The 65,278-nt window shown below is 42.0% G+C and overlaps 1 protein-coding gene across 1 annotated transcript; it reads right to left on the bottom strand.

The window, feature by feature from the left end:
- Positions 1-5,784: 5,784 nt before the first annotated feature.
- otud6b (OTU deubiquitinase 6B) lies at positions 5,785-44,908 on the bottom strand. The gene is made up of 7 exons (XM_041189060.1): positions 44,726-44,908; positions 36,985-37,139; positions 35,016-35,114; positions 34,533-34,845; positions 23,700-23,761; positions 7,750-7,856; positions 5,785-6,325 (listed from the first exon to the last, which is right to left on the bottom strand). Exons 1-7 carry the CDS (start codon positions 44,826-44,828, stop codon positions 6,241-6,243), a joined length of 924 nt encoding a protein of 307 aa, XP_041044994.1. The 5' UTR covers positions 44,829-44,908; the 3' UTR covers positions 5,785-6,240.
- Positions 44,909-65,278: the final 20,370 nt, after the last annotated feature.

The raw sequence follows: 65,278 nt of genomic DNA, 5'->3' as shown, positions 1-65,278 counted from the left end.
CCAATATTCTCCCTCCAACTGGATCCCTCCCTCTGGATTCTTACCTTCTCTTGATCTTTTCATTGAGAACTGTCGCCGCGACATTAGTCGTCTCAATTTCTCTGCTCCTCTCACCCACTCTAACCTGTCTCTCTCTGAACTTACTGCACTCCATTCTCTCAGGTCCAACCCTGACATTGTCATCAAACCCGCTGACAAGGGTGGTGCTGGTGTTGTCTGGCGCACTGACCTCTACCTCGCGGAGGCTGAGCATCAACTCGCAGACACTTCCTCCTACCTCTCCCTGGACCATGACCCCACCACTGAACATCAAGCCATTGTTTCCAGGACTGTCACTGACCTCATCTCCTCTGGGGATCTCCCTCCCACAGCTTCCAACCTGATAGTCGCCCAACCTCGGACGGCCCGCTTCTATCTCCTACCCAAAATCCACAAACAGAACTGCCCCGGTAGACCGATCGTCTCAGCTTGCTCCTGCCCCACAGAACTCATTTCTCGTTATCTTGACTCCCTTCTCTCTCCCCTTGTCCAGTCCCTTCCCACCTACATCCATGATTCCTCTGACACCTTACGTCACATCAACAATTTCCACTTCCCTGGCCCCAACCGCTTCCTCTTCACCATGGACGTCCAATCCCTCTACACCTCCATCCCCCACCAGGATGGTCTGAGGGCTCTTAGCTTCTTCCTCGAACAGAGGCCCGAACAATCCCCATCCACCACTACTCTCCTCCGTCTGGCTGAACTTGTTCTCACACTGAACAATTTCTCCTTCAACTCCTCTCACTTCCTCCAAATAAAAGGTGTGGCTATGGGTACCCGCATGGGCCCCAGCTATGCCTGTCTCTTTATGGGGTATGTGGAACATTCCTTGTTCCAGTCCTACTCCGGCCCCCTTCCACAACTCTTTCTCCGGTACATCAATGATTACTTTGGTGCCGCTTCATGCTCTCGTCGAGACTTGGAAAAATTTATTAATTTTGCTTCCAATCTCCACCCCTCCATCATTTTCACGTGGTCCATCTCTGACACTTCCCTTCCCTTCCTTGACCTCTCTGTCTCAATCTCTGGTGATAGACTGTCCACCAATATCCATTACAAACCCACCGACTCCCACAGCTATCTCGACTACAGCTCCTTACACCCCACTTCCTGTAAGGACTCCATCCCATTCTCTCAGTTCCTTCACCTCTGTCGCATCTGTTCCGATGATGCTACCTTCAAAAACAGTTCCTCTGACATGTCCTCCTTCTTCCTTAACCGAGGTTTTCCACCCACGGTCGTTGACAGGGCCCTCAACCGTGTCCGGCCCATCTCCCGCGCATCCGCCCTCACGCCTTCTCCTCCCTCCCAGAAACATGATAGGGTCCCCCTTGTCCTCACTTATCACCCCACCAGCCTCCGCATTCAAAGGATCATCCTCTGCCATTTCCGCCAACTCCAGCATGATGCCACCACCAAACACATCTTCCCCTCACCCCCCCTATCGGCATTCCGTAGGGATCGCTCCCTCCGGGACACCCTGGTCCACTCCTCCATCACCCCCTACTCCTCAACCCCCTCCTATGGCACCACCCCATGCCCACGCAAAAGATGCAACACCTGCCCCTTCACTTCCTCTCTCCTCACCGTCCAAGGACCCAAACACTCCTTTCAAGTGAAGCAGCATTTCACTTGCATTTCCCCCAACTTAGTCTACTGCATCCATTGCTCCCAATGTGGTCTCCTCTACATTGGAGAGACCAAACGTAAACTGGGCGACCGCTTTGCAGAACACCTGCGGTCTGTCCGCAAGAATGACCCAAACCTCCCTGTTGCTTGCCATTTTAACACTCCACCCTGCTCTCTTGCCCACATGTCTGTCCTTGGCTTGCTGCATTGTTCCAGTGAAGCCCAACACAAACTGGAGGAACAACACCTCATCTTCCGACTAGGCACTTTACAGCCATCCGGACCGAATTTTGAATTCAACAACTTTAGATCGTGAGCTCCCTCCCCCATCCCCACCCCTTTTCTGTTTCCCCCTTCCTTTTCTTTTTTTTCCAATAAATTATATAGATTTTCCTTTTCCACCTATTTCCATTATAAAAAAAAAATTTTTTTTTTTACATCTTTTATGCTCTCCCCACCCCCACTAGAGCTATACCTTGAGTGCCCTACCATCCATTCTTAATTAGGACATTCGTTTAGATAATATCACCAACTTTAACTTTAACACCTATGTGTTCTTTTGTACTATTGTTGTTGACATCTTTTGATGATCTGCTTCTATCACTGCTTGTTTGTCCCTACAACCACACCCCCAATCCACCTCTCTCTCCGCCCCCCACACACACACCTTAAACCAGCTTATATTTCAACTCTTTCTTGGACTCGAACTCAAGTTCTGTCGAAGGGTCATGAGGACTCGAAACATCAACTCTTTTCTTCTCCGCCGATGCTGCCAGACCTGCTGAGTTTTTCCAGGTAATTCTGTTTTTGTTTTAATTATCAGGTGTCCAGCCAGACATTACCTTAACAGCCAGACAGAGTGACATGCACCAGTATCTCATCCAGTTCTAACTCCACAGGTCCACTTCAAACCAATGAGAGTAAATGCTGCCAGTTTGGTACAAAAGGGGCTGATCACTAAGTTTTTTTTTCAATTGGAAAAGTTTACACAAACAATTCATCGGATATTCTTAAAAACGACTGACACAAAGTTAGATACGGACTGTTCATTGATCCTAGACAAGCAACGCTGTATGGGCACTCTGCTATAGTCCTTCATGCCCTGTAGATGTTCACAGCAATTAAAAGGGGAGCAGGGCGGGCAGGTGGGGGTGGAAACCTGAAGATAATCTCATAAATGATTAGGTGTCATGGGATTTAGGGTACTATATTTGCATGCATGAGGGCTGGTTAACAAAGAAAAGTTGGAATAAGGAGGTCATTTTTGGGTTGATAGGTTATGGTTGCCAGTAGTGGGGTACAGCAAGGATCACTGTTTGGCCCTCAATAATTTACAATCTATATGAATGGGTTAGGACGGAGCTCATTATAACAACACTGTAGCCTTTCCATTTCAGCATGTTTGAGACCAAGTCAGTTCTGGATTTTGGTATTTTCTGGATTATGGGCAGAATCTTTAGGCCGGCGGGCACATGCCCAATCCAATTGGACGTCAAATTGCAGGAGATGACATTGGGCGAGTGTGCCAACATCATCCCGTGCTCGCACGATATTTTGGTCGCTGGGTGCGTACAAAAGTTAGTAGCACCAGCTGACAATTATGAGGACAAGTAGTGCAATTAAAGTTGTATTTGTATCCATTTTTTCGTGGTGGGGGAATTGGGCAGCCAGACTTTGTATGTTTCATGAAATAGATGATTGTGATGCTTGGACATTTTTCTCCTGATTTTGAAATCTTTATTTAATTGTTTTCAAGTCCTCAGCTCTGAAACAACTCTCTGCCTTCAGGAGGCTTTCATTCAGCGCTCTCCCTAACATGCATCAATGCTCGCCCTCCTCCCGTCCCCTCCCAGCAGCACCGAGCATTTCAGCGCACGCTTCACGCTGGTTGGCCGTTAATTGGCCAGCCAGCGTGAAATTGCCGTCAGCGGTCTGTTCTCCAGCTGATCCCAGACCTGCCGATCACGCCCACCAACCTAAAAATTCTGCCCTATAGGATGATGAAGAGTAATTAAGTTTTTAGCACTAAGGGGATCAAGGAGTACAGAATAAATTGAGGTGGATCAGCCATGACCTCACTGAACGACAGAGGAAGCTCAAGGGACCATATGGCCTAATCCTGCTCCTATTATGTATTTAAAACAATCACATAACTACCTCCTGCTCCATCATCGCTGACAAAGGTGAGGGACTTGTAAATTTCTTTGCAACAGAGATCAAGACCATCCTTTGCTGCCTTCATCCTACCTTTCCTGCAGAAATATAATAGTTTCTCAGAAGTGATAGGGCTGACAGAGCCAGAGGCTGTTGAGCAGTTAACCACACCATTCCTGTTACAAACTTTGTGACTTCATACATGAGGTATTGTGCAGCACTGTTCTGGTTGTCTGATTGTTCATCATCAGCAGAGCTGACATGACCACCTGAAACAGTATTGTCTCTGTCTTTATGTGATAACGTTATCTAATTACCTGATGACAAAGACAGCCAAAGTCTTCAACACTGCCTATCTCCTATAATTACCCTCCATCTTCATTGCCCTGACAAAATAAGTTCATGGATATCTTGATGCACAAAACTGACAGTACCTATTTAGTTGCTTCTGCCACCTCCACCACCACATCCTTACTGCCCTCCACCTAGAAACGCCCATCAATATAAGTTGTTGTTGAATGAATCTAGTGAACATTCAATGAACCAATTCTAAGCCAAGTATATCTGTCTTTCAGTAAGGAGACCAAAACTACACAGTCCTCCAGCTGTGGTCTCACCAAAGCTCTAACTGTAGCAAGGCTTCCTTATACCCCACTTGCAGTAAAGGCTAACATATAATTTGCCTTCCTAATGGCTTGCTGTACCTGCAAATTAACTTTGTGATTCATTTGCAAGGACACCCAAATCCCTCTGCATGCCAATATTTACTAGTCTCTTCCCTTTTTTTTTAAGAACCTACTTTCCTATTCCTTCTACCAAAATGGATAATTCTGAGTTTTCACCGATTATACTAAGCCCGTCAATACCTCCCATCAATTCCAACTGTATGGAATCTGCAACTTTTTTACTGAAATTTCTCTACCTCACCATATCTTTCCCAGTCTTCAAAAGTCTTTCAAAATCTGCCTCTTTGACCATGCCTTCTGTCACCTTTTTCTCTTCACACTCATGTCTCAACTTCCTGTGAAACACCTTGGAACATTTTGTTCAGTAAAGGACACTAGAGATGTGCAAATTGTTGTTTCTTGCTTAATCCAATAATATAACTGCCAAGTGTTGATCACTGTAGAACAACCATTACTCATGATCTAAAAATAGGATCTGTTTTGATACATCTCACTGTTGAATAAATAGATACACAAGTTCAAGCATTAAAGCGTTTGCAACCTGCTTCAGTCTCAATCATCATAAAACTTAATTAACATTTCTTTACATGCCCATGATGCATGCTCAACTGAAATCAGCTGGGTTTCCTTCTCATTTGCACTTTCTATCAGTTTAGTTGTTGGGTTATCCGAGAGTCAGTGATAAGTTTCTGGCAAGTGCAAATGCAGAATTCCAAACATACCTGACATATTAAAGTATCATGTTTTCAAGCTGGGTCAGGCATCTCTTCTCCCTGACTTCAACACAGTACACTGAAGGATTCAGTTTTGCACTGGAATCTATTTTTCCCCCTGAGATGCATAACCATTTCTTAAAAAGTTAGGAATAGCATTTATGTTTTTTCAGCAAATTTCAAAATATTTGAAGAGGATATTTTTAAAAAGTCTGTCAGAGGTCGTGCTCCTGATTTTTATGCAGACTCCTGCTGGAACAAACATGTAGATAGGAACAGATTTGACAATGCGCAACACTCACACCTGTCCATTTGGCTGAAGCAGTAAAGGGAAGCCAATATCCATGTAGCTGTATCCCATTTATGTGTAGATAAGGGAGAAAACTGCAAAGACAACTTTTTATGATAGCAAGAGCTATTTCTGATTCATTTTTAAAAACCAAATAGTATTTTTTAAAAATAATAAATTGCGCTTCAAATCATTCTGCCGAATCCACAATTTAGCATGAAGTGTCATTTTCAGAGATTAAGAAAATTAATCAATAGATCTTTGCAATGTATTACAGCATGATATCTTAAAATTTAATGATACAAAATATAAAGTAAGCATTACACGTTTGTGCTATAACACTGAATAATAATTAGAAGTCAACTGCTGCAACTTCCTTTTACAGAAAACATGGATGCCTGATTGAAACAACCTACTGGGCCCATTTTCATTGCTTTTCACTTCTGAAATTTTATTTGTCTCACTATGCACAGCATATACTGAACAGCAGGATCACTGACATTGTTTAATCCCAATGAACACATGCAGTCTTCATTCAGCTTTTATTGCTGGTCTTCACACAATTAAATGGTCTGTTCAAGAAAGAAAAACTGGGAAATGCATCATCATTTTCAAATACCCCACATGAACTGTGAAAGTAGTACAATTTTCAGCTCAACATGAAAATTACAACTGAGAAATTCAAATACTTTGATGTAAGAAGTAAAATGTAAATGCTGATCAGTATTTAGCATATATCTTCTGTAGGTAAGTCAGTTAATTGTTCTACAGAGTTATAATGTTCTCCCAAACCATATGCATGTCTCATATACCTGTAAACAAGAAGAAAGTATTCAAAATCATAAGACTGTATGATATGAAGCAGTTTTTACAAAGAATAAAAAACATTAGCAAGTGTTCCAATTTTACATGAGCCCCACTCCTGGCTGAGCTCCGGACTGATTTTTTTTCAATATTAACAATCTGACTGTTACAAAACAGCATATTCTTTGACCAACTGTGACAATAGTGCGAGATTCACTCTTAGTCATTAAAACAGTAGTTAGCAATTCAGCACATTTCCTGGTTTAATCTCATCTTCAATTTCTGATATCTGCTTACCCTGAAATATGTCACTTCCCAAAGAGTTGTACCATCCAAAATTACAGTATTTAGATAGCTGTTGCATCTGTAGTTACATAACTGTTGATATTTGAATTCTGACTCATCAAATTGGAGTCATTTATGACAGTATTTCTGGTGCAATTATTGTTTCCTTCTTGCCCCAACAAGAAGTGCTCACTATTAACTTTAGAAATGTCGACATGTCAGAACATATTGGGTTGTTGTCAGCTCGTGTTAAGTTTTCAATGATATGTCCAACCTACAATATAAAGTCAGTCTACATACACAGCATGTGTTGTGTACTCAAGACTGGGTATGGTGGTATTTACTTTTTCTAAAATTTATAAAGGAGCAGAGGATATGTAGTCAGCAATGTGGAGCGGCAAGAGGCCAGCCTGAAACATGAAGGAAGAAAAGTGATTTACGACTACAGGCCAGATAACTGAGACCAGTAATGCTGGGATCAGAAATGTGGTCTGTGGCCAACCCATCCTATGCCAAAAGAACTAAATGAAAAATAATTTTCTAACAATAAATTGGTCTTGATTTGTTTCCATATTTTAGTACTGATAACTTCAGGAAAGAAAGATTACTGATTCTCATATAAAAGCTGTTACTCTATCATGTAACTTTAAATTATTGTGTCATCTACAGACTAACACGTATTGCAGGTAAACCTAAAATGAAAACATTCATCCACAGGATTAAAATAGGGATTTAAATTTGAAATTGAATGTTCTAACCAACCTATCTTTTTTTTGTACATAGCAGATATAGGCAAGTCTGGTAAGTAACAAAAATAACACTTAGTTCCTTATCTCAGCTGCACTGTGCTGAAAAGAGGCTAAACTTTTTCCTGTATGCAGAGGAAAGAAATCAAGTCCTCTTAGTATCCTGATAAAGTGGAAGGAATGTCATCCAGACCTGCAGTTGCAGCATCTAATCCATAGCAGTATTAGTGCAGCCAGGAGAATGGGCCACCTTTCTCCTCATTGCTGTTGTGTGATCAGGAAAGACGTCTTTTTAAATAGGAATATTTAGTCTTAATAAGCTTTCTCAATCTGATGCAAAAAAGCATTACTAGACAAGTATTATTGTAGTTTGTAGTAAAATCCCCAGAGTTTCCACTTACACGAGAATTATTGGTTTGCTTCCATACTCTTCACCTATTATGATTGGAGTAGAGTCAGCTTGTATCACCTCCACTGGCATTTGCAAAACGTGAGACAAAGCCCTCAACTGCAAGGAATTAAACAAATATTGAAGAAAAAAAATTAGATTTTTATCATTTCGCAATTTTGAATGAAATCCAAAACCATAAGATAGATGCAGAGATAGCATGTGCAGCTAGTAGACAGAGATGAGGAGGAATTTCTTCTCTCAGAATCTGTGGAATTCTTTACCGCAGAGGGCTGTAGAGACTGGGTGGTTAAGTGGTTAAGTATATTCAAGGTTGAGATAGTCAGATTTTTAATCAGTAAAGGAATCAAGGGTTATGGGAAAAAGGCACGAAAGTGGAGTTGAGGATTATCAGACCTGCCATGATCTCATTGAATGGTGGAGCAGACTCGATGGGCCATATGGCCTACGTCTGCTCCTACATCTTATAGTCTTACGACAGTCCTTACATCTTTGAGATATGGGTTTAATTCAGTATAAACAGGTGCAAACTAGAGCTCACTGGTTTAAAAGTTAGTTAAAAAAACAAACTAATTTTCTCGAACAATGAACATTAACTTGGAAAAAATCATCATGACAAGCATTAAATGGTTTGAAGAGTAGAGCAAAAGTGCATGGCTGGAAGATTTTTAATTTTTACTGAGTGATGATAATTTTTCTAACCAAAATGAAGCAACTGCAATAATTATCTCAGAGGACAAATAACACTTCTGGTATCACTATATAAGTAAAAATAGAATTCATGCACCAAATTCAATATTATACCTGGAAAGCAAAACTAATCTTGATAATCAGTGTAAACAATGAAATCAGCTCTAGCAACTTCTGCTTTGTAAAAGCTCTTTGGAGCTCAGAGATACTTATATGAACTTTACATTCCCCAACCACCCCCCACCCATCCTTTCAATTTTGCGCAAGATATAGAAAAATAGCATGGATATTCAAATACAATCTTACTGAAAGCTGTAGTTTCCTATATTGTGCAGATCATCTATGTGATCAAATACATTATTGGAGCACCATAAATAGCATCCAACTGTTTAAATTACAGTAGGACAGGCACCTTGTTCAATTAGGCAGATCAGCACCAACTTCACAAGCGTAATTAGGGATGGGCAACAAATGCTGTCCTTGCCAGTGATGCTCACTTCCGACGAACGACTTAAAAAATTGCTAACAGGCTTAGAGCAGAGGTTAGAATTAAATCTAGGGAGAGATCTACTGACAAAATTGATGGATGTTAACAGATTGACTGAGATAACAAGAACCAGGAAGAAAAGTGACAGAAGCCTCACTACTCTATTGGCTTCAAGTCTTCAACAAAATTAGTTCAGGTAGTAATTATAATAACCATCACAAGGCAAACATAAAGACCAAAAAACAAAATCTAACTAAAACAAACAACAAGACAAGACATTTCACTCAACCTAGTTAGTTTGTTAATTGTAGAGTAATTCAGTATTTAATTGTATTCAAGTGATGGGCATTAACTGGGGATTCACTTGGGCTCATATATATGGGGGCAGACTGAAACGATGGCTCTTGGGTTAGGAAGTGCATGTTTATAATGTGTCTCTCCAAATACAAATGTGTAAGTGTGTAAACATTAGACTCCAGCTCTATCCTTCGTCACTTTCCTATTTGGAGTATAACAGGAACTAGTTGCCTAAAGATGAAGCTTGGAAACTATGAAAAAAAAGTTCAGAAATAAAACTAAAATGCTATTGGCCATTGTGGAAGAATGGGGTGAAATAGTGAAGAGTAAGGAAGCATAGTGCAAGTATTCAGAGAGTCTGGAAGTGATTCTAGCGTCAGAAAAATGATCCCATACTGGAGAAAGAGCCTCCGATAGTGCATGAGGAAGGTCTCACAGTACTAGTCCAATTAGGTTAGACAGTGAAATAAAGGCTGCAGAACAGTCTCACAATAGAACTAGAAGTAGGAGTCCTCGTGACTGTGAAGGTTTGGTGGCTGCCAATAAACTTGAGGGTAAATTAATGAGAGGCAAAACAAAGGGAGTCAGATCAAAAACAAAAATACCTGGAAAAACTCAGCAGGTCTGACAGCATCTGCAGAGAGGGATACAGTTGACGTTTCGAGTCCTTATGATCCTTCATCAGAACTAAGGCATATAGAAATGAGATAAAATATAAGCTGGTAGAGTGGGGTGGGTGGGATAGGGGGGCCCCCTAAATTTGAGACTAACTCAAAATAGCTTGTTTCATTAAGGAAAACCATCAAGCATCTACATGATGCATGTTTTTGGTGTATTATGGAGTAATATTGTGGCATTTGTAAAATATATTATGAATAAGATTTGAGTAGAATTTAAAATAGGAAGTTGAACTTGTGGGGCTTTTAACTATATCTAGATTTTAGCAAAGTAGGTCCTATTTAGAGCAGGTTCCTCATATTAGTTTCACAGAAAGATGATGTTATATTTATAGAATAAACAGAGCAATTGCAAAGCTCTACTGGTCAGTTGAAAAGGAGATGGTAAGCACTTAAGGGAAATAAACTTGTAATTTTATGGGATAGAACAGGGGAATGGGACTGACTGACTTGGTGGGCCAAATGACCTCCTTCTGTGCCATAAATGACTCTATGACCCTATACCTGGTTGTGCACTCAGGCTAGACCAGATGCTAGTTTTGATATGTTAGCATTAAGTACTAGGATGAAATATCCTAAATTCCATAATGTTTTAGAACAAATAAAACATGAAGAAAATTAAATCTAGATAAATGCATCCTTTAGTTCCCATCCTCAAGTATCCCAAAGAACATGAAGCTAGTTATTTTTAGTGGATGCTTCCCATGCTACCTTTCTGATAGGAATTCTAGCACACTTGGTTTCATACAATTTCTTAGGGGTAAGAATGCCTGGGCTTGGGAAGCCAAAAGAAATAAAAAAGATCGTTAAAGGTACCCTGACTGCTGAAGCACTGGCTCTACGAGAGGCAGCGGATGTGGGTTTCCATTTGCTAAATATTTTAAGTGAAATTCCGTAAAATTGATATCCTGAAGATAATGGATCCATTGACTGTGATGTAGGTAATCGCTCATATGGAATAATGTACAGTAAGGTTTACGTTATCCATCACTGCACCAACCGTAATGCTCTAGTAACTGGAATTTCTGACAGTCCCCAAACCCTGTCAGTTCCAATTTGTTTAAAAAGCCAGCTGGAAACTTATGAAGCTGCCCACAGGTTGGAAGCAGCAATTATCGCTCGGAGCAACTGCCAGTAAAACTGACAGCTTGATTTTAGTTTGAAAAGCAGTTCTGAAGGTCAGAAAAGAAGAATGTAATGGTGGAATTTCTCAACCCTGGGCACACTGCAATAACATAACATACATTTTATACTTTATTAATGAGAGTGCATTTGTTCACATCGCATTTTACTATCAAACCCACTTGGAGTGAACATCTGGGTATTGCGCTCAAAGCTGTTTATCCAAACCCATGAGAGTTTCTGCTTAGCTTGGTCTTAAGTTGTGGTGGTGATCTGTTTGGTTCTGGTTTTACTGTGAGGCCTTGCCATGCTGGGGCCCTTGACTGCCCAGCTGCTTCCCCTCTCTCCTCAACCCTTCAAAGACAGAGCTGCACCTTGTCTTATGTCCAGAGTAATGCACGTCCCCATTAACTGGCAGTTTTGATTGCATGGCAGCACCCATTCCTGGAGCGTGCCAGATGACAAAAATGACAAAGTATATGAGTTAGAAAGAAAGGATCTAAAATTAAATGAATGGATGCAAGTGATCAACTGTCAAATTGTTTTAGATTCAGTTGGACTCCTATACACAACACCAGACCGGAACTGTGGTTATTGGAGATGTATGTATGTCTCTCTAAATAAAAGCTTGAAACTGTGTAAAGATTAGACTCCAGCTCTTTCCTTTACCACCTGGCTATCTGGATTAGTATAAGGTTAGCATTGTAGGTATTAACCGTCATTATACTGGGTTATTATTCCTAAAAGCAACTCTTGCCTGAGGTAAGCTTCCATCCTTCCACATTGTCTTGCTGTAGGAAGATTTGTAATTAAATTCATGCCAGATATACTAAGTAGCGTTTGTCCTACTCACTGCCTCAATTTACTTTATTTACATCCTCTGAATTACTCGTAGGACTTACGGTAACTTACTTGACAATTCCTCCACTTTCCCACATAAATGATATCACACATTAACTTAAAGCATCCTTTAAATATTCTGGTCTACAGATATATACATCAATGTTCTGATTCAGTACTTGACTGTGCCAACATCTCGATTACCATTTAAAAACAGCAAAAAGCATAGCCTTCTATGGTGATAATTCAAAATGCTATTTTTTTCACACAACTTCGAAAGTTCTGAATCCTACCTTTTCACTTTTCGTTCTTTAAGAACATAAGAAATAAGACCAGGAGAAGACCATATGGTCCTTCGAGCCTGCTCCACCATTCAATATGATTGATCTTCAAGCTCAACTTCACTTTCCTGCCTGATCTCCATATACCTTGATTCTCCTAGAGTCCCAAAGCACTCTTTCTCAACTTTGAATATAGTCAATGATTGAAGATCCAATACTACTCTGAGGTAGAGAATTCCAAAGATTTACAACCCTCTGAATAAAGAAATTCCTGCTCCTTTCAGTCTTAAATGATCAAGCACTTATCCTGAGAAAATGCCCCCTAGTTCTAGATTCTCCAAACAGGAGAAAACAGCCTCTCAGCATGTACCCTGTGGATTCCCCTCAAACCTTTTATGTTTCAATGGGATTACCTCCCATTCTTCTTAACTCCAGAGAGCAGAGGCCCATTTTAATAAACATCTCATCCCAAGAATTAACTTAATGAACATACCATTTACCTTCCTAATTGCTTCTACCTGTATACTAACTGTAGGTTGAATTTTAGAGACCCCCCGCAGCAGGTTTAATGGAGGTGGGGGGAACAATGAGACGGGAGGCGAAAAGTTGGGTTCCCGCCAGCATAAAATGGCAGTGGGAACATGCGCTCCCAGTGTCATGGAGAGTCACCATTCCCACCAGAGACCAGCATCAAACCATTCTGCATCCCATTAATGGCTTGCAGATGAAGGCCCAACCAGAATCGGCTTCCGTGCCGAATCATCCACATATGTGGTGTGCAAATGTCGGACTTACCTGCAAGAAGGTCTGTGGCAGCTCACGGAGATCGGAAGGGAAGATGGAGGCCAGCAGCGACCAGACCCTGCAACACCACATGCAGCAGTGGGTGAGTGGAGCATCTACAATGTGGACCTTCTATCTACAGGATCTTCCAGAAGGTCTATCTTCTATCTTCAGAATTTTCCAGGAGATGGGCACTTTAAAATATGGCGCCTGGGTATGATGGCGAGGCACAGGCCATGCAGCCTGCCGCCACCATGCAAAACGTCGGGAAACGCCCAACTGTATAATTAATTAGGTCAACGTTGCGTGATATGGTGTGAATTCCCAGCCGTCTCCATGGCCGGAAACTCTCCCTGCTCCTGCCTCTGCCAGAGCACTTAGTCCCAGAATGGAAAATTCTGCCCTCTGTGACTCTTGTATATGGACATGGTACAAAAACACAGATTTTCAGAATCTTTACAGTGCAGGTGGTGGTCATTTGGCGTATCTATTCTGCACTGGCTCTCTGAAAGAGCATTCAACGTTATCCCCGTAACCTTGCACATTCTTTCTTTTCAGTTGGCAATCCAATTCCCTTTTGAATACCTCAATCGAACCTGCCTCCACCACACTTTCATTCTTATTTGTTCCAGACTCCAACCACCCTCTAGGTGAAAAAATTCTTACTCACCTCACTATTACAACTTTTGTCAATTATTTTGAATCTGTGCCCTGTTGTTCTTGATGCTCTCTTGAATGGGAGCAGTTTCTCACTATTTACCCTATCCATACCCCTCAGGATCTTGAATACCTCTATCAAGTCTCCTCTCAGCCTTCTTTTCTCCAAGGAAAACAGTCCCAACCTCTCCAATCTGTCCTCATAACAACAGTTCTTTATCCCTGGAATCATTCTTGTGAATCTCCTCTGTACTCTCTCCAATGCCTTCACATCCTTCCTCACGTCTGGTTCTCAGAACTGGACACAATACTCCAGATGACGCCTAACTAGTGTCTTACATAAGTTCAATGTGACCTCCTTACTCTTGTACTTAATGACCCTATTAATGAAGCCCAAGATACTATATGCTTTATTAACTGCTCTCTCAACATGTCCTGCCATTTCAATAACATGTACATATACACCAATGTCCCTCTGTCCTTCACCTCCTTTAGAGTTTCTCCCTTTATTTTATACTGTCTCTCCAGATTCTGCCAAAATGAATCACCTCACACTTCTCTGCACTGAACCTCATCTGCCATTTGTCTGCTAAACCACCAACATGTCTAACAGAATTAAATAACTTACTAGAAGGCAGAATGTTTGGAAAGTTTTCCCCAAAGAAACAAATAGCCAGGGTGGGAAAATGAAGGGCTATCTTACATAAAAAGAAAATAAAAACACATTCTGACTACAATCTTATAAAATCATAGAAAGTTTACAGCACAGAAGGAAGCCACTTGGCCCATCATGTCTGCACTGGCTGAAAAATGAGCCACCCAGCCTAATCCCAATTCACAACATTTGATCTGTAGCCCTGCAATTTATAGCACTTCATAAGAACATAAGAAATAGGAGAAGTAGGCCATTCATCCCCTAAAGCCTGCCCTGCTTTTCAATAAGATCATGGTTGATCTGCCCAGGTCTCAACTCCTCTTTCGTGCCAGCTCCTCATAGCCCTCAACTCCCGATATTTTAAAAATCTATCTACCTCCTCTTTAAATACTCTCAGTGACCTAGCCTCCACAACTCTCCGAGGTAGAGAATTCCAGACATTCGCTACCCTCTGAGAGAAGAAATTCCTCCACATCTCAGTTTTAAATGAGTGTCCCCTTATTCTATAACTATGTCCCCTAGTTCGAGATTCCCCAACTAGTGGAAACACCTTCTCAATAGCTACCCTGTCAAGCTCCCTCAGAATCTTGTACATTTCAATAAGATCACCCCCATTCTTCTAAACTCTAATGAATAAAGGCCTAACTGCTTTAGCCGTTCTTTTAAGTCAACCCCTTCATCCCAGGAATCAGCCTAGTGAATCTCCTTTGAACCTTTTGTGTTTCATGCATAAGAACACCCAAATCCCTCTGTGCTGCACTTTTTTGGAGTCTCTCTCCATTTAAATAATAGTCTGCCTTTTGATTTTTCCTACCAAAGTGCATGACCTCACACTTTCCTACATTAAACTCCATCTGCCAAGTTTTTGCCACTCACTCAACCTGTCTATATTCCCTTGCAGATTCCTTATATTCTCATCACAACATGCCCTCCTACCTATTTTTGTATCATCAGCAAATTTGGATACATTCCATTCTGCCCCCTCCTCCAAGTCATTAATATAGATAGTAAATAATTGAGCCCTTAGGACAGATCCTTGCGGCACTCCATTAGTTATGTCTTTCCAACCTGAAAAAACCCATTAATTCTGACTCTGTCTTCTGCGTGTTAACCAATCTTCAATCCATGCTAATACATTACCCCCAATACCGTGAGCTCCTATCTGGTGCAATAACCTTTTATGTGACAACTTATCGAATGCCTTCTTGAAATCTAAATACACTACATCTACTGGGTCCCCTTTATCAGCTCTGCTTGTTCCTCAAGGAACTCTATCAAATTTGTGAAACATGATTTCCCTTTCACAAAACCATGTTGACTCTGTTTGATTGCATTAATCTTTTCTAAACGTTCTGCTATTTCTTCCTTAATAATGGACTCCAGCATTTTCCCAGCGACAGATGTTAGGCTGATTGGCCTATAGTTTCCTGTTTTTTGTCTCCCTCCCTTTTTGAACAGGGGCATCACTTTAGCTGGGACCATCCCAGAATCCAGTGAGTTCTGGCATATTTCAACCAATGCCTCCACTATATCCACAGCCACTTCCTTTAAAACCCTTGGATGCAGGCCATCAGATCCTGGCGACTTATCTGCCTTTAGTCCCATTAGTTTCTCAAATACTTTGCCCCTTGTGAAAGAGACTGTTACAAGATCTTTCCTCTCATTAACTCCTTGCTTGTCTGATATCTTTGGAACATTTATAGTGTTCTCCACCATGAAGACTGATGCAAAATATTAGTTTAAATTATCTGCCATTTCCCTGTTCCCTGTTATCAATTCTCCAGTTGCATCCTCCAAGGGTCCCACCCTCACTTTAGCTACTCTTTCTTTTTATATACCTGTAGAAGCTCTTGCTGTTTGTTTTTATATTTCTTGCCAACTTACTTTCATCATAATTTTCTCCCTCTTTATCAGCATTTTAGTGATCCGCTGCTGGTTCCTAAAAAATTCTCAATCTTCTGGCCTACCACTAATTTTCATTGCTTTGTATGCCTTCATTTTTGATTGGATACTCTCCTTAATTGCCTTTGTTAACCACGGGTGGTTCAACCTTCTCATCGAGTCCTTCTTTTTGACCGGGATAAATTTTTGCTGAGCGTAATGAAATACCTGCTCAAATGTATGTCTGCCACTGCTCATCCAATGACCTTCCCCTTAGTCTATTTTCCCAGCCCGCTTTAGACAACTCTTCCTTCATACCTCTATAATTGTCCTTATTTACTAGGTTGAGATCCAAGTTGCTCACCCTCAAACTGAATTTGAAATTCTACCATGTTGTGATTGCTACCCCCTAGAGGATCCTTAACTGCAAGAGCTCTTATTAATCCTACCTAAATTACACATTGCTATATCTAAAGTAGCCTGTTCCCAGGTAGATTCTGCAACATATTGCTCCAAGAAACAATCTCTGATGTACTCTACAAATCCAATCTGCCAATCTGATTTGTCTAGTCAATATGCAGATTAAAATCACCCATGACAATTCTGGTGCCCTTCTTACATGCCTCCATTATTTCCTGATTTATACTTTGTCCTACAGTAAGGCAACTCTTCAGGGGCCTATAGACTGCTCACACCCATAACATCTTCCCCTTGCTATTCCTTATTTCCACCCAAACTGATTCCACATCATGATCTATTGCACTTATATCACTAATCACCACCACACTGATACCTTCCTTTATTAAAAATGCTACCCCATCTCCTTTTCCTTTTTGCCTATTTTTCCAGAACATCGAATACCCTTGAATATTCAGTTTCCAGTCTTAGTCACCCTGCAACCACATCTTGTAATAGCTATCAAGTCATATCCATTTATTTCGCTATTTTTCCTTAGTTCTGTTGAAGAGTCATACGGACTCGAAACATTAACTGTGTTCCTCTCCGCAGATGCTGTCAGACCTGCTGAGTTTTTCCAGGTATTTTTATTTTTGTTTTTGTTTTCCATTTATTTCTATTTGTGCCGTCAATTCATCCATCTTGTTACAAATGCTGTGTGCATTCAGATAAAGAGCCTTAAGCTCTGACTTTTTACCATTACTCATTCGGGTTCTAATTTCTGCTGCACTCTTCTGCTTATATTTTCTGCCCCTTCCTGTCATACTTTGACTATCGTTCGCCTCTCCGCTACCCTGCACCTCCGCTCTCTTGTTTATTTTTGATTTTCTAAACTTGCCTTCGATTGAACCCTCCCCCCAAATAATTAGCTTAAAGTCCTATCTACAATCCTAGTTATACAATTCGCCAGGACACTGGTCCCAGCATGGTTCAAATGAAGCCGACCCAATGGAACAGCTCTCTCCTTCCCAGTGCTGGTGCCAGTGTCCCATGAATCAGAACCACACCAATATTTGAGCCACGCGTTTACCTCTCTAATTTTATTTACCCTACACCAATTTGCACGTGGCTCAGGTGGTAATCCAGAGATTATCATCTCTGTGGTTTTGCTTTTTAATTTAGCCCTGAGCTGCTCCTAGTCCCTCAGCAGAACCTCTTTCCTAGGCCTGCCTATGTCATTGGTACCTACATCGACCATGACAACTGGATCCTTTCCCTCCCACTCCAAGTTCCTCTCTAGCCCAGAAGAGATGTCCTTAACCTTGGCACCAGGTAGGCAACACAGCCTTCGGGACACTCTGTCTTTGCTGCAGAGAACAGTATCTATTCCCCTAACTATTCTATTCCCTTTTGCTACTACATTTCCCTTTTCTGCCCCCACTTGAATGGCATTCTGTAACACGGTGCTGTGGTCAGTTCACTCGTCCTCCCTGCAGTCTGTGCCCTCATCCACACCGGGTGCAAGAACCTCGTACCTATTGGACAAGGGCACAGACTGAGGCTTCTCCAAAGCTAAATCCTGGATCCCCATACCTGCCTCACTTGCAGTCACGCCCTCCTGTCCCTGACCACGGACCAAATTTGATTATTTAATCTAAAGGGTGTGACTGCCTCCTAAAACACAGTGTCCAGGTAATTCTCCCCCTCCCTGATGTGTCAGTGTCTGCATAATGGACTCCAGCTTATCAACTCTCAGCTGAATTTCTTCGAGTAGCCAATGCTCGCTGCAGATGTGGTCACCGCAAATTGCACCGGTATCCACATACTACAGCAGCAACACATCGCCTGCCCAGCCATCTCTGTTCTATTTAATTAATTAATTTGGATGTTAAATATTTTAAAAGTGAAGTTCTTAACTGTACTCTTCAGCTGTGATAAAGTCTCCTGATTTAACCCACTTGGCCAATAAAAAGAGACACGGGAGAGATACCCGCCAGTCACCTACCTGCTTCCCTGTGACGTCACGCACTGGCTCTGCCAGATATAAACAGGTTGAAGGGGCTCTCTCCCCTTCTTATCTCCCGCTGCCATTGCCCCTCTCACGCAGGCCTGCTCTCAGAGTGCTTGCGGCTCTCCTCTCGCTGTTTTAAACTGTGAAAATCCAGGTTCTCCTCTCACTGTTTTAAACTGTGAAAATCCTGGCTCTCCTCTTGTTGTTTTAAACTGTGAAAATCCTGGCTCTCCTCTTGCTGTTTTATACTGTGAAAATCCTGGCTGTCCTCTCGTTGTTTTAAACCGTGAAAATCCTGGCTCTCCTCTCGCTGTTTTAAACCGTGAAAATCCTGGCTCTCCTCTCACTGTTTTAAACCGTGAAAATCCTGGCTCTCCTCCCGCTGTTTTAAACTGTGAAAATCCTGGCTCTCCTCTCGCTGTTTTAAACAGTGAAAATCCTGGCTCTCCTCTCGCTGTTTTAAACTGTAAAACTCTCTCAATCATCAATCTCCAACTGAAGATCTCTACTGCAGCCAAACACAGCGCTCCAGTGCAGCTAAAGTCAGCACTGTAAGATAACCTACTTTTATAGTCTCTGAACTTCGCCTCTGAAAACCTGATTAAGCCAGTTATCTAATTAACTAGTTACAGTTACAAGTAGAGCATATATGAGCCTTGTTTTAAGGCTGGACTAAAACTCACCTTCTTCCAACCCTAACAGCAACTTTTAGTTAATTGTTAAATTAAAGAAAGACTAGACTTTAGACAGAATTTAACCCTTAATCTCCCTCAGTCACCAATCTCCAACTGAAGCTCTCTACTGCAGCCAAACACAGCATTCCTGTGCAGATCTGGAGGTACACATCCAAGCACCTTTGAAATGAGATGAGGTTTTCTGCCTCTACCACCCTTTCAGGCAATGTGTGCCAGGCCCCTTCCACTCTCTGGGTGAAGACATTTTTCCTCATCTTCCCTCTAATTCTTCTACCAATCACTTTAAATTTATGCTTTCCTAGTCACTGACCTCTCCGCTAAAGTTAATAGGTTCTTCCCATCCACTCTCTCCAGGCCCCTCACAATTTTATACATCTCAATCAAATCTCCCCTCAGCCTCCTCTATTCCAAGGAAAACAACGCCAGCCTATCCAATCTTTCCAAATAACTGCGATTTTACAGACCTGGCAACATCCTCGTAAATCTTCATCGAACCCTCTATAGTGCAATTACATCCTTTCTGTAATGAGGTGACCAGAACTGCACACAGTACTCAAATTGTGGCCTAACTAGTGTTTTATATACTCGGAGAGTAGGCTTGCGTGAGAGGGGCAATGGCAGCGGGAGATAAGAAAGGGAGAGAGCCCCTTCAACCTGTTTATACCTGGCAGAGCCAGTGCGTGACATCACAGGAAAACAGGTAGGTGACTGGCGGGTATCTCTTCCCGTGTCTCTTTTGATTAGCCAAGTGGGTTAAATCAGGAGATGTTATCACAGCTCCAACAAATTAGTCAAACATGACCTTTCCTTAACAAATCCATGCTGACTGTTCTTGATTAATCTGTGCCTAAGTGACAGTTCATCCATTCTCTCAGAATCGATTCCAATAATTTGCCCACTACTGAGGTTAGACTGACCAGCCTATGATTATTCAGTCTATCCCTCACTCCCCTTTTAAAACAGACCTCCAATCCTCCAGCACCACTCCTGTATCCAAACTGGCTTCTTTTAACAGGCTAGGGTATGTTTCATGTGGCCCTAGTGATTTATCCACTTTCAAGGATGCTTGTCCCCTTAATACTTCCTCTCTCTCTATGTTTATCACATCTAATACTTCACACTCTTCCTGCTTAACTACAATGTCTGCATTGCCTCCTCTTTTTGTGAAGACCGATGCGAAGTATTCATTAAGAACCACATATACATCTTCTGCCTCTACACATAGGTTACCTTTTAGGTCTTTTACGGGCCCTACTCTTTCTTTAGTTATTCTCTTACATTTGCTTCCTTGGAATCTAAGGAATCCTGCAAGCTCAAAACCAATGCATTCATTATCTCTGCTGCCACCTTTCTTAAAACCCTAGAACCTAAGCAAACAGGTCCAGGAGATTTGTCAGCTTTTAGTCCCAATAATTTCTCCAGTACCTTTTCTCTACTGATATTAATTACTTTAATTTCCTCAGTTTCTCTTGGTCCTTTAGTTCCCCACTATGTTTTTTATGTCTTCAGCTATAAAGATTGATAGTTAATAATTAAGCCCTGCTATTTCCTTATCCACCTTTATAATTTCTCCTATCTCTACGGGTCCACGTTTACTTTTGCTAATCTTTTCCTTTTTACATGGAAAACGTCTTGCAACTTTTTTTTTATTTCTTGCTAATTTACTTTTATCCCCCCCCCGCCCACTCCCCCATATAGTGGTTATCCTTTGTTGATTTTTAACAATACATTTATCATAACCAATAAATACAAAAGAAGAAAAGATGCTAAATAGTCCACGTTGTAACAACATTCATTGAAACAAGAGTACAGAGGAAAAATGTGCATTAGGTAAGTGAAATAACCTTGAACACCACTCTCTTGACACTTGCGGGACCTAAAATAATTGTTAGAATACAGGGATAAGAAAGAATATTAACTAAGAGCTTCAAAAGTTACATACTTAAAATGCCATGCACTGAAGAGATTTATAAATTAAATGGAATAAATAAATTAAAGTGACCATAATATGATGATAGAATTTAACTTGCAAATTGAGAGGAAAAAGGTGGGATCAGATGTAATGGTATTACAGTTGAATAAAGGTAACTACAGAGGCATGAGGGAGGAGCTGGCCAGAATTGACTGGGAGATAAGCCTAGCAGGAAAGACAGTGGAACTGTAATGGCAGGAGTTTCTGGGAGTAATTTGGGAGACACAGCAAAAATTCATCCCTAGGAAAAAGCAGACTAAAGGGAGCGCGAGGCAACCATGGCTGGCAAGGGAAGTCAGGGACAGCATAAAAGCTAAAGAGAAAGCATACAATGCGGCGAAGAGCAGTGGAAAGCCAGGGGATTGGGAAGCCTACAAAGACCAACAGAGGACAACTAAAAAACAAATAAGGAGGGAGAAGGTTAAATGTGAGGGTAAACTAGCCAGTATTATAAAAGAAGATTGCAAGAGTTTTTTTTAGATATATAAAAGGGTAAGTGGGAGGCAAAAGTGGACATTGGGTCGCTGGAAAATGACGCTGGAGAAGAAAGAAATGGCGGAGGAACTGAATAGGTACTTTGCGTCAGTCTTCATGGAGGAAGACACGAGTAACATCCCCAAAATTCAAGAGAGTCGGGGGGCAGAGGTGAGTATGGTGGCCATTACCAAGGAGAAGGTGCTAGGAAAACTGAAAGGTCTGAAGGCAGATAAATCACCTGGACCAGATGGATTACACCCCAGAGTTCTGAAGGTGATAGCTGAAGAGATAGTGGAGGTGTTAGTGGTGATCTTTCAGGAATCACTGGAGTCAGGGAAGATTGCAGAGAACTGGAAAATCGCTAATGTAACCCCCCTGTTTAAGAAGGGAGTGAGGCAAAAGACGGGAAATTACAGGCCGATTAGCCTGACCTCGGTCGTTGGTAAGATTTTAGAGTCCATTATTAAGGATGAGATTTCAGAATACTTGGAAGTGCATGGTAAAATAGGGTAAAGTCAGCATGGTTTCATCAAGGGGAGGTCATGCCTGACAAATCTGTTAGAATTCTTTGAGGAGGTAACGAGCATGTTAGACAAAGGAGAGCCAATGGATGTTATCTACTTGGACTTCCAGAAGGCCTTTGACAAGGTGCCGCACAGGAGGTTCCTCAGTAAGATAAGAGCCCATGGTGTTAGATGCAAGGTACTGGCATGGATAGAAGATTGGCTGTCTGGCAGGAGGCAGAGAAAGGGGTTAAGGGGGTACTTTTCAGGATGGAGTTCCTCAAGGGTCAGTGTTGGGACCACAACTTTTCACTTTATACATACATGATCTAGATGAACGGACTGAGGGCATCCTGGCTAAGTTTGCAAATGATACAAAGATAGGTGGAGGAACAGGTAGTATTTAGGAGGCAGGGAGGCTGCAGGAGGATTTAGACAGGTTAGGAGAATGGGCAATGAAATAAATGGCAGATGGAATACAACGTGGGGAAGTGTGAGGTCATGCACTTTGGTAGGAAGAACAGAGGCTTAGACTATTTTTTAAATGGGGAGAGAATTCAGAAATCTAGTGTGCAAAGGGACTTGGGAGTCCTAGTCCAGGATTCACTTAAGGTTAACCTGCAGGTTGATGTGGTAGTTAGGAAGGCAAATGCAATGTTGGCATTTATTTCGAGAGGACTAGAATATAAAAGCAGGGATGTGCTGCTGAGGCTTTATAAGGCTCTGGTCAGACTATATTTAGAATATTGTGAGCAATTTTGGGCCCCGTATCTCAGGAAGGATGTGCTGGCCCTGGAGAGGGTCCAGAGGAGGTTCACGAGAATGATTCCAGGAATAAAAGGCTTAACATATGAGGAATGTTTGAGGACTCTGGGTCTATACTCGTTGGAGTTTAGAAGGATGAGGAGGGATCAGATTGAAACTTACAAAATACTGAAAGCCCTGGATAGAGTGGACGTGGGGAAGATGTTTCTATTAGTAGGAGAGACTAGGACCCGAGGGCACAGCCTCAGAGTAAAGTGAAGACCTTTTAGAACAGAGATGAGGAAAAACTTCTTTAGCCAGAGAGTGGTGAATCTATGGAATTCATTGCCACAGAAGGTTGTGGAGGCCTGGTCATTGAGTGTATTTAAGACTGAGATAGATAGGTTCTTGATTGGTAAGAGGATCAAAGGTTACAGGGAGAATGGGGTTGAGAAACTTATCAGCCATGACTGAATGGCGGAGCAGAGTCGATGGGCCGAATGGCCTAATTTCTGCTCCTATGTCTTATGGTCTTATGGAATAAGTGCTAACTATCATCTTGTGTATCAATTTAAAAACTGACTCCTCCTTATTAGGCTAGTGAGAAAGCAATTATAATTTTAATACGGAATGTGCTGGTTATGATTAGCTGAGGACAGTGAGAACATGATTCCAGTGAAAGGACTAGCTTTTGTATTGGTGGATTATTTCAATTATCACCTTTGAGTTAGAATATGATCTAAAAATAGCTGCAGTAAAATAATAATTCCTTACCTCAAGTTGTCCACCCCAGGCTGTTGTGTTGGCTACCTCATCACAGTACTTTTCAAATTCCTCTGAAATGAAGATACTTTTTGAAAGTATGACATAAAAAGAAGTTGCAAACAGTATGATACAAATCGTACTATTTCCTTCATCCAAAAGTCTCAAATCAAAGGCTTGTAACAAAAGATTAACAAAATTCAATTTCAAGGTCACTGGATCAGTACTAATGTTTAAATTACTAGATTGTGCTAAGGTGTCTCAATTGACAGGTAATTGTTTCTAACAGGTGTTTAGTTCTTGGGGAAGGAGATCCTGTTGGATCAAATGTCTGCTGCCTTAAAGGAGTTCCTGGGGAATGCATTCCTCCATGGAACAAATGAGACATCTCGTGGTCGCACAAAGAATAGAGGATATAATGATAACAAGATTTCAAAATAGTCCAGATACCGGATGCAAGCAGCTGTACAATGGAAGGATTAAAAACAGGCAGAATGAGGATGAAAGTACGTTTAGTAGATCTGGTTATTATTGCAGAAGACAAAATTTGAGCAACAATGAATCCCAGGAATGCTCAAGGATGAGTTATTAGGTGCTTCAGGTGTCATTCAAAGTATCATTATGTGATGAACTACCAAAAGTGAAGAGGCAGGGTCCTCAAAAGAGGAGGAAGAGGATGAAGATAGAGATGAATCTTAATGAATTATACTGATCACAAGAAATTATAGCCCTGTGATGAACGTATTATCCTAGGACTACTTTAACAATGCAGTACTATATACTGTTTGTACTTCAACAGCATGTAGTAAAAATTGGTCTAAATGTTGTTTATATTCACTAAGTAGTGACGATCAACACAAGGTTAAAGAATATAGAAGTACTACTTGCTTTGGGTTTGCTATTAACAAAACCTTAAGGTCATAAAGGGAATTGTAATTCCATGTAAAATAGCTCATATAAGTGTTCAAGTAGTCTCTAGTAGTCTATACTGTTGAGCAAATCTTCCATGAAAAAGGCGCAAATGAAACTTGTCATAGAGTATAAGGTAATTATTTTTGGAAAGTCAATAGATCTACAGTTTACCCAGTGATGACATTATTGTATCCCCATAATGAAACCTGGTGTTTTTCATGAAAATATTAGGCAAGTTTAAAATAAGGGAGGAAAAAGACCGTTTTAAACAGTCACGTGGACAATATATTCAGCTTACTTGTCAAAAGCTTAAAACACTACTAGAAGATGCAAGTGTGGTTGATGAAGAGTTTATGAGTACAAGATTAATACGAATAATGAAATCTTGAAAAAGTATCAGGAGGTGCCACCATATCTTATTGTAAGCCATCCATTGGCACATTACTTTGATGAGGAGGTACACAGTAGTGTAGTGGTATTGTCAATGGAGTAGTAATCCAGACACCCAGGGTAATGCTCCAGGGTCCAAGTTTGAATCCCACCATGGCAGATCATGGAATTTGAATTCAATAAAAATCTGGAATTAAAAGTCCAATGATGACCATGAAACCGATGTCAATTGTTGTAAAAACCCATCTGGTTCACTAATGTCCTTTAGGGAAGGAAATCTGCTGTCCTTACTTGGTCTGGCCTACATGTATCTCCAGACCCACAGCAATGTGGTTGACTCTTAAATGCCCTCTGAAATAGCCTAGCAAGACACTCAGTTGTGTCAAACCACTAAAAAAAAGTCAATAAGGAATGAAACCAGACAGACCACCCGGCATTGACCTAGACACTGGAAATGACAACGGCAAACTCAGCCCTGTCAACCCTGTAAGGTCCTCCTTACAAACATCTGGGGGCTTGTGCCAAAACTTGGAGAGCTGTTTCACAGGCTAGTCAAGCAACAGCCTGACATGGTCATATTCATGGAATCATACCCTACAGAAAATGTTCCAGACACCACCATCACCATCCCTGGGTAAGTCCTGTCCCATCGGCAGAACAGACCCAGCAGAGATGGCGGAACAGTGGGAGACAGTCAGGAGGAAGTTGCCCTGGGAGCCCTCAATATCGATTCCTGACCCCATGAAGTCTCATTGTATCAGGTCAAACATGGGCAAGGAAACCTCCTGCTGATTACCATGTACTGCCCTCCCTCAGCTGATGGCACTTCTTCTAAGTGGTATTCAATGTGACAAGGGTGGCAAGAGCACAGAATATACTTTGGGTGGGGGATTTCAATGTCCATCACCAAGACTGGTTTGGTAGCACCACTACAGACCAAGCTGGCCAAGTCCTAAACGACATTGTAGACCCAGGCCAGTGGCAGGTGGTGAAGGAGCCAACAAGAGAGAAAAACATGTTTGACCTCGTCCTCACCAACCTGCCTGCCGCAGATGCATCTGTCCATGACAGTATCAGGAGGAGTGAACACCACACAGTGCTTGTGGAGACGAAGTCCAGTCTTCATATTGAGAATACCCTCTATCATGTTGTGTGGCACTACCACCATGCTAAATGGGTTATATTTAGATCAGATCTAGCAACTCCAGGCTGGGCAACCATGAGGCGCTGTGGGCCATGAGCAGCAGCAGAATTGTACTCAACCACAATCTGTAACCTCCTGGCCCGGCACATCCCTCACTCTACCATTACCACCAAGCTAGGGGATCAACCCTGGTTCAATGAAGAGTGCAGGAGGGCATGCCAGGAGCAGCACAAGCATCCCTAAAAATGAAGTGTCAACCTGGTGAAGCTGCAACACAGGACTACTTGACTGCCAACCAGCATAAGCAGCAAGTGATAGACAGAGCTAAGCAACTCCACAACCAATGGATCAGATCTAAGCTCCGCAGACCTGCCACATTCAGTCGTGAATGGTGGTGGAAAATTAGACAACTCAATGGAGGAAATGGCTCCACAAATATCTGCATCCTCAATGGGGAAGCCTAGCACATCAGTGCAAAAGATAAGCATTTGCAACGATATTCAGCCAGAAGAGCCGACTGGATGATCCATCTTGGCTTTCTCCGGAAGTTCCCGGCATCACAAATGTCAGTCTTCAGCCAATTCGATTCATTCCACATGATATCAAGAAATGGCTAAAGGCACTGCAAAGGTCATGGGCCCCTGACAATATTCCAGCAATCGTACTGAGGACTTGCATCCCAGAACTTGCCACGCCTCTAGCCAAGCTGTTCCAGTACAGCTACGACACTGGCATCTACCCAGCAGCGTTGAAACTTGCCTAGGTACACCCTGTTCACAAAAAGCAGGGCAAACCTAACCCAGCCAATTACCACCCCTTCAGTCTACTCTTGATCATCAGTAAAGTGATGGAAGGGGTAATCAGCATTGCTATCAAGTAATACTGGCTTAGCAATAACCTGCTCACTGACACTCTGTTTGGTTCCACCAAGGTCACTCAGCTTCTGACCTCATTACAGCTATGGTTAAAACATGGACAAAAGAGCTGAACTCCAGAGGTAAGGTGAGAGTTACTACTCTTGACACGAAGGCAGCATTTGACTGAATGTGGCATCAAGGAGCCCTAACAAAACTGGAGTCAAAGGGAACCAGGAGGAAATTCTCCACTGGTTGGAGTCATACCTAGCACAGAGGAAGATTGTTGCGGTTCTTGGAGGTCAATCACCTTAGTTCCAGGACATCACTGCAGGAGTTCCTCAAGGTAGTGTCTTAGGCCCAACCATTTCAGCTGCTTCATCAATGACCTTCCTTCCATCATAAGGTGAGAAGTGGGTAATTTGCTGATGATTGCACAATGTTCAGCACCATTCGCGACTTCTCAGATACTGAAGCAGCCCACGTCCAAACACAGCAAGACCTGGACAATATCCAAGCTTGGGCTGACAAGTAGCAAGTAACATTCACGCCACACAAGTGCCAGGCAATGAGCATCTCCAACAAGAGAGAACCCAACCATCGCCCCTTGATGTTCAATTGCATTAATATCACTGAATTCCCCACTACCAACATCTTGGGGGTTAACACTGACCAGGAACTGAACTGGACTAGCCATATAAATACTGTGGCTACAAGAGCAGGTCAGAGGCTAAGAATTCTGTGATGAATAACTCACGTCCTGACTCCCCAAAGTCTATCCACCATCTATAAAGCATAAATCAGGTCTGTACTGGAATACTCTCCCCTTCCCTGGATGAATACAGCTCCAACAATACTCCAACATTCAAGAAGCTTGACATCATCCAGGACAAAGCAGCCCACTTGATTGGCACCACATCCACAAACATTCACTTTCTCCACCACTGACGTACCTTGGCAGCAGTGTGTGCCATCTACAAGATGCACTGCAGGAACTCACCAAGGCTCCTTAGGCAGCACCTTCCAAACCAATGACCGCTACCATCTAGAAGAACAAGGGCAACAGACACATAGGAACCTCACCACCCACAAGTTCCCCTCCAAGCCACTTACCATCCTGACTTGGAAATATGTCACCGTTTCTTCACGGTTGCTGGGCAAAATCCTGGAACTCCCTCCCTAACACCATTGTGGGTGTACTTTCACCACAGGGGCTGCAGCAGTTCAAGGCAGCTCACCATCCATTTCTCAAGGGCCTAGCCAGCGACGCCCAAATCCCATGTCTAAATAAAAAAACATTGCCATGGATCTAATGGTATGGGGCAAAGCCAGAAGTATTGTTATTCTACATTTTATATACCTGTCAACAAGATTTAGTCATTTCACAATAATAATAAGGACAAAAGGGTTATTAATGTCAAAATCATGGGGGAATGGAAAGGAATTGGACTGAGGACACTACTGAAGTTTCGGAGTAATAATGGAGGGGAATTTGCCCACAATGAGTTCGGAAAAACGTGCGAAAATATGAACATTACAGTCATGAATACCACAGCAAAAAGCCCTTTTAGCAACGGATTGAGAGAAAGGAATCATGCAGAGATCGATAAAGTGCTGGATAAATTCTTGCTGATGACCAGCACTGGCACAGGCAGTTCATGCAAACAATTCACTCCAAATGATTGAAGGATATAGACCTCCAGCAATTAGCATACGAGCAAAGTCCAAAATTGCCTACTGCTTTGTGCTTTACAATCAGGGAGCCAAGGCTGAGGCTTTGAAGAGCATGCAAAGAGCACTAAGGCATCAAATAAGTCTAACTGAGACAAGTTCAAGTCAGGAGATTTAGTATACTATAAAAGAGGGGGTCATAGGAAATGGAAAGGTCCTGGTATGGTAATAGGTTGTGATGGTTATCAACATAGCAATTAAACTGTTAAGGTTCATTCATCACAATTAACTGGAATTAATTACAAAATCTCAAACTCTGAACAGCTGATCAAAGAAAACAAGGTACCTTGTACCTAAGGTGTTGATCTGTTTTGTGATCAAGCCAAGGAAAAGAACGCAGCAGCTCAAGGGCTGGATAATGGTAATATAAGTGATCATGACACACATGACAGACCTATGACAGGTGAATTGCCTAGGGTGGCCCATAGATGCTGGCCCAGCCAACGAAGCCCACATCTCGTGAATGAATTTTTTAAATTCCACAGTGGGGCTGGCGGGGTCTAGCAAATGGGAGGACAACTGTGGGACATGCAGGAAAAGTTACAGGTGAGTTTAAATATCGTTTGTATGTTCAGAATTATGGCCAAAAAGTGAGGTTCATGGACTGGCAGAATGTGGTGATAGAGTGGAGAGTGAAAAAGCGCAATGGAAGTTCAAATAGTGGATCCAGATGTGAAACGTGTGTCAGAAAATGATCGCATACTGGAGAAACAAACAAACAGTCTCTAAAAGTGCATGGCAGAGATTGCGCAACAGTAGTCCTGGCATACATAAAACTAGAAGTGGAGGCCATTGCCTGACTCAATTAGACAATGAAATTAAGGCCATGGAACAGTCTAACAAAAGAACCATCTGTGAAGGCTGCTTGACTGACAATAAACTTGAGGATAACTTTATAAGAGAGCCAAAACAAAGGGAGTTAGATAGTTGGAGAGAGTTTGGAGTTTATTCCGAGGTACCAAATAAGGATCAAAATCAGCTTTGTTGCAATAGTGGATTTATACTGAAAAGTCTTTGCAGATTGGACTCAAGGCTAAAGTGAGTCTATTGCTAGGGGTTTTGAAGAGCAGCTGAGTGATAGATATTAGAGTGGATTCTCTCTTTTGGACACATTTTCATGTAGTTCATCGAAATAAAAGTCACGTTTCTGCAGGCAATATTTTTCAAAGGGAAGTGTTTTTGAAACCACCCAAAGAGGCAACAAACGCAGAAGGAAAACCACACAAACTAAACAAATATGTCAACAGCCTGATTGCTGCTTCAAGGTATGGTATTTTTTCAGTGAAATGTATTTTGCTGAAAATAGCTTATGTGCAACTAAAAAATGGATCTCATAATGTTTTATTGGTATCATGATGGGAAACTTCCAGGCATCTTCATGATACACATTGATTAGTTCTTATGGGGTGTTACTGCAGAATTTGAGAAATGTGTTATTAATAATATTAAAGTAGAATTTAAAATTGAGAGCCAGGTTTTTTAGGGCTTTTAAATATGTTGGTTTAGATATTAGGCAAAGTAGATCTGGAAAAACTTCAAATCAAAAATCCTATTTCAAGAGTGTAGCTACTATCCCAGTTATCATGCTAGATCACAGAAAGTTGACGGTGGGGATTTCAGTTCAGCAATTATAATGCTGCTGAACACCCCAGGATATTGATAGTAAGGGGTTCAGCAATGGTAATGCCACTGAATGTCAAGGAGAGATGGTTAGGTTCTCTCTTGTTGGAGATGGTCATTGCCTGGCAATTGTGTAACACGAATGTTAGTTGCTACTTATCAGCCTAAGCCTGAACATATTCCAACTGTTACTGCCTGCAGGCATGAAATGCTTCAGTTTCTTGAGGGGTTGGGAATGGTTCTGAACACTGTACAGTTATTAGTGAACCTCCCCACTTTTGGCATTATGATGGAGACCAGGTCATTGATGAAGCAGCTAAGACAGTTAGGCCTAGGACATCACCACAAGGAACTCATGTAGTGATATAAAACAGAAAATGCTGGAAAAACTCAGCAGGTCTAGCAACATCTGTGGAGCTGAAGGGTCATGTGGACTCGAAACATTAACTCTGTTTCTCTCTCCACAGATGCTGCTAGACCTGAAGTTTTTCCAGCATTTTCTGTTTTTGCTTCAGATTTCCAGCATCCACAGTATTTTGCTTTTATCTTGTAGTGATATCATGGGGCTGAAATGGTTGGCTTCCAACAGCCAGAGCATTTTCCTTTCTGCTAGGTATGATTCCAATCAGTGGAGAGTTTTCCCCTTGATTTCAATTGACTTCACTTTTGCTGGAGCTCCTTGATGCCTTACTCAATAAATGCTGGCTTGATGTGTAGGCAAAGTGACTGCCCTTCAGATGTTGAATAAAATTGAATTTGTTCCTGTTCTGATTTACAATTGACAGCTTGACTTATATTTTCCTGAACTGCTGGTAACAGGAACGAATGCAGTATTCCTTTAATGCACTTTGTACCAGCTTCCACACTCTAGAGACAAAATTTTACTGCTCAGCACATCCACCTGTAAATTTAGTGTATACAATTCTTCATGGGAAGTTTCTTCAAAAATGTACAATTTAACAAAGTGAAAGAATCAATTATCAAATCTAGACTTTCCCCAATAGGCACAATAGCCTATTTTCACTGTCTATCTCACCATCCCCACTTCCACTTTTCTCCAAGAGGAACGCAAGGGTGAAAAATGAGATTCATAGAAATTAGAGCACAGAAGGATACCATCAGGCCCATAATATCAGTGTATCTTTTCAACTGGACTTTTTAATTCTAATCCTAGTTCCACACTCTTTCATCTTCCTAAAAGGCCAATTGTCAATCTAATATAATCATCTCAGCATGAAATACTAAATATTCTAAATGATTATACTTCCTCAAAATATTCATTCATCGGAGAAGACACAGCCAACATGCACTTCACATTAAAAGTACCAAAAGTACATCTGAACTTCAATATAACAAGACTGATGTTCTAACCAAGCTGAAAAGACTAAAAACAAATACACACCTCTAGATTAGATTGTAATTATCCCAGAATGTTGAAAGAGATTAAAATTAAAAGGCCTCTCAGAAAAATTTCAGATCCATGATAGTCTGTGTAATTAAACCATGGTAAGATTACAAAAGCAAAACACTTCATAAGTTTAGAAACAGAAAATGATAAATGGGGAAAAAATGACACAAAATGTGTGACAAAGTGTAATAGCAGGAAGTCAAATAGCAGAGAAGATTTCTAATGAGATATAGGTATCAAGTTCCACACAGTTTTGATTTGTAATAATTAGCACAAGTCATGCAATGATAATACCCTCTGTGTGTATGTGTCTGTGTATATGTAACAAGTGAAAGATTACAAAGTTTGGTGTTCCTACAGTCGAAGTCAAATAAGCTTCTTATATCTATCTTAAAAACTTGATGTTTTCTCTTAATTTTGCCTAAAAGACGGAAGCAAACATTAAGCAAATATGTAAAAGGTTTTGAAGTTACCTTCTAAGAAAATAAGTTGTGAATCAGGTAGAAAAAAGCAGGAGAGACACAGAAAAGCGGTGAGAATGTGACAGAAGGAAAATAATTTAAATATTTACTGCTTTATTACTAAAATTGTATGCAAGTGTTTATATTAGCTGTGTGTAATATTACAATAATAAAGTTATTCCTGACATTTGATAAACTTTAATATCACAGTAAAGTAATATCAGTGCATGAGAAGAAAACTTACAAAACAGACTAACTTATGGGACAAAATATCTACAGATCTGCTTCCGTCTGAAGATTAATTAGCTGTGGGACACTACAAGCTGTGCATCACAAAGGAATACTTTAATTTTGATTTGCCAGTTTTTAAGAAAGTGATGTTCTCAAACAATCTTTTTGGAAAATAAGCCAATGTCTTGTATATAATTTTCTAATGTTATAAACAAGAGATTGTCTATTGCACTTTTAAAATTGAAGTACTTTCAGATAGTTTCTAAGAAGAGAAACAAATGCCAAGAATTAATAAAGGATTCAAGTGGAGATAACTGAAAACATGGTTAAAAAAAACTAAGTTTATGATGGAAGGAAAACGGTACTAATTCGAGGAGTTTGGAAAGAGATAGTAAGGCGGAAACAAAATAATTCTCTGCCATAAACGAGAGTGCAGTAGAAGAGTTTTTTGGGGGTGGAAGACAATGCATAGAAAACCAAAGTTGAACAGAAGAACATGAACTGGAATGTAGAGCTGTAAGAGACTATAGAGCTATGGTGAGAAAAGGCCAAAGAGATTTGTATATAAAGACAAGGGTCTTGAATTCAACCTATTGAGGGACAGGAAGCCAATGGAATTTGGTGCAGATAGAGGTGATGTGTGAGGCTAGTGCAGGGCAAGATTCTGGCACAGAAGTTTTAGACAAGCTGTAGTTTAAGTAAAAGTGGAGCTAATGAGATGCCCATTGGTGAAGTCAATTCCAGAAATAACAGAAGCCTGGTTAACAATTTCAGCAATAGTGAGAGGCAGAGTGCAGGGAAGCAATGTTATTAGGTTGAAATAAGCAGTCTTGATGGTATGGAAAATATGGAGTTTGAAGCGCAGCTAGGACTGGGTAGAATACTTAAGGTCTGCACCATCAGATTCGCCTTGAGAAAACAGCTGAGGAAAGGTTGTGTTTTTAGCAGGTGCCAAACAGGTGACTTCACTTTTACAAATACTAACTTTTACAAAGTTCTGGCTTATCCACAATTTAATTCTTAACAATCTGACAGTGAGCAAAGTGACAATCATGGAGTCAATGATGGAATTAGAAAAGTGAAAGCAGGTATCATCAGTATACAAGTCAGAAATTGAATCGCAGTCCACATTTTACAGTCAAGGGCGAAGCTATAACGTTCATCCCTAACCTCAAAGAAAAGTGCCCACAAAGATCTAGCGATTTCAGTGACATGGATTTCCCCTTCCCCAAAATCATTTTAAATCTGGTGCTAAGTTGAGGGGATCTCCAGATGTCCAGCAACAGTCATGTCATCAAGGAGGAGTAGCAGCCAATCACATTTAAGTAGTCTCACATACAGCAAACCAGGAAATAAAAACCATTACCTTTTCACTTTTAATTTTAAATTTACAGGTAGAAAAATAAATTGTGGAATACCTATTGGTTGAAGTTAAAATATCATGAACAAACTGTTAAAAGTGTGTCAAAATTCTCCATTGTAATAAGAAACCCTAATGAACAAATATAAAATGATTCTTCCAGGGCCAGTGAGACTGTTTAACAGTAATTATGAATTTAATATGCTGTAAAAATCTAGTTACACCTTATTCAACAAGGTGTAATTTCTTTAACGGTTTTAAACAAAGAATGTAAGGGTGGAAATTCTCATCAGTTCAAAGATTCCCCATTTGTTACAGTCTGAGGGCTCCTCAACAGTGCTCAACTGAAGAAGTATGGATTCACTGACATCAGTTTCTAGATTTCCACATTTGAAAAGCAGACTCTAGAAGTTTCAAAGGAGTAACTAAGGCAAATGCTGACAGTTTCACTATCATTACCACTACAAAATCCAGGCCAAAAATCAATGAAGCCATCGTATAAATGAGGAACAGGAGGCAGACTGGAATAAAATATATGAACAGGGTACTGGAGATGTGCTAAAGTACACTAATGGCCTCTGATAGTAGAAAAATGGTGCAGCCTAGATGTGTTTGAAAACATTACAATACTTGCTCCTTTGTGCAACATAGACATAATATATAAATACAATTGCAAGTTAACTTTTAACAGAATCAGTAACTTCAAGCATTTGTTGCACTAGCCTAATACTTACCAGGTGTATACATGTCTCCTGTATTAGAGTTGGTCAGAAAAGGTAGGAAATCATCCACGTGACTTCTCATGTACTCAGCTGCCCGTGTCCTTAGCTCTGCAATGGTCAATAGACCGTTCTGTTTTTTAAGTTGATCTTCAATAGCTTTGTACATGCAGTGACCATCAGATGGTATCTGCTTGATCTGCAACTGCCTTTTAGCAAGGATTTCAGCAAGTTTCTGCTTTTCCAGGTGCCTGGCTCCTTTCAAGTTCTCAATTTCAGCTTCAGCTATTCTCTCTTCCCTTTCTTTGTCCTGAGCAGCTTTCTTTTCCTTGTGTTGGAGTTGAAAACATATATTTTTTAACATGATTAAAATCAAATATTAGAAAATGTATTTAAACATCATCTTGAACTTAAAACTATGCATTTGCCATGTGATTTCAATTTTTAAAGAAATCAACAGGAACAATACAATCAAGTTATTTGTAGTCAAAAACATACCCTTCTTTTCTGCGCCTTGGATATCCGAGACTGCTTAATTGCTTTCCCATTTTCAATCTCCAATTCTAAATTTGCAATTCCATTAGTAGATGATTCAACCTAAAGGGAAAGATTATGATCAGAACTTAAAATCTTTCTCAGAAATGCATTTTAACATGGCTTTAGAGCATTAATTTACATTATTGTCATAGCCCTTGTTTGTCAATGGAAATCCTATGACTAAATTCAAAAAGCAAGGCTTTCTGTGTGCCTTACCAATTTTGAATACTGTATGATTGAAAATATGTTAGGCACATTGCAAGACATGCATCACTTAAATTAAAATCGAACAGATCTAGAGAATCTATATTTTCCCCCCAGGAGTCATACAAATGAAGGGTTTATTCTTTGCTTGTACATTATTGTGTAATTTTTTTTGAAAAAGAGTAAGGACAAAGCTCAGTTGGCCGGATGGCTGGTTTGTGATGCAGTGTGATGCCAACAGTGCGGGTTCAATTCCCGTACCGGGTGAGGTCATCCATGAAGGCCCCTCTTTCTCAACTTCGCCCTCGCCTAAGGTGTGGCGATTCTCAGGTTAAACTCACCACCAGTCATCTCTTTCTAATGAGAGAGCAGCTTCTGGGACTACAGAGACTTGCATTCATAAAATCAGTACAACAATAATGATTTTAAAACACGCTGGATAAATTGGGACTGCAAAGCTATAGAGCAGCTTATGTATGTTGCAATTTGCAACTTTGATTAGTTACTTGTGAGTCACTGTGAAGACAGGAAAGTTTAAGCACAATTTTGTGATAACAAACTTTGTGCCAGTTATTATATAGACCTGACTACAATTCCTGCAAGTTGGACAAATGGCTGCACAGGTAAATTTTATGAAATAAAATCAAGATTTGGCAAACAATATTTTTTATCCATCAAAATAGTTGTTTTACATAATTAGGCTCTATCATTCACTTTAATTTAAATTGTGAATGCATTATATGATATATTGTATTATGGTTTGATTATATTGAAGACTTTACTTTCCTCCCCATACTGGATAATTTTCACTGACAGTACCCACTTGTAAAAGTTTCTTTGGTAACACTCCAATTTTTAAAATGGCCTATCAGCATGTATATGAATGATGTACTTAGAATGAACTGGCAGATATCGAATTCAGCTTTGTCTTCACTTGCAAGAATAGTTAACTAATTAAAGTGCATCAGGAACTCTTAAAAATTCATGTTTCTTTTCAATGTGGTATGTCCGTTTACTATTGCGGTATTTGGAAATCCTATGACTAAATTCAAAAAGCAAGGCTTTCTGTGTGCCTTACCAATTTTGAATACTGTATGATTGAAAATATGTTAGGCACATTGCACATGCATCACTTAAATTAAAACCGAATAGATCTAGAGAATCTATATTTTCCCCCCAGGAGTCATACAAATGAAGGGTTTATTCTTTGCTTGTACATTATTGTGTAATTTTTTTTGAAAAAGAGTAAGGACAAAGCTCAGTTGGCTGGATGGTTGGTTTGTGATGCAGAGTGATGCCAACAGTGCGGGTTCAATTCCCGTACCGGGAGGAGGGGAATCTATTTTAAAGCTGTGAGAAGCCAGATATTCAGAATGCATATAAAGTAATGAGAATAAAGCTCAAGGTTGTGTTAAAACCAAGTAACTTTTCACTATTCTATTCAAAATAGGAGGTGATGATCTGAGATTTGGGTTCACAAGTTTAACTGAAGTTTGATTACTGATGCTTTTCACTTACTGTGTGACGAATCTTTCACTTATGCTATGTAGCCAAAACAAGAATGAGAATGCCCTATGATTAAAACTCTCAAACTGAGGAAGCATCATGCACAGATGCCAGGAATTTTCTATGATACATATAGAATACTGTATATTCTGTCCATTTTAATAGTTTTATTTGAAAAAAGGGGGAAAGAAGGAATCTAAACACAATACCATTCCCTCACCGTACTAGATTTATCAAGTGATTGAGTGAGCTGTTTAAGTTCCTCCTCATGCTTTAGTTCCAATTCGGCCTCAAATTTTGCAACTTCCTCTACCAGCTGTTTTCTTCTTTTCTTGTCATTTTTAGCGACAGCACTTTTCATTGCCTGTATTCTAGCTGCAATTCAAAGTGAAGGCATCAGATTTAGAATTTTGCTTTTTTGCATATGAAAATAATTTCTACATATATACATAAAGCAGGACATACCTATCTGTGTGTTATTTAATTGAGCAATTCACTTAAATTATAAAAGTAGTGGTTTGGCACAACCAAGAGGTTTGCTAGGTCATTTCAGAGAGCAGTTAAGAGTCAACCACATTGCTCTGGGTCTGGAGTCAGTGCTAAGTCAAACCAGGTAAGGTTGGCAGATTTCCTTCCCTAAAAGACATTTGTGAACCAGATGGGTTTTACAACAATCAATGCTAATTTCATTCTCACAATTACTGAGACTAGCTTTCAATTCCAGATTTGTTAATTAATTGAATTTAAATTTCACCAGCTGCCATGGTGGGATTCAAACCCTGTATCAAGAGCCTTAACTTGGGCCTCTGGATTACTAGTCCAGTGACATTACCACAACAGGAGGAGAGGGTGGCGTAGTGATAATGTCACTGGAATAGTAATGCAGAGTCCCGTTGACCATAGGCAAGGCCAGCACTTGTTGCCCATCCCTAAATGCCCTTGAGGAGGTTATGGTGAGCCGCCACCTTACCGCTTCTGTCCATCTGGTGTAGGTACATCTACAGTTCTGGGGACATGGGTTTAAATCCCACCATGGCAATTGGTGGAAATTAAATTCAACTTAGTCTCAGTAATGGGTACTATGACGACTATTATCGATTGTTGTAAAAACCCATCTGTTTCACCACTGCCCTTTACAGAAGGTAATAGAAAACCATAGAAAAGTTACAGCACAGGAGGCCATTCGGCCCATCTTGTCCATGTCAGCCCGAGGACACCTATGTGCCCTTTCTAATCCCACCTTCCTGTGCCCAGCCCATAGCCCTGCAGCTTACAGCACTTAAGGTGCAGATCCAGGTACTTTTTAAAAGAGTTTAGAGTTTCTGCCTCTACCACCAACTTGGGCAGCAAATTCCAGACACCCTCTGGGTAAATACGTTCTTCCTCATGTCCCCCCTACACCTTCTGCCACATATCTTTAATCTATGTCTCCAGGTTCAGAAACTAATTTTATTCTGTCCACTCTATCTATTCCCCTCATAAATTTTGTACACCTCATTCAAGTCACCTCTCAGTCTTCTTTGTTCCAAGGAAAATAACCCCAACCTATCCAATCTCTCCTCATAGCTACTCTAACCCTGGCAACATTCTTGTAAATCTCCTCTGCACTCTCTCCAGAGCTATTACGTCCTTCCTGTAATGTGGTGACCAGAACTGCACAATACTCCAGTTGTGGCCTCAGCAGTGTTTTATACAATTCCAACATTATATCCTAACTTTTATATTCTATACCTCTGCCATAGAAGGAGAGCATTTCATATGCCTTCTTTACATCCTTGTCTACTTGAACTGCAGTTTTCAGGGACCTGTGTACTTGTACGCCAAGATCTCTCACTTCATCTACCCCTCTTAGTATATTCCCATTTATTGTGTAATCCCTGTAACTGTTTGACCTCCCTAAATGTATGACCTCACACTTCTCTATGTTAAAATCCATCTGCCACTTTACCACCCACTCCACCAACCCATCTATATCGTTTTGGAGATTATGGCTATCCTCTGCACTATCTACTACTCAGCCAATCTTTGTGTCATCTGCAAATTTCCCAATTGTGCCTCCCACATTCACGTCCAAATCGTTAATATATAACACAAACAGCAAGGGTCCCAACACCGAGCCCTGTGGAACACCACTTGAGACAACCTTGCATTACCCTTTCTTTCCTGTTACAAAGCCAACCTTTTATTCAGTTTGCCACATTACCCTGAATCCCATGGGCTTTTACTTTCCTGACCAATCTGCCATGTGGGACCTTGTCAAATGCCTTGCTAAAATCCATTTACACAACATCCACTGCACTACAGATATAAAAACAAAAAAACTGCGGATGCTGGAAATCCAAAACAAAAACAGAATTACCTGGAAAAACTCAGCAGGTCTGGCAGCATCGGCGGAGAAGAAAAGAGTTGACGTTTCGAGTCCTCATGACCCTTCGACAGAACTTGAGTTCGAGTCCAAGAAAGAGTCCACTGCACTACCTTCATCAACCTTTCTTGTCACTTCCTCAAAGAATTCAATCAAATTTGTGAGGCTAGACCTTCCTTTAACAAATCCGTGCTGACCATCCCTGACTAGTCCATGCCTTTCCACATGACAGTTAATTCTCTCTCTCAGGATTGATTCTACTAATTTGCTCACCACCGATGTGAGGCTAACTGGCCTATAATTATATCCGTTCTGTCGAAGGGTCATGAGGACTCGAAACATCAACTCTTTTCTTCTCCGCCGATGCTGCCAGACCTGCTGAGTTTTTCCAGGTAATTCTGTTTTTGTTTTGGCCTATAATTGTTTGGCATTTCCTTTGATCCCTTTTTAAACAATGGAACTACGTTTGCATTTCTCCAGTCCTCCAGTACCTCCCCTGTATCTAGTGAAGATTGGAAAATCATCCTCAGAACATCTGCTATCTTCTGCCTGACTTCCTTCAGCAGCCTCGGAAACAATCCATCCGGTCTTGGTTACTTATCAACTTTCAAGGATTTCAACCCTTCGAGTAATTCCTCTCTCTTTATGACTATCCCGTCCAATATTTCGCTGTGTTCCTCCTGGACTACTATATCTACATCCTCCCTTTCCTTTGTAAACACGGAGACAAAATATTCATTCAAAACCCTTCCCACAGCCTCTGCATCTACACACAAGTTTCCATCTTCATCTCTGATAGGTCCCATGTGTTCCTTAACTAACCTTTTAGCATTAATGTATTGGTAAAACATCTTTGGGTTATCTTTAACTTTACTTGCTAATCTTTTTTCATACCCATTCTTTGATTTCCTTATTTCCTTTTTTACTTAGTCCCTGCACCTCCTATATTTGTCTAGGCTATCTGCAGTGCTTAGTTATTTGTGCCTATCGTACGCTTTCTTTTTCTGTTTGATCTTCCCCTGTATTCCTCTAAACAACCAGGGGTGTTTAGATTTGGCAGTACCACTCTTATTTTTGTAGGGGGACATATCTACTTTGTACAATTAAGATCTCGCTTTTTAGTGCTTCCCACTGGTTTTCCACTGTTTTATCCTCCAGCAGGGCTGTCCAGTCCACCTCAGCTAAGTCCCTTCTCATTTCTGCAAAATTTGCCTTCCCCCAGTTTTAGACCTTTCCTCCTGCCTTTTCCATGGTAATGCTAAATCTAACTGAATTGTGATCACTGTCCCCGATATGGTCGCCAACTGTCACTTCACCCACTTGACCTTCTTCATTCCCCAAAACTAGGTCTAGAATTGCATCTCCTCTCATTGGATTTGTCACTAATTGGTTGAAAAAGTTTTCCTGGACACACTGCATGAATTTTTCTCCCTCGGTGCCCCTTATATTGTTTGAATCCCAGTTGATATTAGGATAGTTGAAGTCTCCTATTATTATTGCCCTCTTGTTCTTATGAGCAGAAATTTGCCTACATATTTGTTCTATCTCCCTTTCACTATATGGGGGTCAGTAGTATACTCCCAGTACTGTGACTGCCTCTTTTTTATTTCTAAGCTCAATCGATAAAGTCTTGTTTGTTGACCCATTTAGTATATCATCCCTTCTCACAAATGGAATTGATTCTTTAACCATTAGTGCTATCCACCCCCCCTCCTTTTTTATCTCCTACTCTATCGTGTCTGAAGATTCTATAACCGGGGAAATTAAGCTGCCAGTTTTGTCCCACCTTTAGCCAGGTCTCCATTATAGCAATAACATCCTGCTGCCACGTATCTACCTGTGCCCTTAACTCATCTACCTTGTTTGTAATACTTCTTGCATTGAAGTATAAACAGTTTAACCCCATCAATTTCCCTTGCTGGACACTTTGTAAACTGTGCTTCTCCTGTAACTCCATGTCTATCGCAACGTCCCTGTGTACTGTCTTACATGGTCTGGCCTACGTGTGACTCCAGATGCACAGTAATGTGATTGACTCTTAAGTGCTCTCTAAATGATCAAGCAAGCCATTCAGTTCAAAGGAATTAGGGATGAGTAACAAGTGCAGGCCTTGACTGTGGTGTCAACATCCCATGAAAAAATAAAAAATCATAAAAGCGAAGCTCAAATCTGAAGGATAGTTCAGTAATATTTCTTAAATATTATTACAACTTTTGTAACTACGTTAAGTAAATTAACAAGCAAAAGTGATACAGCTGAACATTCACAAAGGGTCATAAAGTAGTTTTTGGAATTATTCAGGGTTTCTTGAAGTACCAGTATGCAAGAAGTCACATGCTAAAATTGAGAGCTTGAAATTAACACATTTATTCTCAATTGTTAAAATACTTACCAACCTACTCTGTCTCTGGATATGTCAGCATTAAAGGGAGTACATTCTTAAATTTTGGCTTAAAGCCTTTTGTAAAATAAAGTGAGCATCATGTTGTACTAAAATACAAATGCTTACTATTTTACCAGCATTATCCATTTTCATCAACTTCACAATCTTTGTGATTGTTCATAACTTGGAGTCCCTAACACCTGTTTCTACAAAGTTCAGATTTTAACTTATCATTGAATATCAAATAGCTAACAGTTTAAGATTATTTACTTCTCATTTATTCTTTCCTACCTTCATTTCCTCCAGCACTTTTTCTTCAAGTTGATGGTGCTGGTAGTGCGTTACAGATCACTGAAGGAGTGTGAGTTGCAGTGGCAGCATGCACTTTTACTTGCATGTTGCAGTCTGGACCAATGGATAGTGATGATCGAAGCCCCAACTTTCTTTCAATCAGATGGGAATCCCTCCCACTCTTACCACCTGCCATTTACACATGTTGGAAGGTTGATAAACAACCTGTCTGGCTATGCCATGAATTCACCTTCCTTGGCCATCAAGTCCTGGCTTGGGACTCAAACCTGAAGCTCCTGAGTCAGAGGCAGAGAGGCTACCCACCACACCACAAGACCTCCCAATAAATATCCCCAAATATTTTGAATAGAATTAGATGTGTTTGTGCCAACAATATTTGAAACCAAGCAGCTCAATACAAATGCAGCATCTTCTCAAATGCAATGACACTAGATAGAAATTAATTTATTAGTGCTAACACTGTGGAAATTGTCTAACTCAATGTAAATGTAACATACTTTCAAGCACAATGAAAGTATTGTTGCCAATGCCAACAGTGTATGTTAATGTAAATTTAGCATCCTTTGAATTGCAACATTTGAATGTATTTAACCAACATTGCTTGGAATAAATGTAACTCAAAGTGCCTTTGAATTATGATTATCACTTGGGCAATGTACAGAATAGTTTTTTGGATATTTTATATTTTTGCTTTATGAATAAAGTTTATTAAAATTAAGATAAAGGCAAAATACTGTGGATGCTGGAAATCTGAAACAAAAACAAAAATGCTGGAAAAACTCAGGTCTGACAGCATCTGTGGAGAGAAAGACAGTTAACGTTTTGAGTCCATATGACTCAAGCTCTGAAGAAGAATCCTACAGACTCGAAATGTTAACTCTGTCTTTTTCGCCACAGATACTGTCAGGCCTGCTGAGTTTTTCCCGCATATTTTTTGTTTATTAAAATTAACTTTAGTATTACTGAAAAAAGTGACATGTCAAAGCTTTTCATCTTGCACTCATCAGGACACTTTGCAATAATACCAATATAAGGGGAAAACAACACTTTATACAGTGTGAGAGCTGAATGCTGATTGGTTAGCAAGTGGACTCTGATTGGTAGAGGTGTTGTCATGGAGAATACACCAGTTGATGGTGACTGACAGTTAACTACCAGCATTGTTTGAAATTTAAACCAGGCAGATTGACCCTGATTGGTCAAGGCATTGCCCTGAGAAATGAGTCAGGTCAATCTGCCTGGTTTAAATTTCAACCAATGCTGGTAGTTAACTGTCAGTCACCATCAAATAGTGCTTTTTTATGACAATGCCTCTACCAATCAGAGTCCACTTAACAACCAATCAGCACTCCTCTCACACAGTATAAATTGTTGTTTTTCCCTTATATTGGTATTCTTGCAAAGTGTCCTGATGAGTGCAAGATGAAAAGCTTCAACATATCTCTTTTTGCAGCAATACTCAAGTTCTATACTACCAAATGACTAAAATTTCCTTGCTCTTTAGCTAGTAAAATAGAATGAAGTAAAACCGCAGACTATCCCACAGCCCGGATAAATGTCTATTTCATCATCTCTAAAAGGTACAGTTGCTGGTCATGATTGATCATTCATCTTCATTCTAAAGTTAACATAATACTCTTATCAATTATCCACACCAGTGCTGCGCAACCCACCACCCCCCAACAGATCTCTTTCCAAGCTCATCTGTGTACAATTGTTAGTAAGGTAACCAAATGAGCACAATGCCAAATTTTACTTTTCATTTAATAACATTACATCATTAGAAAATAAGATGTATTTTGTGTCAGCTATAGCTCAGCTGGTAACATTCTCACCTCCGAGTCACAATGTGTTGGAGGCATTTCAGAGAAAGTTTACTAGATTGATAGCTGGAATGAGCAGGTTATCTTATGCAGACTGGGCTTGTTTCCACTGGCGTTTAGGGGAGTGAGGGGACTTGACTGAAGTAAATAAGATCCTGAACGGCATTGACAAGGTGGGCGAGGATAGGATGTTTCTTCTTGTGGATGAGTCCAGAATCAGGGGACACTGTTTTAAAATTAAGGAGTTGCCCTTTTAGGGCAAAAATGAGGAGAAACTTTTTCTCCCAAAGGGTTGTGCGACTTTGGAACTTAGCCTCAGAAGGAGGTGGAGGCGGGGTCTTTGAACATCTTTAAGGTAGAGGTAGATAATATTCTTGTTAGGCAAGGGAATCGAAAGGTTATCGGAGGTAGAACGGATTCAAGACACAGACAGATCAGCCACAATCTTATTGAATGGAGGAGCAGGCTTGAGGGGCATAATAGTCTACTTCTGCTCCTATTTAATATGCTCGTTAGTCCCACTCGACTACTTGACCACAGAACTCAAGGTTAACACTCCAGTGCAGTGCTATTTCGAAGAAAAGCAGGGGAGTTATCTCTAATGTCCTGGCCAATACTTGTCCTTCAATCAAATCAATAAAACAGGATTTTCTGGCCATGATCACGTTGCTCTTTATGGGAGTTTGCTGCGTCCAATGTGGCTGCCGTTTCCGACATTACAGCGTAGAGTTCCGACGTGCGGTGGTTTGGGAAAGAGGCAGGAATGTGCCGAGTGAACGTGCCTGGCTGGCGGGCGGCCTGGCGGGATCACTGTGCATCAGGCCGAAACCAGCCGGAGAGAGGGGTGGATGGAGAGAGAGAGAAAGGCCGCGGTCCGGGGATCAGCGCCTCCTCGGCTCCCTCCAACCCGGTAAAGACCCCAGCCAGACGGGGGTAAATGAACCCAGCTGTTTACTAGCCCTTCGACCCAAACTTGGCGGCTCCTTTCACCAAGGGCAGCAAATTCTGCTGCAAGACGCAGAAACCCAGCAGCCGTTTCCCGGGCAGGAGCCGCTTCTCTTTCTCCAGTTTCACCTACCCTGTAATTCTTTCTTTTCCTTACGATGCTTTTTAAAAAGCTTCTCCTCCTCCGTTTCTATTTCCTCCATGGCGTTTACAGCAACCAATTCTTTAACTGACATGCGGCCTGTGTCTGTGAAGATCAGACATTGAGAAACACCTTCCTTTGCAGCAGCACAATCCCCTTTCAACTCTAACCCCGATACTAATTAAAGCTGCATCACACAGGGTACTTTTTATAAACTCTCAGCAAAAACCCACACAATTTATGTCTACTTTTATTGGAACAGTAAATTCTATAATAAATTACTGGGCTAAACAGCAACTATATTTTTAACTAGTAATCCTAAATAGTCAAATTCAATTAACTGCTTGCATTTAAAGAGGGCATTTAACATATGTCCCAATTGGGTACAAAACAGGAAGGTTACAAAGCAAACTTTGACTCCTAGCCTGTTATAGAGTTGATTTTCCAGGCAACTTTTCTTGGTGGAAACATTGAATTTTATTTACAAGGCAGCAGTACACATGTGCATCTAACTCAATAAGTAAAAAAGAACTCTCTCCCAGAGGTTCCCCATGCTACTAACTCATTGGTTTACACAGATCATGTGATCTTACAACAGGATTATTCCTAAAGCTACAGTCCTATGTTTATCACAACTATAATTACTATATTCCTCCCCCTTTAACTTTTCTGTGCATTTTGTATCTACAAGGATATTTATCTCATGACATTACAATATTTACACAGGTCATGAAATTACAAGTTTAGTCTTTCAAGTGGTTTCCTGATCCGTGTGGAACATCGTAATTCCACAACTTCCGATTCTTTGACAGGAACCACATTCTCTGGAACTGCATTAACATCAGGTACCTCATTAGGCACAGGTAGTTCAGTGTCTTCCACTTCGACAAAGACATCGGGAATGCCTATCCTTGGTTGAGCAACTTCAACTGGAACTACAGGTTCAACATTGGTTACAAGTGAAACATCATTTTGTTGGGGTATCTTGTTTCTTCTTAAATGCTTATGGGTGATCCAGCCCTCCACTTCCACATGGTACGGCAATGGTCCATTCACAGAGCTTACAGGTAACCACTTTAGTCCTCCACCAAAGTTCCTTACATATACTGTTTCTCCAACAGTAAATTGTCGCTCACGGCTATGCAAATCATGAGTCGCTTTTTGGTTCCCTTGAGTTTTCTCCAAGTTCCCCTCCAAATTGGGAAGCATCAGGCTTAGTCTTGTTCGAAGATGATGCCTCATCAGTAACTCTGCAGGTGTTGCACCTGTCATTGTGTGGGTGTTTGTTCTGTAGTGAAATAGGAAACAAGCAAGTTAAGTTTCCAATAATTCACCTGTTAACTTTCTCACTCCTGCCTTTAAAGTTTCTACTGCTCTTTCCGCTAGTCTGTTAGATAACGGACGGTGTGGCACAATCTTCATGTGTTTGATATACCATTTAGGCTGAAAAATCCTTGAAATTCAGCACGAGTAAACACAGTACCATTATCTGAGACAATTACTTCTGGCAATCTAAGGATGGCTTAACTTTCCTATGGTAGTGTCTGATGTTGGCGACTTAACCTCATAAATATCTAACCACTTGGAATGAGCATCTATAATCTGTAGAAACATGGTTCCAAGAAAAAGACCAACGTAATCTATATGCAACCTCACCCAGGGCCTACCAGGTCACTCCCAAAGGTGTAATGCAGCTGCCACCAGCAACTTTCTGTAGCTTTTGGCATTGCACACAGCGTTTATCCACCTTCTCAATATCGCCATCCATTCCTGGCCACCAGAGATAACTTTGCGCTGTCGTCTTCATTCTTGAGATTCCGGATGGGCGCTGTGTAACTTTGCTAAGAGTGGTTCCCTTCCTTGTGAAGGAACTACTACTCGTGTACACCATAATAGAATACCATCTTGACTGCTCATTTCATTTCTTCGGTTGAAAAATGGCATCAATTCATCAGAGAATGATTCCTGGGACCATCAATGTAACACTTGGTCTCTCACTCGAGACAGGAATCGATCACGATTCGTCCAGTTTCTTATCTGCCTGGCACAGACTGGTGAGGAATCCAGGAAATTCATCACTAATATGAGCTCTTGGGGAATTGGGACATAGTCATTGTTCTCTTTCAAAGGAAGACAACTTAGGGCATCAGCACTGACGACATAAATCCTTGGTCTATGCACAAAGGTGCATTCATATGCAGATAAAATTAGGGACCATCTTTGAATTCATGCAGAAGCTATGTGAGGGATTGCCTTTTTCTCACTAAACAGACCCAAAAGTGGTTTGTGGTTTGGTATTATCATGAAGTGTCACCCATGCACGTATTGGTGGAATTTTTTTACACCAAGAATAATCGACAGACCTCCCTTTTCGATCTGAGAATATCCTTTTTCAGCCATGGTAAATGTCCTGGATACATAGCCTATTAACTCTCTGCACCGTCGCCGATCTTGTGAGATCGTACTGCTCCCACACATAGGGTGCGCCTCGCAGGTTAACACCAATTCATTTGTTGCGTCGTAGTACACTAACAAATTTGAAGAGTGCAAAAGCTGTTTAACTTTCATGAAGGCTTCTTCTTGGGGTAACCTCCAAACCCAACACTAGTTTTTCTTTAGCATTGTCCAAGTAGACCACCACTTGAGGTTTTCCTTGTAGCCAGCTCTTCAGCACCCTCCGGAAAATGGCACAGGCTGAAGAAACACCAAAGGGCAGGCACGTGTATTGATATTACCCTTTGCGGGTGTTTATGGTCACAAATTCTCAGGAGGCATCATCCAGTTCCAGTTGCTGATAAGCGTGACTCATGTCAAGCTTTGTATACGTTGTCCCTCCTGGTAGTTTGGCATAGAGCTCTTCAATCTTGGGAATAGGGTACCTGCCCAGTTTGGCTGTTTGCTGACTGTTAGTTTATAGTCCCTACAGATCCAGAAGGTCTGATCCGGTTTTAGGACAGGGACTATTGGTGCTGCCACTCTGAGAACTGAACCGTTTTTATGACACCCGGCCTCTCTAGCCAGTTCAACACAGCATCAGCCTTCTTTCTCAGAGGGTGTGGCACCAGTCTTGCTTTCAAGAAGCGAGGAATTGCTTCTGGGTCCACGTAAATCTTGGCCTGTAGGCCTTTGATTTTTCCCAGTTCATCCCGGAAGACGATGTCATTGTTTTTTAGCAGCCCTGTTCGCAAATTGAGGATTTTGGACCAGTTTAATTTAATTTCCTTCAACCAATCACAACCTAGAAGGCTTGGTCCTTCACCTTCTACCACCATCACTCGTAATTGTGCTGTTTGGTGTCTATAATAAACAAGTACTTGAGGGATACCTTTTAGCCGGATTTCTTCACCTGTGTACATTTTCAACTTGACAGAGGGTTGTTCCAAATTTTATTGTTGAGCACCTTTATTTGAATATCTGAAAAAGTACTACAATGGTAGAAGCACCAGCATCTACTTGCATTTTTAAGGGTTTACCATTCACTTGCAATGTGACAGTAATTAGCTCTGTCTTCCCAACTTTCATGTTGAATACGGAATAAATGTCAGGATTGTGGAATTCTGCCTATTCCACATTAAATACTCCATTGGACTTCATTTGTTGCCTGTTTTAATCTCACTTTGGAATCTTTCATCATGTGCCCACTTTTGTGACAAAAATAACACCCCACCTTTTTAAATTGCCAATCGTTAGGAGTATGATTGTCTCCACATCGATAAAAATTAATTTTCAAATTTGCTGCTAAGCTGTTTCCTCCAAATTTTCAGTTAGCAGGGGTTGTTTCCCGCTTGCAGTGGAGTCCCGGCTTTTCATGCCACTTTCCGCTGACTGTTCTCATCCAACTAGGAAAATGGCACCATTTTGCGCACCTTGAATCTCTTGTGCATCCCTTACAGTGCTTTCCATCACAAGCGCTATTTCTAACACTTTCTTAAAATCAAGATCCACTTCGGTCAGCAATCTCCACTGAATAGCATCCTCTTGCACGCCACAGACCAAACAAACATATAAACTAGGAGCAGAAGTAGGCCATTCGGCCCCTTCGAGTCGGCTCCACTATTCAATAAAATCATGGCTGATCTGTTTGTTTCGAATTCCATATTCCCATCTACCCCCAATAAACTTTGAACCCTTGCCTAACAAGAATCTATCTGCCTCTGCCTTAAAAAAATTTAATGACCCCTCCTCTAACACCCTCTGAGACAAAGAGCTCCAAAGTCACACAACCCTCTGAGAGAAGAAATTTCTCCTCATCTCTGTGATAAAAGGGTGACCCCAAATTTCAAAACAGTGCCCCCTCGTGCTGAACTCACCCACAAGAGGAAACATCCTTTCGACATCCAGCTTCTCAAGACCATTCAGGATCTTATTTATGTATTCCAACCAAGTTATCCCTCACTCTTCTAAACTCCAATGGAAACAAGACCAGCCTGTCCAACCTTCCATTATAAGACAGCTGGCTCATTCCAGGTATCAATCTAGTAAACCTCCTCTGAACTGCCTCCAACGCATTTATATCCTTCCTTAAATAAGGAAACCAAAACTGCACACAGTATTTGAGATGCGGTCTCACCAGTAACTGAAGCATAACATCGTCATTTTTATGTTCAATTCCTCTCATAATAAAGGATAGCATTCCATTAGCCACCTCAATTGCTTGCTGTACCTCAGTACTAACTTTTTGTAACTCATGCACTCAAACTAGGATGAATTGATGGAGACATCCCCATCCTCTGTTGACAACTCTGATAAAGAAGAGGGTGAGCTATGCCAGCCAGATGTAGATACTGATCAGAGGGAGGGCCTGGATGCCAGGGAAACAAAAATGCACGAACTATGAGAAGATTCAATTAGCGATGTATATGCAGCACAACAACATATTCTCGGCCCTCCCTTGCCAGCTTTTTGTCCCTCTTATGAACACCAGGGCCTTGTCTGCTAACAGATATGTACAGTCAACAAATAATGCTGCACAGACATAACCCCATGAACACAAACTCATTTAACACCATCTAGTCCATCCAAATCAAAACCATCACATCACACAAAGATAATGCATCAGTGCAGCATGACATCATGTTCAAAGAACACAGTTAACAACATAAGTAAATAGCCTTAATCTAAAAATCACCAATGTGAACCCACATGAACTAATGAGGTATTTTTGTGAATCTTTTCTGGATGCTATGCATGGTGCTCTCCCCTCGCTGCCAGCTATGCTGGAGACAGGCTGCTGACCCTTATGCCCCTTTGCCTATGACTGGTGGACATCCTTTGATTGCCTGAGGTTGTGAGGGGTCTGATATGGTGGGAGTCTCCTGCAGTATCAGGTGGCTCACCTGTTGCCGTGGCACTTGGAGGCACCTGTGTCAATGGCAGAGGGTCGGAGGAGTAACTGTCCTCATCAGATGCGTCCTGAGAGGTGTCCACATCTTCCCCGCACTCCCCACCATGTCGGCAGCAGCTACTCATCTGCTGCTGTGAGGGTCACTTGGCCCTCCCTGTTTTCCTGAGATGGTTCAGGACCTGGATGTGACTCTAGACTCCTCATCCCCCTATTGCCCTGGCTCTGAGCTCAGAAACAAGGTGATGGAGTGCAGGTTAGCCTACATACCCAGTATCCAACCAGTGAGCTATTGGTTTTGGTTCTCCATGACAGTTGCCAGTCTCTCAATGGAGGAAGCCATAAATTCTGTAGAGTGGGTGATAGCAGCACTCATGGCCTGCATGGACTCCTCCACTGACCATACCAATAGGTGCAAGTCCTTTGAAAGCTCTGCCACATCTTCACGGACCTCGCTATGTACATCCAGCATCTGCCATCTGAAAGATTATTCCAGAGGCTTATCATCTGATGGGGTGCAGTAACTAGGTCACCTCCAACGCTCCTTGAGTGCCAGAGGCCTTCTCTATCTCAGTCTCCAACAGCTAGTCTTCCTACTATAACGTGCTCTGACCAATGTGTGGAAAGCTTGGAGCTGACTCATGCATACCCACCGAGGTCCGCATATCTGCTCTGGTGCTAGCTGCAGGGCAAGGATGTGACACTGCACCCACCGAGGCTCCCTCCTCCTGAGGTTAGCGAGGGTGCCTCAGGGCTTGTGTTTGTCCTGTAAGGAAAATAAAAACCAGGAGAATGAGGGCCATTTAAGGTGCGTTCAGAGAGCTACACTTCCTCAGAACATACACTGGCGCCATTAGGAGATGGTAGGCAGTGCTTGAACGTTAAACCCTTCCACATTCAGTCCCTGGATTGTGAAAACCCTCATAGACAAAATCCATAAATGCCGCTTTCCCAACAGCCTCCCCAGTTTCCACAACAATTGCCCCAAACACCCCAGCCCCCTCGAAGTACACTTTGCAGGAGAGAGCTATGAGTCCTTGGAATCTCACCACACCGGGGCCTTCTTCCATCTTCGCTTTTGCTAATGGATCAGCTGCAGCTATGGGCCTCCAGCTCCAGGAACTCCGCCTCTATCTGAATGAGGATGGCCAGGTTGGGCTGACCACCTGCAGTCCTGGCCCTCTCCCTGTCATTGTGCGGCCTCTTCTCCTGGAAATGAAAAAAGACATTGCAATGATAATGCTGCACTGCAATCATCGTATGTTTGAATGTTCGTATGTTAATACTTTCAAATCTGTGGCCAACATGTACTTTGTCAGGGGCCAACATTTCTCAAGCTCCTTGCCAGCTATAAGGTACTACAATACCATCCTCCTCACCCCCATCCAGCCCCCCACCGTTCTCCCATTCCGCCCCGCCAACAATCCTATTGACATGCAGAGTGGCATGTCTGCATCTTGCTGCTTTCTACACTTGGGCAATACAGTAGCCACTTCACACTCTCACACCCTGCCAACTAGGTCCATCTCTGAAATGGCTAGGCACTCACCCCAGCACATCTCAAGGTCATTGAGCCTTTTCTGACACTGCAGCCAGATTCTCTGGACGACCCCATGGCTGCTGACCTCTGATGCAGCCTCCAGCAAGGCTGGTTTTTGTCTGTCTAGGTGGTGTCTTCTTCCTGTCTTCCAGATTGAGGACCTTGCACCTATCACACACAGGAAGGAGTTATCGTCAAACTTTGGGACAGTCTTGGACCCTTAGCAACTGAGGGTTAGCATCTATCTCCCATCTATGGAGAGACAAAGAGAGTTAAAGTGTTGAATTTGAGTCTTTTCCTTGACAAGGGGAATGGGTCAGGTGTATCCAAATGTCTTTTCCTCCCCAGAAAGGGTCCTGAATGGTTCACTACAAGCACAAATGTCAACACACATGTAAAACCAAGCTCTCGCCTGTTGCAATGCTCCAAAGAATTTAAGTGTCTTCCTGAAAATAGCTTCAGCTTCCAAATTGTTATTTGTGCTGCAGCTGGCTCAATCCCATACCAGTGGTGCCCTTTAAAGGGGTGGCTATGACCGACATCTGGTTCATGGCCTGCCCCTTATGCCCCCAGATGTCCTGCCTTGAATTGCCCATGCCCTGCCTTTCATTTCACACTGCTGTTAGCCAGTGGCCTGCCAGGCACCCGCTAATTGGATGAAAGGTGCATTATCAGTTATCTTTCAGAGGCGGAGGTGGGAGTTGGCAATCCACCCACTTCCAGGTCAGAGACCCATTTACTGCCAACTGCGTAAAATTCACTCCATGGTGTTCCAGGAAATGTGGTCACGGATTTGGGAGGCAATAATACATTCAAGGAGAGGAAAGAGAGATTGGAGATGGGGCTATAGTTTGCAATGACAAATGATCAAACGACTTTTTGAGGAGAGGAGTGATATCGGTAGTTTTGATGGAGAGAACCATTATCAAAATCATGGGAACCCTGGAAGGGAAATTGGGTGGTCAGCAGTTTAGTGGGAATAGAATCGAGGGAGCACCAACTGGGTCTTGTGAACATTATGAGCTTGGACAGGGTATAAAATGAGACAGGGAGAAACTAGGAGAAAATGTGAGTACAGGGCTTGGGTAGGGGGAGTTTTAGAGGAAGGTTGGCCCATTGGGTGAGGGGAAGGGTAGGAAGTGGCAGAGACAACTGATTAGATGATCTTAGTCTTAGAGACAAAGATGCTCATAAGTTGTTGGAGGTGAGGCTGGAGGAATTGGTGGCAGGTTTTAAGAAGGTGGTTTTCAGTGGACATTTAAGTTAAATAGTTTTTTGTGATATTTGGAAGATTGGCATCCTATATTTAACAGAGATCTGTCATTTAAGACTAATAAGACCTTTCCATTGCTCCTTTCATTACTAATTTTATATGGGATTCCCAACACAGATGGATGAAACTAAAGAAGTTTGGGGATACATATAAATAACATAGCAGACTCCATACTTAGTGATTCTAATATAGAACATAAAATTAGGCCTCTTTATATGGGTTTGCATTGACTGCACATGAGTCACTTAAGCCAAAAAAAAATACACAATATATTATCTTAGATTTATAGCAACTAGCCCAACAAGTGGAACTTATTAATTCAATTCATGATGTCAAGATGTCCCAAGATACTTTACAATCAATAGACTACTCTAGAAAAATAGAACATCAGGAAAGAAGTAAACCATTCAGCCTTTGAGCTTGTTTCACAAAATTGATGTGACAGGGACTATCATCTTTAGTTGCAGAGAGATACAAAAGGCTCCCAATACTAAGGTGCAGATACAGGTATTTGGTAGGGGAAAAAGAGAAGGCAATTTGCAAACAGCATGGTCCCACAAACAGAAAATTAATAATTGAGCAGATTATCCTTTTTACTGGTGTTGTTTTGGAAGGACAAAAGAAAGTGCTAAGATAAAAGCAAAAAACTGCTGTTGCTGGAAATCCAAAACAAAAATAAAAATACCTGGAAAAACTCAGCAGGTCTGGCAGCATCTGCAGAGAGGAACACAATTAACGTTTCGAGTCCATATGACTCTTCAACAGATCTAAGTAAAAATAGAAAAGAGGTGAAATATAAGCTGGTTTAAGGTGGGGGGGGGGGTAGGAGAGCGGATAGAGGGCCAGTGATAGGTGGAGATAGACAGAAGATGTCATAGACAAAAGGACAAAGAGGTGTTGAAGGTGGTGATATTATCTAAGGAATGTGCTAATTAAGGGTAGAAAGCAGGACAAGCAAAGTACAGATAGCCCTAGTGGGGGTGGGGTGGGCTAAAGGGAAGGGATCGAAATAGGCTAAAAGGTAGAGATAAAACAATGGATGGAAGTACATTGAAAAATAATGGAAATAGGTGGGAAAAGAAAAATCTATATAAATTATTGGGTAAAAAAAGGGGGGGGATCGGAAACGGGTTGGGGATGGAGGAAAGAGTTCATGACCTAAAATTTTTCAACTCAATATTCAGTCCTGAAGGCAGTAAAGTGCCTAGCTGGAAGATGAGGTGCTGTTCGTCCAGTTTGCGTTGAGCTTCACTGGAACAATGCAGCAGGCCAAGGACAGACATGTGGGCATGAGAGCAGGGTGGAGTGTTGAAATGGCAGGCAACAGGGAGGTCTGGGTAATGCTTGCGGAGAGACCGAAGGTGCTCTGCAAAGCGGTCACCCAGTCTGCATTTGGTCTCTCCATTGTAGAGGAAACCGCATTGGGAGCAACGAATAAAGTAGACTAAATTGAGGGAAGTGCAAGTGAAATGCTGCTTCACTTGAAAGGAGTGTTTGGGCCCTTGGACGGTGAGGAGAGGGGAAGTAAAGGGGCAGATGTTGCACATTCTGCGGTTGCATGGCAAGGTGCCGTGGGAGGGGGTGGAGGTGTAGGGGGTGATGGAGGAGTGGACCAGAGTGTCCCAGAGAGTACGAAACCCGTGGAATGCCACGATGGGGGTGAAGGGAAGATGTGTTTGGTGGTGGCATCATGCTGGAATTGGCGGAAATGGCGGAGGATGATCCTTTGAATGCGGAGGCTGGTGGAGTGATAAGTGAGGACAAGGGGGACCCTATCATGTTTCTGGGAGGGAGAGGAAGGTGTGAGGGTGGATGTGCCGGAGATGGGCCGGACACGGTTGAGGGCCCTGTCAACCATCATGGGTGGAAAACCTCGATTAAGCAAGAAGGAAGACATGTCAGAGGAACTGTTTTTGAAAGTGGCATCATCAGAACAGATGTGACGGAGGTGAAGGAACTGACAGAATGGGATAGAGTCCTTACGGGAGGCGGGATGTGAGGAGCTGTACTCGAGGTAATTGTGGGAGTCGGTAGGCCTGTAATGAATATTGGTGGGAAGTCTATCACTAGAAATTGAGACAGAGAGATCAAGGAAGGGAAGGGAAGTGTCAGAGATGGACCATGTGGAAATGATGGAGGGGTGGGAATTGGAAGCAAAATTAATAAATTTTTCCAGGTCCAGACAAGAGCATGAAGCAGCACCGAAGCAATCATCGATGTACCAGAGAAAGAGTTGTGGGAGGGGGCCGGAGTAGGACTGGAACAAGGAATGTTCCACATACCCCATAAAGAAACAGGCATAACTGGGGCCTATGCGGGTACCCATAGCCACATCTTTTATTTGGAGGAAGTGAAAGGAGTTGAAGGAGAAATTGTTCAGTGTGAGAACAAGTTCAGCCAGACGGAGGAGAGTAGTGGTGGATGGGGATTGTTCAGGCCTCTGTTCGAGGAAGAAGCAGAGAGCCCTCAGACCATCCCGGTGGACGATGGAGGTGTAGAAGGATTGGATGTCTATGGTGGAGAGGAGGCAGTTGGGGCCAGGGAACTGGAAATTGTTGATATGACGTAGGGTGTCAGAGGAATCACAAATGTAGGTGAGAAGGTACTGGGCAAGGGGTGAGAGAATGGAGTCAAGATAGCGAGAAATTAGTTCCGTGGGGCAGAAACAGGCTGACACGACCAGTCTGCCAGGACAGTCCTGTTTGTGGATTTTGGGTAGGAGGTAGAAGTGGGCCATCTGAGGTTGGGAGACTATCAGGTTGGAAGTTGTGGAAGGAAGATCTCCAGAGGAGATGAGGTCCGTAACAGTCCTGGAAACAATGGCTTGATGTTCAGTGGTGGGGTCATGGGCCCGGGGGAGGTAGGAGGAAGAGTCTGCGAGTTGACGCTCAGCCTCTGCGAGGTAGAGGTCAGTATGCCAGACAACAACAGCACCACCCTTGTCAGCAGGTTTGATGACAATGTCAGGGTTGGACCTGAGAGAATGGAGTGCAGCAAGTTCAGAGAGAGACAGGTTAGAGTGGGTGAGAGGAGCAGAGAAATTGAGATGACTAATGTCACGCCGACAGTTCTCAATGGAATGATCAAGAGAAGGTAAGAATCCAGAGGGGGGGGTCCAGGTGGAGGGAGAATATTTGAGGCGGGTAAAAGGATCTATTGAACAGGGAGAGGACTCCTGCCCAATGAAGTGAGCACGGAGACGAAGGCAGCAGAAGAAGATTTCAGCATCATGCCGAGCCCACAATTCATTGAGGTGAGGGCGTAAGGGTATGAAACTAACTCCTTTGCTAAGCACTGAACGTTCAGCATTGGAGAGGGGAAGGTCGGGGGTATGGTGAATCCCGGGGCTGGGATTGGAAGACAGGATAGGGACAGAGGGACAGGCAGGGGTGGAGGGTCCTGGTTGGGTGTTGGTGTCGATGAGTTGTTGGAGCTTGCGTTCCTTCGCACCTGAAGGAAAGAAACAAAGTTTCTTGTTGAGGTGTCAGATGAGATGAAGAATAAAATGAAACTGGGGGCACGCACAGCTTTGAAAAAGGGTACGGCGGTGCTGCTGGAGGGAGAGGTCGAGTGTGTTCATATGGCGGCGCATGACACTGAGTGTGGATCTCAAAATGCGACAAGAACAGCAGTCCGAGGAGCGTTGTATATCCCGGAGATACCTGTAATCCTGGGTGGGTTCGAAACATGAGGGATGGAACTTCAGTTGAAATCCACGAGGAGTAAGTCGGAGCTGGAGACTGAATAAGGAGTTTAACAATTTTAGATCATGAACTCTCTCCTCCATCCCCACCCCGTTTCCAATCCCCCCTTTTTTTCCTATAATTTATATAGATTTTTCTTTTCCAACCAATTTCCATTATTTTTCAATGTATTTCAATCCGTTGTTTTATCTCTACCTTTTAGCCTATTTCAATCCCTTTCCTTCACCCCACCCCACCCCCATTGGGGCTATCTGTACCTTGCTTGCCCTGCTTTCTACCCTTAATTAGCACATTCCTTAGATAATATCACAATTTTCAACACCTCTTTGTCCTTTTGTCTGTGAATTCTTTTGGCTATCTCCACCTATCACTGGCCCTCTATCCAGCTCTACCATCCCCCCCCCCCCAACCTTAAACCAGCTTATCTTTCACCTCTTTTCTATTTTTACTTAGTTCTGTTGAAGAGTCATACGGACTCGAAATGTTAACTGTATTCCTCTCCACAGATGCTGCCAGACCTGCTGAGTTTTTCCAGTTATTTTTATTTTTGTTTTGGATTTCTAGCATCAGCAGTTTTTTTGCTTTTATCTTGGTGTTTAATTGACTGCCACTTCTCTTCAAGGAATACCTACCTTGAAGAAGTATTGCTCTTTTCTCCAACAGAATATCCGTCACTCTCTTTTGCCCTGTTCACCTTCATTGCTTTCCATTTCTCTCCTGGTGTTTGACAAGGTGTTTACTAAAACCCGCTTTCACAGCCATATTTCCTTCCTCAGTGACTGTCTCCATCTCTGCCTTACCCGATGGGTATTTCAACTGAAGTTCCATCCCTCATGTTTCGAACCAACCAAGGATTACAGGTATCTCCGGGACATACTAGGCTCCTCGGGCTGTTGTTCTCATCGCATTTTGAGGTCCACACTCAGTGCCACGTGCCGCCATATGAACACACTTGACCTCTCCATCCAGCAGCACCGCTGCACCCTATTTCTAAGCTACGCGTGCCCCCAGTTTCATTTTGTTCTTCGTCTCATCTGCCACCTCAACAAGAAACTTTGTCTCTTTCTTTTAGGTGCAAAGGAACGCAAGCTCCAACAACTCATCGACACCAACACCCATCCAGGACCCTCCACTCCTGCCTGTCCCTCTGTCCCCATCCCGTCTTCCAATCCCAGCCGCGGCTGTATATTCATCATAACCCCTGACCTTCCCCTCTCTGATGCTGAATGTTCACTGCTTAGCAAAGAACTTAGTTTCATACCCTTACGGGCTCGGCATGATGCTGAACTCTTCTTCCGCCGCCTTCGTCTCTGTGCTCACTTTGGGCAGGAGTCCTCTCCCCGTTCAATGGATCCTTTTACCCACCTCCAATATCCTCCCTCCACCTGGACACATCCCTCTGGATTCTTACCTTCTCTGGACCTTTTCATTGAGAACTGTCGGCATGACATTAGTCGTCTCAATTTCTCTGCTCCTCTCACCCACTCTAACCTGTCTCTCTCCGAACTTGCTGCACTCCGTTCTCTCAAGTCCAACCCTGACATTGTCATCAAACCTGCTGACAAGGGTGGTGCTGTTGTTGTCTGGCGCACTGACCTCTACCTCGCAGAGGCTGAGCGTCAACTCGCAGACTCTTCCTCCTACCTCCCCCGGGCCCATGACCCCACCACTGAACATCAAGCTATTGTTTCCAGGACTGTACTGACCTCATCTCCTCTTGAGATCTTCCTTCCACAACTTCCAACCTGATAGTCTCCCAACCTCAGACGGCCCACTTCTACCTCCTACCCAAAATCCACAAACAGGATTGCCCCAGAAGACCAAACGTGTCAGCCTGTTCCTGCCCCATGGAACTCATTTCTCGCTATCTTGACTCCATTCTCTCTCCCCTTGTCCAGTCCCTTCCCACCTACATCACCTACATCATGACACCCTACATCATATCAACAATTTCCAGTTCCCTGGCCCCAACCACCTCCTGTTCACCATGGACGTCCAATCCCTCTACACCTCCATTCCCCACTGGGATGGCCTGATGCCTCTATGCTTCTTCCTCGAACAGAGGCCTGAACAATCCCCATCCACCACTACTCTCCTCCGTCTGGCTGAACTTGTTCTCACACTGAACAATTTCTCCTTCAACTCCTCTCACTTCCTCCAAATAAAAGGTGTGGCTATGGGTACCCACATGGGTCCCAGTTATGCCTGTTTCTTTATGGGGTATGTGGAACATTCCTTGTTCCAGTCCTACTCCGGCCCCCTCCCACAACTCTTTCTCTGGTACATCGATGATTGCTTCGGTGCTGCTTCATGCTCTTGTCTGGACCTGGAAAAATTTATTAATTTTGCTTCCAATTTCCACCCCTCTATCATTTTCACATGGTCCATCTCTGACACTTCCCTTCCCTTCCTTGATCTCTCTGTTTCAATTTCTAGTGATAGACTTTCCACCAATATTCATTACAAGCCTACCGACTCCCACAGGTACCTCGACTACAGCTCCTCAAACCCCGCTTCCTGTAGGGATTCCATCCCATTCTCTCAGTTCCTTTGCCTCCGTTGTATCTGTTCTGATGATGCCACTTTCAAAAACAGTTCCTCTGACATGTCTTCCTTCTTGCTTAACCGAGGTTTTCCACCCACGGTGGTTGACAGGGCCCTCAACCATGTTTGGCCCATCTCCCGCACATCCACCCTCACACCTTCCTCTCCCTCTCAGAACCATGATAGGGTGCCCCTTGTCCTCACTTATCTCCCCACCAGCCTCTGCATTCAAAGGATCATCCTCCGCCATTTCCACCAACCCCAGCATAATGCCACCACATCATGATGCCAACACATCTTCCCTTCATGCTTCCAACAGCATTCCACAGGGATTGTTGCCTCCGAGACACCCTGGTCCCCTCCTCCATCACCCCCTACACTTCAACCCCCTCCCACGGCAACTTCCCATGCAACCGCAGAAGGTGCAACATCTGCCCCTTTACTTCCCCTCTCCTCACTGTCCAAGGGCCCAAACACTCTTTTCAAGTGAAGCAGCATTTCACTTGCACTTCCCTCAATTTAATCTACTGCATCCGTTGCTCCCAATACGGTTTCCTCTTCATTGGAGAGACCAAACGTAGACTGGGTGACCACTTTGCAGAACATCTTCAGTCAGTCTGCAAGCATGACCTAATCTGCCTATCACTCACCATTTCAACACTCCAGCCAGCTCTCATGCCCACATGTCCATCCTTGGCCTACTGCATTGTTCCAGTGAACCTCAACACAAACTGGAGGAACAGCACCTCATCTTCCGACTAGGCACTTTACAGCCTTCTGGACTGAATATTGAGTTCAACAATTTTAGATCATGAACTCTTTCCTCCATCCCCACCCCCTTTCCGATTCCCCCCCCCCTTTTTTTTCCAATAATTTATATAGCTTTTTCTTTTCCCACCTATTTCCATTATTTTTAAATGTACTTCCATCCATTGTTTTACCTCTACCTTTTAGCCTATTTCGATCCCTTCCCTTTAGCCCACCTCACCCCCACTAGCGCTATCTGTACTTTGCTTGTCCTGCTTTCTACCCTTAATTAGCACATTCCTTAGATAATATCACCACCTTCAACACCTCTTTGTCCTTTTGTCTATGACATCTTTTGTCTATCTCCACCTATCACTGGTCCTCTATCCAGCTCTACTTGTCCTACCCCCCCCCCACCTTAAACCAGGTTATATTTCACCTCTCTTCTATTTTTACTTAGTTCTGTTGAAGAGTCATACGGACTAGAAATGTTAACTGTGTTCCTCTCTGCAGATGCTGCCAAACCTGCTGAGTTTTTCCAGGTATTTTTATTCTTGTTAAAGAAAGTGTTAACCATTCAAGGAAAACTCTGGGAAATATCTCTCCTGTTCTTTAAGTCAATCAAGGAAGTTCCAAAAGAGCGCAGTTGTGCAAGCTACTTCACTATCTAGTCGTGTGTAATGGAATTGTACTAAAAGAATGCAGAAAAAACAGGAGAACTTTTAAAAAATATTTTCATGGGATGTGAGCGTCACTGGCAAGGCCAGCGTTTGTTACCCATCCCTAATTCCCTTGAGAAGGTGGTGGTGAGCCACCTTCTTGAACTGCTGTTGTTTATGTGATTTAAGTAGTGATTTCCAGGATTTTGACCCAGTAACAGTGAAGGAACAGCAATATAGTCAGGATGGTGTGTGACTTGGAGGATAATTTGCAGGTTATGGTGTTCTCATGTATCTTCTGCCCTTGTCCTTCCAGGTGGTAGAGGTTGCTGTTGAGTAAAGGGTTAACATCGAAGCCTACATGATGCTGGTGTAATAATGATGTCAAATCACACAACTGAGTAGTATGAAAGACCTTGAAGAGAGCAGAAGCTGTCACTTCATGTGAAGGTCCAAATGTGTAAATACTGAAGGAAAGTATTCAGGAAAAATTAAAAAATTAAAATTAAAAAATTAAGGAAAGCCAGCATGAGTTCATCAAGGGAAAATCATGTTTAACAAACTTGCTGGAGTTTTTTGAGGAGGTAACAGAGAAGGTTGATACAGGAAATGCTGTTCATGCAGTGCATATGGATTTTCAAAAGGCATTTGATACAGTGCCATACAACAGACTTGTAAGCAAAATCCTAGGTCATGAAATTAAAGGGAAAGTATGCACTTGGATAAGAAATTGACTGAGTGACAGGAAATAGAGAGTAGTGATAAATGGTTGTTTTTCAGATTGGTGGAAGATTTGTAGTGGAGTCCCTCAGGGGTCAATGTTGGGACCCTTGCTCTTCCTGATATATATTAATGACCTAGACTATGGTGTGCAGGGTATGATTTCAAAACTCGCAGGTGATACAAAGATTGGAAATGTTGCCGACTGTCATGGGGATAGTCTTGAACTTCAAACATGTTGGTGGATGGGGCAGATGAAGTTCAATGCAGAAAAGTGTGAGGTGATTTGTTTTGGCAAGAAAGATATGATGAGACAGTATAAAATAAAGAGAGAGCTCTAAGGGAGTTGCAGGAACAGAGGGACCTCAGTGTGTACATACATTGGTCATTGAACTTGGCAGGGCTTGTTGAGAGAGCAGTTAATAAAGCATATAGTATCTTAGGCTTTGTATTTAGGGGCAATGAGTACAAGAGTAAGGAGGTCATGCTGAACTTGTACAAGACACTAGTTAGGCCTCATCTGGGGTACTGTGTCCAGTTCTGGGCACCATACCTGAGGAAGGATGTGAAGGCATTGGAGAGAGTATAGAGGAGATTCACAAGAATGATTCCCGGGATGAAGAACTGTAGCTATGAGGATAGACTGGAGAGGTTGGGACTGCTTTCCTTGGAGAAAAGAAGGCTGAGAGGAGACTTGATAGAGGTATATACAGGGTAAATAGTGAGAAACTGTTCCCACTCAAGAGAATATCAAGAATTAGAGGGAACAGATGCAAAATAATTAGCAAAAGGAGTAAATGTGATGTGAGGAAAAATGTTTTCACCCAGAGGGTGGTTGGAGTGTGGAACAAACTGAATGAAAGTGTGGTGGAGGCAGGCTCACTCAAGGTATTCAAAAGGGAATTGGATTGCTACCCGAAAAGAGAGAATGTGCAAGGTTATGGGGATAAGGCAGGGGAATGGCACTGGGTGGAAGGATCTTTCAGAGAGCCAGTACAGACTGGATGGGCTGAATGGCCTCATTCTACACTGTAAAGATACTGTGATACTTGCTGTAAATAAATATTTCTGGTTAAAATGACTACGGTCTCAAGCAATATGCTTTTGGTAGACTAGACAATCCCCAGTCCCTGTCTAAACCCCTACCATACAACAAAACATGGTGGCAGCGAGTGAAAGACCCAGCAAAGACTGAAAGAAGCTACAGGGCTGGCAAGAAAATAGAACCTCGAAAGAAGGACTAAAGAAAAATTCCAAGGCTCACCAAGACATTAGGACATTGCAGAAGCAGCAGAGGCAAGCTGTGACACAGACCCAGAGAGCAGACAGCAGTGAGCACAGGCCCAAAACAGCAAGAAGTAGCAGAGATGGAGGATCAAGCACAGGAACAATTCCAGGGCTCAGCAGAAGCATGGAATCCACCCTACCACTTTCAGAACCATTTAATAGTGATGAAGGCCACAGAAGGTCCATAAGTAGGACAGCTGGAGAAAAAGGCTCACAAGGTACAGAACTACTTCAGGATTACATAAAAAGACAAGAAATACCAGGTCAATAGCCTCATTTATGCTGTAGGAACTATCATTGACAATGTGATAGCAAGACAGGGGGTTGATGAGACTTCAACTTCTTATGAAGAAGTCATGGAAGCTTTTGACTCTTACTTCAGTATCCATTGGAATTTGACAATTAAGAGGATTAAATTTAACAGAAGAAAACAAAGGCCAAGTGAAAGCATGGATTTGTTTATTAACAATCTCTATAGGCTAATAGGGAACTGCGCTTATGGAATTTTAAAGGGCGAGCTGATTCATGACAAGATCGTTGTAGAAGATGAAGCATTATCAGATCTCTCACCGACAAGGAAGGATTTAATACTGGTGAAAGCAGTGCAGATCATGAGACAAACGGAACGTAGAAAACAGAATCGGGTGTTCATTTGAGGGAAAGGAAAGGTCTTGTGAAGAAGATTGAGCAAGACCATTTAATTTGTAGGCCAAAATATGGAAACCACACCAAAGCCTAAACCCATCAAAATGGGAAAACAGTGCACCAACCACCATTTTAAAATGTCTCTGGTGTGCCTAGAATAAGCCACATGAACAAGAAGAATGTCCACCAGGATTGGGGAGGATGGTGGGTGCAGAGTGCCACAACTGTGAAAAAAGTAGGATACTTTAAAACTGTTTGACGCTTAAAAATGCTGACAGCCTGTAAAAAGATGAAGAAAATTTTAAAGCAGATCCATTTACAAGAAGTGGAAAAGCTACAAGAACAGAAATTAACTTTCCTAGGGAGGATAAATGACACTGAAAACAAATATTGGAGTGTTAAACTCAAAGTGGATGGACACCCCACAAAGCCAAATTACACACAGGAGCAGGGATTTCTATTTTAGCTGATGACTAAAATGGTTTGACCAGATTTCATTGCAGCGCTCAGCTATTAAATCACAAGGTCCTGGGGGGGACTACATTAAAAATGAAAGGCCAACTCATGGCAAAGCTTATTCAAAATCAAGAATGCTCTCTACTAAGCAAAAAGCAGAATTCCAAAACTGGAACTAATCTCTAAAATGGATAAAGTTGCTGATGAGAATCACAGCACCACATTCCAAAATGAATTTCCAAAATTGTTTGCAGGGCTGAGAAAATGAAAGGCCAAGTACCACATCATCCTACAAGCTGATGCTAAACCAATTTGCCTCTTTATCCTGAGTAATGCCCCTTGCCCACTCTTGGACAAAGTCAAGGTTGAAATAGAAAAGATGTGGCAGCAAGGAGTTATCTCACCGATCAGCATGCCAACAAAATGGTATTCAGGTATGGTTATAGTTCCAAAATCAAACAGCTTTATAAGAATCTGGGTGGATTTAACTCAATTAAACAAAGCACTGGAATGTGAGATCCACCTGTTGGTCTCAGTGGACCGGAGCCTAGCAAAACTAGCCAAGACAGCTTTATTTACCAACTTGGATGCAAAGAGTAGATTTTGGCAGTTGCCTCTGGACAAAGAATCCAGATTTCTGATGACATTTATGATGTCCTTTGGTCATTATTGTTTTTATAGATTGCCCTTTGGAATTGCATCTGCTCCTGAAATTTTCCAGAGTACTCTATCCAACAGTTTAGGAGGTATATAAGGAGTAAGATGCCATATGGACGATATACTCATACATGGATCCACAAGAGAAGAGCATGATTGCAATGTCAGAGCAGTCCTGAGAGCCTTACAGGATGTAGGCCTGATGCTGAATGAAAATGTGAGTTTGCCAAACCCATAATTAAGTTTCTAGGGCACATTGTACAAGCCACTAGAAGCACAATTCATCCTCAAAAAAGAAAGTTATAAGAAAATTTGAGCAATCCAGGGACATAATAGGGCTTCAAAGATTTCCAGAGATGGTGAACCAAGTGGGCAAGTTCTTACCGAATTTAGTAGAGGTCAATGATCCCTTGAGACAGCTTTTCCAAGAGGGTCAACAGTGGTGCTGGAATGTGGATCAAAAAATGTTTTTGTAAGGATTAAAACAACTTTTAATTTCTTCTGAAATCTTGGTACATTGTGACCCAGACTTACTGACGATAATAGCAGTGGATGCATCATCTACAGATCTGTAGGGCAGTTCTTTTTCAAGTGCAAAAAGACAGCAAGCATAGACCAATCTACTATGCCTTTAGATCACTAACTGAAATGGAACAATCACCATGATAGAAAAAGAAACTTGGGCATGTGAAAATTTTTCAGACTGTGTTATGGGATTATATTCAAAATTGAAATAGGCCATTAACCACTGGTCACCCTTCTGAACATGGGTGAGGATGCCACCCAGAATCCAATGATTCAAATTAAAATTGATGAAATATGACTCCATTCCAGAATATGTGCAAGGAAAATGTCAAACAACAGTGGACACACTGTCATGAATACCATCAGAACAGAACTGAACAAAAGCATTTTGATTCCATCGAGAAGGTTGAAGCAAATATGTTCTTAATCACTCAGCACTTAACAAC

This window comes from Carcharodon carcharias, chromosome 6 (genome assembly GCF_017639515.1).
Source record: "Carcharodon carcharias isolate sCarCar2 chromosome 6, sCarCar2.pri, whole genome shotgun sequence".
Taxonomy (NCBI): Eukaryota; Metazoa; Chordata; class Chondrichthyes; order Lamniformes; family Lamnidae; genus Carcharodon; species Carcharodon carcharias.
This window is presented reverse-complemented; position numbering and strand designations above follow the sequence as displayed.

Excerpts from the sequence above, each read along its gene's own strand:
- otud6b (XM_041189060.1), bottom strand. The coding sequence starts at position 44,828 with ATGTCAGTTAAAGAATTGGTTGCTGTAAACGCCATGGAGGAAATAGAA. Across the intron at positions 34,846-35,015 it reads CCAAGGCGCAGAAAAGAAGG|GAAAAGAAAGCTGCTCAGGA; the intron begins GTATGTTTTTGA and ends CTCCAACACAAG. Across the intron at positions 23,762-34,532 it reads AGGAGACATGTATACACCTG|AGGAATTTGAAAAGTACTGT; the intron begins GTAAGTATTAGG and ends TCTTCATTTCAG.